Raw genomic sequence first — 72089 nt, 5'->3', positions numbered from 1 at the left:
GCTTAATTACCTATAAAATACTCATTAAAAGTGATTTCATCTCGATTGATCAATAAATAAAAATGTACCTCGATTTTTAATACCATTTTCAAAATCGACGTTTCTCGACCCGAGAAGCACATTTTGAGTATTTTTTCACTATTTTTAAATATGACCACTGAAACCATTATTTTTGTACTTTTTGCTTTAAATAAAGCAAATGTAATGATATTCATTCAAAAAACTGTTTAAATTCAATTTTCAATAAGAAATCGTCGTCACGGATTTTGTATCTTGAAGAAAAAAAACATGCGATTTTTTCGGTACACTTTTGAATGCATTTTTTTCTGGACAAATTTTTGACCGAATTCAGCTTAATTACCTATAAAATACTCATTAAAAGTGATTTCATCTCGATTGATCAATAAATAAAAATGTACCTCGATTTTTAATACCATTTTCAAAATCGACGTTTCTCGACCAGAGAAGCACATTTTGAGTATTTTTTCACTATTTTCAAATATGACCACTGAAACCATTATTTTTGTACTTTTTGCTTTAATTCAAGCAAATGTAACGATATTCATTCAAAAAACTGTTTAAATTCGATTTTCAATAAGAAATCGTTGTCACGGATTTTGTATCTTGAAGAAAAAAAACATGCGATTTTTTCGGTACACTTTTGAATGAATTTTTTTCTGGACAAATTTTTGACCGAATTCAGCTTAATTACCTATAAAATACTCATTAAAAGTGATTTCATCTCGATTGATCAATAAATAAAAATGTACCTCGATTTTTAATACCATTTTCAAAATCGACGTTTCTCGACCAGAGAAGCACATTTTGAGTATTTTTTCACTATTTTCAAATATGACCACTGAAACCATTATTTTTGTACTTTTTGCTTTATTACAAGCAAATGTAACGATATTCATTCAAAAAACTGTTTAAATTCGATTTTCAATAAGAAATCGTTGTCACGGATTTTGTATCTTGAAGAAAAAAAACATGCGATTTTTTCGGTACACTTTTGAATGAATTTTTTTCTGGACAAATTTTTGACCGAATTCAGCTTAATTACCTATAAAATACTCATTAAAAGTGATTTCATCTCGATTGATCAATAAATAAAAATGTACCTCGATTTTTAATACCATTTTCAAAATCGACGTTTCTCGACCCGAGAAGCACATTTTGAGTATTTTTTCACTATTTTCAAATATGACCACTGAAACCATTATTTTTGTACTTTTTGCTTTAATTCAAGCAAATGTAACGATATTCATTCAAAAAACTGTTTAAATTCGATTTTCAATAAGAAATCGTTGTCACGGATTTTGTATCTTGAAGAAAAAAAACATGCGATTTTTTCGGTACACTTTTGAATGAATTTTTTTCTGGACAAATTTTTGACCGAATTCAGCTTAATTACCTATAAAATACTCATTAAAAGTGATTTCATCTCGATTGATCAATAAATAAAAATGTACCTCGATTTTTAATACCATTTTCAAAATCGACGTTTCTCGACCCGAGAAGCACATTTTGAGTATTTTTTCACTATTTTTAAATATGACCACTGAAACCATTATTTTTGTACTTTTTGCTTTAAATAAAGCAAATGTAACGATATTCATTCAAAAAACTGTTTAAATTCAATTTTCAATAAGAAATCGTCGTCACGGATTTTGTATCTTGAAGAAAAAAAACATGCGATTTTTTCGGTACACTTTTGAATGCATTTTTTTCTGGACAAATTTTTGACCGAATTCAGCTTAATTACCTATAAAATACTCATTAAAAGTGATTTCATCTCGATTGATCAATAAATAAAAATGTACCTCGATTTTTAATACCATTTTCAAAATCGACGTTTCTCGACCAGAGAAGCACATTTTGAGTATTTTTTCACTATTTTCAAATATGACCACTGAAACCATTATTTTTGTACTTTTTGCTTTAATTCAAGCAAATGTAACGATATTCATTCAAAAAACTGTTTAAATTCGATTTTCAATAAGAAATCGTTGTCACGGATTTTGTATCTTGAAGAAAAAAACATGCGATTTTTTCGGTACACTTTTGAATGAATTTTTTTCTGGACAAATTTTTGACCGAATTCAGCTTAATTTCCTATTAAATACTCATTAAAAGTGATTTCATCTCGATTGATCAATAAATAAAAATGTACCTCGATTTTTAATACCATTTTCAAAATCGACGTTTCTCGACCCGAGAAGCACATTTTGAGTATTTTTTCACTATTTTTAAATATGACCACTGAAACCATTATTTTTGTACTTTTTGCTTTAAATAAAGCCAATGTAACGATATTCATTCAAAAAACTGTTTAAATTCAATTTTCAATAAGAAATCGTCGTCACGGATTTTGTATCTTGAAGAAAAAAAACATGCGATTTTTTCGGTACACTTTTGAATGCATTTTTTTCTGGACAAATTTTTGACCGAATTCAGCTTAATTACCTATAAAATACTCATTAAAAGTGATTTCATCTCGATTGATCAATAAATAAAAATGTACCTCGATTTTTAATACCATTTTCAAAATCGACGTTTCTCGACCAGAGAAGCACATTTTGAGTATTTTTTCACTATTTTCAAATATGACCACTGAAACCATTATTTTTGTACTTTTTGCTTTAATTCAAGCAAATGTAACGATATTCATTCAAAAAACTGTTTAAATTCGATTTTCAATAAGAAATCGTTGTCACGGATTTTGTATCTTGAAGAAAAAAACATGCGATTTTTTCGGTACACTTTTGAATGAATTTTTTTCTGGACAAATTTTTGACCGAATTCAGCTTAATTACCTATAAAATACTCATTAAAAGTGATTTCATCTCGATTGATCAATAAATAAAAATGTACCTCGATTTTTAATACCATTTTCAAAATCGACGTTTCTCGACCAGAGAAGCACATTTTGAGTATTTTTTCACTATTTTCAAATATGACCACTGAAACCATTATTTTTGTACTTTTTGCTTTATTACAAGCAAATGTAACGATATTCATTCAAAAAACTGTTTAAATTCGATTTTCAATAAGAAATCGTTGTCACGGATTTTGTATCTTGAAGAAAAAAAACATGCGATTTTTTCGGTACACTTTTGAATGAATTTTTTTCTGGACAAATTTTTGACCGAATTCAGCTTAATTACCTATAAAATACTCATTAAAAGTGATTTCATCTCGATTGATCAATAAATAAAAATGTACCTCGATTTTTAATACCATTTTCAAAATCGACGTTTCTCGACCCGAGAAGCACATTTTGAGTATTTTTTCACTATTTTCAAATATGACCACTGAAACCATTATTTTTGTACTTTTTGCTTTAATTCAAGCAAATGTAACGATATTCATTCAAAAAACTGTTTAAATTCGATTTTCAATAAGAAATCGTTGTCACGGATTTTGTATCTTGAAGAAAAAAAACATGCGATTTTTTCGGTACACTTTTGAATGAATTTTTTTCTGGACAAATTTTTGACCGAATTCAGCTTAATTACCTATAAAATACTCATTAAAAGTGATTTCATCTCGATTGATCAATAAATAAAAATGTACCTCGATTTTTAATACCATTTTCAAAATCGACGTTTCTCGACCCGAGAAGCACATTTTGAGTATTTTTTCACTATTTTTAAATATGACCACTGAAACCATTATTTTTGTACTTTTTGCTTTAAATAAAGCAAATGTAACGATATTCATTCAAAAAACTGTTTAAATTCAATTTTCAATAAGAAATCGTCGTCACGGATTTTGTATCTTGAAGAAAAAAAACATGCGATTTTTTCGGTACACTTTTGAATGCATTTTTTTCTGGACAAATTTTTGACCGAATTCAGCTTAATTACCTATAAAATACTCATTAAAAGTGATTTCATCTCGATTGATCAATAAATAAAAATGTACCTCGATTTTTAATACCATTTTCAAAATCGACGTTTCTCGACCAGAGAAGCACATTTTGAGTATTTTTTCACTATTTTCAAATATGACCACTGAAACCATTATTTTTGTACTTTTTGCTTTAATTCAAGCAAATGTAACGATATTCATTCAAAAAACTGTTTAAATTCGATTTTCAATAAGAAATCGTTGTCACGGATTTTGTATCTTGAAGAAAAAAACATGCGATTTTTTCGGTACACTTTTGAATGAATTTTTTTCTGGACAAATTTTTGACCGAATTCAGCTTAATTTCCTATTAAATACTCATTAAAAGTGATTTCATCTCGATTGATCACTAAATAAAAATGTACCTCGATTTTTAATACCATTTTCAAAATCGACGTTTCTCGACCCGAGAAGCACATTTTGAGTATTTTTTCACTATTTTTAAATATGACCACTGAAACCATTATTTTTGTACTTTTTGCTTTAAATAAAGCCAATGTAACGATATTCATTCAAAAAACTGTTTAAATTCAATTTTCAATAAGAAATCGTCGTCACGGATTTTGTATCTTGAAGAAAAAAAACATGCGATTTTTTCGGTACACTTTTGAATGCATTTTTTTCTGGACAAATTTTTGACCGAATTCAGCTTAATTACCTATAAAATACTCATTAAAAGTGATTTCATCTCGATTGATCAATAAATAAAAATGTACCTCGATTTTTAATACCATTTTCAAAATCGACGTTTCTCGACCAGAGAAGCACATTTTGAGTATTGTTTCACTATTTTCAAATATGACCACTGAAACCATTATTTTTGTACTTTTTGCTTTAATTCAAGCAAATGTAACGATATTCATTCAAAAAACTGTTTAAATTCAATTTTCAATAAGAAATCGTTGTCACGGATTTTGTATCTTGAAGGAAAAAAACATGCGATTTTTTCGGTACACTTTTGAATGAATTTTTTTCTGGACAAATTTTTGACCGAATTCAGCTTAATTACCTATAAAATACTCATTAAAAGTGATTTCATCTCGATTGATCAATAAATAAAAATGTACCTCGATTTTTAATACCATTTTCAAAATCGACGTTTCTCGACCCGAGAAGCACATTTTGAGTATTTTTTCACTATTTTTAAATATGACCACTGAAACCATTATTTTTGTACTTTTTGCTTTAAATAAAGCAAATGTAACGATATTCATTCAAAAAACTGTTTAAATTCAATTTTCAATAAGAAATCGTCGTCACGGATTTTGTATCTTGAAGAAAAAAAACATGCGATTTTTTCGGTACACTTTTGAATGCATTTTTTTCTGGACAAATTTTTGACCGAATTCAGCTTAATTACCTATAAAATACTCATTAAAAGTGATTTCATCTCGATTGATCAATAAATAAAAATGTACCTCGATTTTTAATACCATTTTCAAAATCGACGTTTCTCGACCAGAGAAGCACATTTTGAGTATTTTTTCACTATTTTCAAATATGACCACTGAAACCATTATTTTTGTACTTTTTGCTTTAATTCAAGCAAATGTAACGATATTCATTCAAAAAACTGTTTAAATTCGATTTTCAATAAGAAATCGTTGTCACGGATTTTGTATCTTGAAGAAAAAAACATGCGATTTTTTCGGTACACTTTTGAATGAATTTTTTTCTGGACAAATTTTTGACCGAATTCAGCTTAATTTCCTATTAAATACTCATTAAAAGTGATTTCATCTCGATTGATCACTAAATAAAAATGTACCTCGATTTTTAATACCATTTTCAAAATCGACGTTTCTCGACCCGAGAAGCACATTTTGAGTATTTTTTCACTATTTTTAAATATGACCACTGAAACCATTATTTTTGTACTTTTTGCTTTAAATAAAGCCAATGTAACGATATTCATTCAAAAAACTGTTTAAATTCAATTTTCAATAAGAAATCGTCGTCACGGATTTTGTATCTTGAAGAAAAAAAACATGCGATTTTTTCGGTACACTTTTGAATGCATTTTTTTCTGGACAAATTTTTGACCGAATTCAGCTTAATTACCTATAAAATACTCATTAAAAGTGATTTCATCTCGATTGATCAATAAATAAAAATGTACCTCGATTTTTAATACCATTTTCAAAATCGACGTTTCTCGACCAGAGAAGCACATTTTGAGTATTGTTTCACTATTTTCAAATATGACCACTGAAACCATTATTTTTGTACTTTTTGCTTTAATTCAAGCAAATGTAACGATATTCATTCAAAAAACTGTTTAAATTCAATTTTCAATAAGAAATCGTTGTCACGGATTTTGTATCTTGAAGGAAAAAAACATGCGATTTTTTCGGTACACTTTTGAATGAATTTTTTTCTGGACAAATTTTTGACCGAATTCAGCTTAATTACCTATAAAATACTCATTAAAAGTGATTTCATCTCGTTTGATCAATAAATAAACATGTACCTCGATTTTTAATACCATTTTCAAAATCGACGTTTCTCGACCAGAGAAGCACATTTTGAGTATTGTTTCACTATTTTCAAATATGACCACTGAAACCATTATTTTTGTACTTTTTGCTTTAATTCAAGCAAATGTAACGATATTCATTCAAAAAACTGTTTAAATTCGATTTTCAATAAGAAATCGTTGTCACGGATTTTGTATCTTGAAGAAAAAAAACATGCGATTTTTTCGGTACACTTTTGAATGAATTTTTTTCTGGACAAATATTTGACCGAATTCAGCTTAATTATCTATAAAATACTCATTAAAAGTGATTTCATCTCGATTGATCAATAAATAAAAATGTACCTCGATTTTTAATACCATTTTCAAAATCGACGTTTCTCGACCAGAGAAGCACATTTTGAGTATTTTTTCACTATTTTCAAATATAACCACTGAAACCATTATTTTTGTGTTTTTTGCTGTAATTCAAGCAAATGTAACGATATTCATTCAAAAAACTGTTCAAATTCAATTTTCAATAAGAAATCGTTGTCACGGATTTTGTATCTTGAAGAAAAAAAACATGCGATTTTTTCGGTACACTTTTGAATGAATTTTTTTCTGGACAAATATTTGACCGAATTCAGCTTAATTACCTATAAAATACTCATTAAAAGTGATTTCATCTCGATTGATCAATAAATAAACATGTACCTCGATCTTTAATACCATTTTCAAAATCGACGTTTCTCGACCAGAGAAGCACATTTTGAGTATTGTTTCACTATTTTCAAATATGACCACTGAAACCATTATTTTTGTACTTTTTGCTTTAATTCAAGCAAATGTAACGATATTCATTCAAAAAACTGTTAAATTCGATTTTCAATAAGAAATCGTTGTCACGGATTTTGTATCTTGAAGAAAAAAAACATGCGATTTTTTCGGTACACTTTTGAATGAATTTTTTTCTGGACAAATTTTTGACCGAATTCAGCTTAATTACCTATAAAATACTCATTAAAAGTGATTTCATCTCGATTGATCAATAAATAAAAATGTACCTCAATTTTTAATACCATTTTCAAAATCGACGTTTCTCGACCCGAGAAGCACATTTTGAGTATTTTTTCACTATTTTCAAATATGACCACTGAAACCATTATCTTTGTACTTTTTGCTTTAATTCAAGCAAATGTAACGATATTCATTCAAAAAACTGTTTAAATTCGATTTTCAATAAGAAATCGTTGTCACGGATTTTGTATCTTGAAGAAAAAAAACATGCGATTTTTTCGGTACACTTTTGAATGAATTTTTTTCTGGACAAATTTATGACCGAATTCAGCTTAATTACCTATAAAATACTCATTAGAAGTGATTTCATCTCGATTGATCAATAAATAAACATGTACCTCGATTTTTAATACCATTTTCAAAATCGACGTTTCTCGACCAGAGAAGCACATTTTGAGTATTGTTTCACTATTTTCAAATATGACCACTGAAACCATTATTTTTGTACTTTTTGCTTTAATTCAAGCAAATGTAACGATATTCATTCAAAAAACTGTTTAAATTCGATTTTCAATAAGAAATCGTTGTCACGGATTTTGTATCTTGAAGAAAAAAAACATGCTTCTTTTTTAAAATTTCTGTAAATTTCTATTGTCAATTCATTACCAAAATAGTATGTATATATATATATGTAAATTTTTTTGGAGCTGTAAGGCTGTTTTAGCCCTAGCTCGTCACTTAAAAGGAACAAAAAAAAAATGCGATTTTTTCGGTACACTTTTGAATGAATTTTTTTCTGGACAAATATTTGACCGAATTCAGCTTAATTACCTATAAAATACTCATTAAAAGTGATTTCATCTCGATTGATCAATAAATAAAAATGTACCTCGATTTTTAATACCATTTTCAAAATCGACGTTTCTCGACCAGAGTAGCACATTTTGAGTATTTTTTCACTATTTTCAAATATAACCACTGAAACCATTATTTTTGTGTTTTTTGCTGTAATTCAAGCAAATGTAACGATATTCATTCAAAAAACTGTTCAAATTCAATTTTCAATAAGAAATCGTTGTCACGGATTTTGTATCTTGAAGAAAAAAAACATGCGATTTTTTCGGTACACTTTTGAATGAATTTTTTTCTGGACAAATTTTTGACCGAATTCAGCTTTATTACCTATAAAATACTCATTAAAAGTGATTTCATCTCGATTGATCAATAAATAAACATGTACCTCGATTTTTAATACCATTTTCAAAATCGACGTTTCTCGACCAGAGAAGCACATTTTGAGTATTGTTTCACTATTTTCAAATATGACCACTGAAACCATTATTTTTGTACTTTTTGCTTTAATTCAAGCAAATGTAACGATATTCATTCAAAAAACTGTTAAATTCGATTTTCAATAAGAAATCGTTGTCACGGATTTTGTATCTTGAAGAAAAAAACATGCGATTTTTTCGGTACACTTTTGAATGAATTTTTTTCTGGACAAAGTTTTGACCGAATTCAGCTTAATTACCTATAAAATACTCATTAAAAGTGATTTCATCTCGATTGATCAATAAATAAAAATGTACCTCAATTTTTAATACCATTTTCAAAATCGACGTTTCTCGACCCGAGAAGCACATTTTGAGTATTTTTTCACTATTTTCAAATATGACCACTGAAACCATTATTTTTGTACTTTTTGCTTTAATTCAAGCAAATGTAACGATATTCATTCAAAAAACTGTTTAAATTCGATTTTCAATAAGAAATCGTTGTCACGGATTTTGTATCTTGAAGAAAAAAAACATGCCATTTTTTCGGTACACTTTTGAATGAATTTTTTTCTGGACAAATTTTTGACCGAATTCATCTTAATTTCCTATAAAATACTCATTAAAAGTGATTTCATCTCGATTGATCAATAAATAAACATGTACCTCGATTTTTAATACCATTTTCAAAATCGACGTTTCTCGACCAGAGAAGCACATTTTGAGTATTGTTTCACTATTTTCAAATATGACCACTGAAACCATTATTTTTGTACTTTTTGCTTTAATTCAAGCAAATGTAACGATATTCATTCAAAAAACTGTTAAATTCGATTTTCAATAAGAAATCGTTGTCACGGATTTTGTACCTTGAAGAAAAAAAACATGCGATTTTTTCGGTACACTTTTGAATGAATTTTTTTCTGGACAAATTTTTGACCGAATTCAGCTTAATTACCTATAAAATACTCATTAAAAGTGATTTCATCTCGATTGATCAATAAATAAAAATGTACCTCAATTTTTAATACCATTTTCAAAATCGACGTTTCTCGACCCGAGAAGCACATTTTGAGTATTTTTTCACTATTTTCAAATATGACCACTGAAACCATTATTTTTGTACTTTTTGCTTTAATTCAAGCAAATGTAACGATATTCATTCAAAAAACTGTTTAAATTCGATTTTCAATAAGAAATCGTTGTCACGGATTTTGTATCTTGAAGAAAAAAAACATGCGATTTTTTCGGTACACTTTTGAATGAATTTTTTTCTGGACAAATTTTTGACCGAATTCAGCTTAATTACCTATAAAATACTCATTAAAAGTGATTTCATCTGGATTGATCAATAAATAAAAATGTACCTCAATTTTTAATACCATTTTCAAAATCGACGTTTCTCGACCCGAGAAGCACATTTTGAGTATTTTTTCACTATTTTCAAATATGACCACTGAAACCATTATTTTTGTACTTTTTGCTTTAATTCAAGCAAATGTAACGATATTCATTCAAAAAACTGTTTAAATTCGATTTTCAATAAGAAATCGTTGTCACGGATTTTGTATCTTGAAGAAAAAAAACATGCGATTTTTTCGGTACACTTTTGAATGAATTTTTTTCTGGACAAATTTATGACCGAATTCAGCTTCATTACCTATAAAATACTCATTAAAAGTGATTTCATCTCGATTGATCAATAAATAAACATGTACCTCGATTTTTAATACCATTTTCAAAATCGACGTTTCTCGACCAGAGAAGCACATTTTGAGTATTGTTTCACTATTTTCAAATATGACCACTGAAACCATTATTTTTGTACTTTTTGCTTTAATTCAAGCAAATGTAACGATATTCATTCAAAAAACTGTTTAAATTCGATTTTCAATAAGAAATCGTTGTCACGGATTTTGTATCTTGAAGAAAAAAAACATGCTTCTTTTTTAAAATTTCTGTAAATTTCTATTGTCAATTCATTACCAAAATAGTATGTATATATATATATGTAAATTTTTTTGGAGCTGTAAGGCTGTTTTAGCCCTAGCTCGTCACTTAAAAGGAACAAAAAAAAAAATGCGATTTTTTCGGTACACTTTTGAATGAATTTTTTTCTGGACAAATATTTGACCGAATTCAGCTTAATTACCTATAAAATACTCATTAAAAGTGATTTCATCTCGATTGATCAATAAATAAAAATGTACCTCGATTTTTAATACCATTTTCAAAATCGACGTTTCTCGACCAGAGAAGCACATTTTGAGTATTTTTTCACTATTTTCAAATATAACCACTGAAACCATTATTTTTGTGTTTTTTGCTGTAATTCAAGCAAATGTAACGATATTCATTCAAAAAACTGTTCAAATTCAATTTTCAATAAGAAATCGTTGTCACGGATTTTGTATCTTGAAGAAAAAAAACATGCGATTTTTTCGGTACACTTTTGAATGAATTTTTTTCTGGACAAATTTTTGACCGAATTCAGCTTAATTACCTATAAAATACTCATTAAAAGTGATTTCATCTCGATTGATCAATAAATAAACATGTACCTCGATTTTTAATACCATTTTCAAAATCGACGTTTCTCGACCAGAGAAGCACATTTTGAGTATTGTTTCACTATTTTCAAATATGACCACTGAAACCATTATTTTTGTACTTTTTGCTTTAATTCAAGCAAATGTAACGATATTCATTCAAAAAACTGTTTAAATTCGATTTTCAATAAGAAATCGTTGTCACGGATTTTGTATCTTGAAGAAAAAAAACATGCTTCTTTTTTAAAATTTCTGTAAATTTCTATTGTCAATTCATTACCAAAATAGTATGTATATATATATATGTAAATTTTTTTGGAGCTGTAAGGCTGTTTTAGCCCTAGCTCGTCACTTAAAAGGAACAAAAAAAAAAAATGCGATTTTTTCGGTACACTTTTGAATGAATTTTTTTCTGGACAAATATTTGACCGAATTCAGCTTAATTACCTATAAAATACTCATTAAAAGTGATTTCATCTCGATTGATCAATAAATAAAAATGTACCTCGATTTTTAATACCATTTTCAAAATCGACGTTTCTCGACCAGAGTAGCACATTTTGAGTATTTTTTCACTATTTTCAAATATAACCACTGAAACCATTATTTTTGTGTTTTTTGCTGTAATTCAAGCAAATGTAACGATATTCATTCAAAAAACTGTTCAAATTCAATTTTCAATAAGAAATCGTTGTCACGGATTTTGTATCTTGAAGAAAAAAAACATGCGATTTTTTCGGTACACTTTTGAATGAATTTTTTTCTGGACAAATTTTTGACCGAATTCAGCTTAATTACCTATAAAATACTCATTAAAAGTGATTTCATCTCGATTGATCTATAAATAAACATGTACCTCGATTTTTAATACCATTTTCAAAATCGACGTTTCTCGACCAGAGAAGCACATTTTGAGTATTGTTTCACTATTTTCAAATATGACCACTGAAACCATTATTTTTGTACTTTTTGCTTTAATTCAAGCAAATGTAACGATATTCATTCAAAAAACTGTTAAATTCGATTTTCAATAAGAAATCGTTGTCACGGATTTTGTATCTTGAAGAAAAAAAACATGCGATTTTTTCGGTACACTTTTGAATGAATTTTTTTCTGGACAAATTTTTGACCGAATTCAGCTTAATTACCTATAAAATACTCATTAAAAGTGATTTCATCTCGATTGATCAATAAATAAAAATGTACCTCAATTTTTAATACCATTTTCAAAATCGACGTTTCTCGACCCGAGAAGCACATTTTGAGTATTTTTTCACTATTTTCAAATATGACCACTGAAACCATTATTTTTGTACTTTTTGCTTTAATTCAAGCAAATGTAACGATATTCATTCAAAAAACTGTTTAAATTCGATTTTCAATAAGAAATCGTTGTCACGGATTTTGTATCTTGAAGAAAAAAAACATGCCATTTTTTCGGTACACTTTTGAATGAATTTTTTTCTGGACAAATTTTTGACCGAATTCATCTTAATTTCCTATAAAATACTCATTAAAAGTGATTTCATCTCGATTGATCAATAAATAAACATGTACCTCGATTTTTAATACCATTTTCAAAATCGACGTTTCTCGACCAGAGAAGCACATTTTGAGTATTGTTTCACTATTTTCAAATATGACCACTGAAACCATTATTTTTGTACTTTTTGCTTTAATTCAAGCAAATGTAACGATATTCATTCAAAAAACTGTTAAATTCGATTTTCAATAAGAAATCGTTGTCACGGATTTTGTATCTTGAAGAAAAAAAACATGCGATTTTTTCGGTACACTTTTGAATGAATTTTTTTCTGGACAAATTTTTGACCGAATTCAGCTTAATTACCTATAAAATACTCATTGAAAGTGATTTCATCTCGATTGATCAATAAATAAAAATGTACCTCAATTTTTAATACCATTTTCAAAATCGACGTTTCTCGACCCGAGAAGCACATTTTGAGTATTTTTTCACTATTTTCAAATATGACCACTGAAACCATTATTTTTGTACTTTTTGCTTTAATTCAAGCAAATGTAACGATATTCATTCAAAAAACTGTTTAAATTCGATTTTCAATAAGAAATCGTTGTCACGGATTTTGTATCTTGAAGAAAAAAAACATGCGATTTTTTCGGTACACTTTTGAATGAATTTTTTTCTGGACAAATTTTTGACCGAATTCAGCTTAATTACCTATAAAATACTCATTAAAAGTGATTTCATCTCGATTGATCAATAAATAAAAATGTACCTCAATTTTTAATACCATTTTCAAAATCGACGTTTCTCGACCCGAGAAGCACATTTTGAGTATTTTTTCACTATTTTCAAATATGACCACTGAAACCATTATTTTTGTACTTTTTGCTTTAATTCAAGCAAATGTAACGATATTCATTCAAAAAACTGTTTAAATTCGATTTTCAATAAGAAATCGTTGTCACGGATTTTGTATCTTGAAGAAAAAAAACATGCGATTTTTTCGGTACACTTTTGAATGAATTTTTTTCTGGACAAATTTATGACCGAATTCAGCTTAATTACCTATAAAATACTCATTAAAAGTGATTTCATCTCGATTGATCAATAAATAAACATGTACCTCGATTTTTAATACCATTTTCAAAATCGACGTTTCTCGACCAGAGAAGCACATTTTGAGTATTGTTTCACTATTTTCAAATATGACCACTGAAACCATTATTTTTGTACTTTTTGCTTTAATTCAAGCAAATGTAACGATATTCATTCAAAAAACTGTTTAAATTCGATTTTCAATAAGAAATCGTTGTCACGGATTTTGTATCTTGAAGAAAAAAAACATGCTTCTTTTTTAAAATTTCTGTAAATTTCTATTGTCAATTCATTACCAAAATAGTATGTATATATATATATGTAAATTTTTTTGGAGCTGTAAGGCTGTTTTAGCCCTAGCTCGTCACTTAAAAGGAACAAAAAAAAAAATGCGATTTTTTCGGTACACTTTTGAATGAATTTTTTTCTGGACAAATATTTGACCGAATTCAGCTTAATTACCTATAAAATACTCATTAAAAGTGATTTCATCTCGATTGATCAATAAATAAAAATGTACCTCGATTTTTAATACCATTTTCAAAATCGACGTTTCTCGACCAGAGAAGCACATTTTGAGTATTTTTTCACTATTTTCAAATATAACCACTGAAACCATTATTTTTGTGTTTTTTGCTGTAATTCAAGCAAATGTAACGATATTCATTCAAAAAACTGTTCAAATTCAATTTTCAATAAGAAATCGTTGTCACGGATTTTGTATCTTGAAGAAAAAAAACATGCGATTTTTTCGGTACACTTTTGAATGAATTTTTTTCTGGACAAATTTTTGACCGAATTCAGCTTAATTACCTATAAAATACTCATTAAAAGTGATTTCATCTCGATTGATCAATAAATAAACATGTACCTCGATTTTTAATACCATTTTCAAAATCGACGTTTCTCGACCAGAGAAGGACATTTTGAGTATTGTTTCACTATTTTCAAATATGACCACTGAAACCATTATTTTTGTACTTTTTGCTTTAATTCAAGCAAATGTAACGATATTCATTCAAAAAACTGTTAAATTCGATTTTCAATAAGAAATCGTTGTCACGGATTTTGTATCTTGAAGAAAAAAAACATGCGATTTTTTCGGTACACTTTTGAATGAATTTTTTTCTGGACAAATTTTTGACCGAATTCAGCTTAATTACCTATAAAATACTCATTAAAAGTGATTTCATCTCGATTGATCAATAAATAAAAATGTACCTCAATTTTTAATACCATTTTCAAAATCGACGTTTCTCGACCCGAGAAGCACATTTTGAGTATTTTTTCACTATTTTCAAATATGACCACTGAAACCATTATTTTTGTACTTTTTGCTTTAATTCAAGCAAATGTAACGATATTCATTCAAAAAACTGTTTAAATTCAATTTTCAATAAGAAATCGTTGTCACGGATTTTGTATCTTGAAGAAAAAAAACATGCGATTTTTTCGGTACACTTTTGAATGAATTTTTTTCTGGACAAATTTTTGACCGAATTCAGCTTAATTACCTATAAAATACTCATTAAAAGTGATTTCATCTCGATTGATCAATAAATAAACATGTACCTCGATTTTTAATACCATTTTCAAAATCGACGTTTCTCGACCAGAGAAGCACATTTTGAGTATTGTTTCACTATTTTCAAATATGACCACTGAAACCATTATTTTTGTACTTTTTGCTTTAATTCAAGCAAATGCAACGATATTCATTCAAAAAACTGTTTAAATTCGATTTTCAATAAGAAATCGTTGTCACGGATTTTGTATCTTGAAGAAAAAAAACATGCTTCTTTTTTAAAATTTCTGTAAATTTCTATTGTCAATTCATTACCAAAATAGTATGTATATATATATATGTAAATTTTTTTGGAGCTGTAAGGCTGTTTTAGCCCTAGCTCGTCACTTAAAAGGAACAAAAAAAAAAATGCGATTTTTTCGGTACACTTTTGAATGAATTTTTTTCTGGACAAATATTTGACCGAATTCAGCTTAATTACCTATAAAATACTCATTAAAAGTGATTTCATCTCGATTGATCAATAAATAAAAATGTACCTCGATTTTTAATACCATTTTCAAAATCGACGTTTCTCGACCAGAGTAGCACATTTTGAGTATTTTTTCACTATTTTCAAATATAACCACTGAAACCATTATTTTTGTGTTTTTTGCTGTAATTCAAGCAAATGTAACGATATTCATTCAAAAAACTGTTCAAATTCAATTTTCAATAAGAAATCGTTGTCACGGATTTTGTATCTTGAAGAAAAAAAACATGCGATTTTTTCGGTACACTTTTGAATGAATTTTTTTCTGGACAAATTTTTGACCGAATTCAGCTTAATTACCTATAAAATACTCATTAAAAGTGATTTCATCTCGATTGATCAATAAATAAACATGTACCTCGATTTTTAATACCATTTTCAAAATCGACGTTTCTCGACCAGAGAAGCACATTTTGAGTATTGTTTCACTATTTTCAAATATGACCACTGAAACCATTATTTTTGTACTTTTTGCTTTAATTCAAGCAAATGTAACGATATTCATTCAAAAAACTGTTTAAATTCGATTTTCAATAAGAAATCGTTGTCACGGATTTTGTATCTTGAAGAAAAAAAACATGCCATTTTTTCGGTACACTTTTGAATGAATTTTTTTCTGGACAAATTTTTGACCGAATTCATCTTAATTTCCTATAAAATACTCATTAAAAGTGATTTCATCTCGATTGATCAATAAATAAACATGTACCTCGATTTTTAATACCATTTTCAAAATCGACGTTTCTCGACCAGAGAAGCACATTTTGAGTATTGTTTCACTATTTTCAAATATGACCACTGAAACCATTATTTTTGTACTTTTTGCTTTAATTCAAGCAAATGTAACGATATTCATTCAAAAAACTGTTAAATTCGATTTTCAATAAGAAATCGTTGTCACGGATTTTGTATCTTGAAGAAAAAAAACATGCGATTTTTTCGGTACACTTTTGAATGAATTTTTTTCTGGACAAATTTTTGACCGAATTCAGCTTAATTACCTATAAAATACTCATTGAAAGTGATTTCATCTCGATTGATCAATAAATAAAAATGTACCTCAATTTTTAATACCATTTTCAAAATCGACGTTTCTCGACCCGAGAAGCACATTTTGAGTATTTTTTCACTATTTTCAAATATGACCACTGAAACCATTATTTTTGTACTTTTTGCTTTAATTCAAGCAAATGTAACGATATTCATTCAAAAAACTGTTTAAATTCGATTTTCAATAAGAAATCGTTGTCACGGATTTTGTATCTTGAAGAAAAAAAACATGCGATTTTTTCGGTACACTTTTGAATGAATTTTTTTCTGGACAAATTTTTGACCGAATTCAGCTTAATTACCTATAAAATACTCATTAAAAGTGATTTCATCTCGATTGATCAATAAATAAAAATGTACCTCAATTTTTAATACCATTTTCAAAATCGACGTTTCTCGACCCGAGAAGCACATTTTGAGTATTTTTTCACTATTTTCAAATATGACCACTGAAACCATTATTTTTGTACTTTTTGCTTTAATTCAAGCAAATGTAACGATATTCATTCAAAAAACTGTTTAAATTCGATTTTCAATAAGAAATCGTTGTCACGGATTTTGTATCTTGAAGAAAAAAAACATGCGATTTTTTCGGTACACTTTTGAATGAATTTTTTTCTGGACAAATTTATGACCGAATTCAGCTTAATTACCTATAAAATACTCATTAAAAGTGATTTCATCTCGATTGATCAATAAATAAACATGTACCTCGATTTTTAATGACATTTTCAAAATCGACGTTTCTCGACCAGAGAAGCACATTTTGAGTATTGTTTCACTATTTTCAAATATGACCACTGAAACCATTATTTTTGTACTTTTTGCTTTAATTCAAGCAAATGTAACGATATTCATTCAAAAAACTGTTTAAATTCGATTTTCAATAAGAAATCGTTGTCACGGATTTTGTATCTTGAAGAAAAAAAACATGCTTCTTTTTTAAAATTTCTGTAAATTTCTATTGTCAATTCATTACCAAAATAGTATGTATATATATATATGTAAATTTTTTTGGAGCTGTAAGGCTGTTTTAGCCCTAGCTCGTCACTTAAAAGGAACAAAAAAAAAAAAATGCGATTTTTTCGGTACACTTTTGAATGAATTTTTTTCTGGACAAATATTTGACCGAATTCAGCTTAATTACCTATAAAATACTCATTAAAAGTGATTTCATCTCGATTGATCAATAAATAAAAATGTACCTCGATTTTTAATACCATTTTCAAAATCGACGTTTCTCGACCAGAGAAGCACATTTTGAGTATTTTTTCACTATTTTCAAATATAACCACTGAAACCATTATTTTTGTGTTTTTTGCTGTAATTCAAGCAAATGTAACGATATTCATTCAAAAAACTGTTCAAATTCAATTTTCAATAAGAAATCGTTGTCACGGATTTTGTATCTTGAAGAAAAAAAACATGCGATTTTTTCGGTACACTTTTGAATGAATTTTTTTCTGGACAAATTTTTGACCGAATTCAGCTTAATTACCTATAAAATACTCATTAAAAGTGATTTCATCTCGATTGATCAATAAATAAACATGTACCTCGATTTTTAATACCATTTTCAAAATCGACGTTTCTCGACCAGAGAAGGACATTTTGAGTATTGTTTCACTATTTTCAAATATGACCACTGAAACCATTATTTTTGTACTTTTTGCTTTAATTCAAGCAAATGTAACGATATTCATTCAAAAAACTGTTAAATTCGATTTTCAATAAGAAATCGTTGTCACGGATTTTGTATCTTGAAGAAAAAAAACATGCGATTTTTTCGGTACACTTTTGAATGAATTTTTTTCTGGACAAATTTTTGACCGAATTCAGCTTAATTACCTATAAAATACTCATTAAAAGTGATTTCATCTCGATTGATCAATAAATAAAAATGTACCTCAATTTTTAATACCATTTTCAAAATCGACGTTTCTCGACCCGAGAAGCACATTTTGAGTATTTTTTCACTATTTTCAAATATGACCACTGAAACCATTATTTTTGTACTTTTTGCTTTAATTCAAGCAAATGTAACGATATTCATTCAAAAAACTGTTTAAATTCGATTTTCAATAAGAAATCGTTGTCACGGATTTTGTATCTTGAAGAAAAAAAACATGCCATTTTTTCGGTACACTTTTGAATGAATTTTTTTCTGGACAAATTTTTGACCGAATTCATCTTAATTACCTATAAAATACTCATTAAAAGTGATTTCATCTCGATTGATCAATAAATAAACATGTACCTCGATTTTTAATACCATTTTCAAAATCGACGTTTCTCGACCAGAGAAGCACATTTTGAGTATTGTTTCACTATTTTCAAATATGACCACTGAAACCATTATTTTTGTACTTTTTGCTTTAATTCAAGCAAATGTAACGATATTCATTCAAAAAACTGTTAAATTCGATTTTCAATAAGAAATCGTTGTCACGGATTTTGTATCTTGAAGAAAAAAAACATGCGATTTTTTCGGTACACTTTTGAATGAATTTTTTTCTGGACAAATTTTTGACCGAATTCAGCTTAATTACCTATAAAATACTCATTAAAAGTGATTTCATCTCGATTGATCAATAAGTAAAAATGTACCTCAATTTTTAATACCATTTTCAAAATCGACGTTTCTCGACCCGAGAAGCACATTTTGAGTATTTTTTCACTATTTTCAAATATGACCACTGAAACCATTATTTTTGTACTTTTTGCTTTAATTCAAGCAAATGTAACGATATTCATTCAAAAAACTGTTTAAATTCGATTTTCAATAAGAAATCGTTGTCACGGATTTTGTATCTTGAAGAAAAAAAAACATGCGATTTTTCGGTACACTTTTGAATGAATTTTTTTCTGGACAAATTTTTGACCGAATTCATCTTAATTACCTATAAAATACTCATTAAAAGTGATTTCATCTCGATTGATCAATAAATAAAAATGTACCTCGATTTTTAATACCATTTTCAAAATCGACGTTTCTCGACCAGAGAAGCACATTTTGAGTATTGTTTCACTATTTTCAATATAACCACTGAAACCATTATTTTTGTACTTTTTGCTTTAATTCAAGCAAATGTAACGATATTCATTCAAAAAACTGTTTAAATTCGATTTTCAATAAGAAATCGTTGTCACGGATTTTGTATCTTGAAGAAAAAAAACATGCGATTTTTTCGGTACACTTTTGAATGCATTTTTTTCTGGACAAATTTTTGACCGAATTCAGCTTAATTACCTATAAAATACTCATTAAAAGTGATTTCATCTCGATTGATCAAAAAATAAAAATGTACCTCGATTTTTAATACCATTTTCAAAATCGACGTTTCTCGACCAGAGAAGCACATTTTGAGTATTGTTTCACTATTTTCAAATATGACCACTGAAACCATTATTTTTATATTTTTTGCTTTAATTCAAGCAAATGTAACGATATTCATTCAAAAAACTGTTTAAATTCAATTTTCAATTAGAAATCGTTGTCACGGATTTTGTATCTTGAAGAAAAAAACATGCGATTTTTTCGGTACACTTTTGAATGCATTTTTTTCTGGACAAATTTTTGACCAAATTCAGCTTAATTACCTATAAAATACTCATTAAAAGTGATTTCATCTCGATTGATCACTAAATAAAAATGTACCGCGATTTTTAATACCATTTTCAAAATCGACGTTTCTCGACCAGAGAAGCACATTTTGAGTACTGTTTCACTATTTTCAAATATGACCACTGAAACCATTATTTTTGTATTTTTTGCTTTAATTCAAGCAAATGTAACGATATTCATTCAAAAAACTGTTTAAATTCAATTTTCAATAAGAAATCGTTGTCACGGATATTGTATCTTGAAGAAAAAAAACATGCGATTTTTTCGGTACACTTTGAATGCATTTTTTTCTGGACAAATGTTTGACCGTATTCAGCTTAATTACCTACAAAATATTCAATAAAAGTGATTTCATCTCGATTGATCAATAAATAAAAATGTACCTCGATTTTTAATACCATTTTCAAAATCGACGTTTCTCGACCAGAAAAGCACATTTTTCGAATTTTTTCAAAATTTTCAAATATACCACTGAAACCATTATTTTTGTATTTTTTGCTGTAATTCAAGCAAATGTAACGATATTCATTCAAAAAACTGTTCAAATTCAATTTTCAATAAGAAATCGATGTCACGGATTTTGTATCTCGAAGAAAAAAAAACATGCGACTTTTTCGGTACACTTTTGAATGCATTTTTTTCTGGACAAATTTTTGACCGAATTCAGCTTAATTACCAGTCTTTTTAAATCTAGTTCAAGTCAGTTTTGCTTGAATTTCAGGTGATATTGTGTTATATAATTTTATTCCCGTATAAAATATAGACGTGAATTTTTTTGAAGTGTTACATTTAGGTAAATCTAATAGCTCTAGTGATCTAGTATGTCTATTTTTCCACTTCATTTTTAGTAGGCTATTTTCCCTCCTAATGTTTGTATATATGAAACATAAGCTATTATACTGTATTGTTATTGTTGAAGGGGGTGGCGCGTCGCCGCGCCGAGCACCGATACCAAGGGTATATTGTGCGCCCCGAGCTTGTTAGACTACGAAGAGTCCTGTCGCCTCGATGAATCGGAGAATCCGATTGGCCGAGACAGTAGAGAACTGGTCAGGTTCCATAGTATGCATGTCGAAATGCTCGAACCTCATGACCGCGAGGTAGTCGCAGCTACAGAGGATATGGGAGGAGGTTTCCTCTACCTCCCGGCAGAACCTACAGAGCGGGTCATCAACGATGCCCAATAAGTGCAGGTGTCTATTCAGCCGGCAGTGTCCAGTGAGGAGACTGGTGAGCAGCCTAATTTTGTTTTTGGTGAGGGCAAGCAGTTCCTTTGCCCTAGTGATAGAAGGACCCGGGACAAACTCCTTGGCCTGTCTCTGTCCATCCATGTCAAGCCAGAGCTGCAGTTGAAGTGCAGACATCCGGCAGTGAATCCTATGGCGAATGATGCCATGGGGGATGGGAACCGCAGGCTCTGGTCCGAAGAACTTCGCCTCAGCCCCCCTTTTGGCATACATATCAGCCCTCTCATTGCCCAGGTATCCGCAGTGCCCTGGCACCCACAGCAATTGAACCTTGTTGCGGGCAGCCAAAGAACCCAGCAGATCCAGACAGCTGAGCACCAGTCTGGAATCGACAAGGCACCGATTCAGCGCCTTGAGGGCGGCCTGACTATCCGAATAGATCTGAATCGTCCGTCCGCGATAGTTTTTCTTGTTGCAGAAATCCGCGCATAAACAAATGGCCATGATTTCCGCCTGGAAAACGCTGGCATAGTTGCCAAGGCTCTCGTTAAAAACAAACTTCTTGGTCAAGCAGTAGACCCCGGCACCAACTCCAGAGTCCGTCTTAGAGCCGTCCGTGAACCAGACGGACTCCCCCCCAGTCTCGAGGACTGGAGTTGTCTCCCAATCAGCACGACTGGGAAAGTGCACGCTGAAGGGCTTGTCGAACTGGTATGATATAACAGATTTATCTGAGACCATCACGAGTGATGGCACAGTACTGCTGTACTCACTGAAAAGCTTGGTGTGACTGAAGTCCCAATGCTTGGGCTTCCTCCAGCCGAGGTTGTTGAGCCTACAGGCTCCCATAATAGCTTCCTCCTCAATAAAGCGGTGAAGAGGAAGCATATTGAGAAGGATTTCCAGAGAAGCTGTGGGGGCTGTTCTCATGGACCCCGTGATACCGATGCACGCCAGCCTTTGAAGCTTGCGTAGTTCATCTTGGGCTGTTTTAAGGCGAACCCTGGGCCACCAGACAAGAGCTCCATAGGAAACCACTGGCCTGATGATCCTGGTATAAATCCAGTTTACAGCGCTAGGGCTTAAGCCCCAGGACTTGCTGACTGAACTTCTTAAACGCCAAAATAAAATTTCGGCCTTCTTGATACTCAGATCAAGGTGGGACTTCCAAGTAAGCTTGGCATCGAAAGTCACGCCAAGGTATTTGACCTCGGAGGACTTCTTTAAAACCTGTCCAAAGAAGGAAATATCGTTGAATAGGTCATTAGTCCTTTTCCGAGTAAACGGTACAAGGACAGTCTTGTTGGGATTGACGGTTAGGTTAACACCCCTACACCAATCCTCAACATCATGCAAGACAGATTTCATCAGTGCAGCGATAGTTGTAGGGAACCTCCCTGTAACAATCACTGCGATGTCATCCGCATAGCCAAAACAGTGACATTCCCTCTCCCCGAGTCGACCCAGCAGCTCATCCACCACCAGGCACCAAAGAAGAGGGGAAAGAACCCCTCCCTGAGGACAGCCACGGTCGGTGGAGGTCTCCAAGGTTTCCCCGAGAAGAGACGCCGTCACCCTGCAATACGTGAGCATGGATTTTATCCAACGACACAAAGTGTCGTCAATACCAAACCGCTCCGCAGCGCGAAGGATGACTTCACTAGAGACCCTATCAAAGGCACCCTCAATATCAAGGAAGATGGCCAAAGACATCTCCTTGAACTCGATGGCCCTGTCAAGGCAGTTCAAAATGCCATGAAGCGCCGTCTCTGTGGACTTGCCTTTCTGATAGGCAAACTGAAAAGTGGACAGGGGTGTGTGGGATAGAACACCATCCCGTAGATACCTGTCCACCAATTTCTCTAAAGTCTTTAGGAAGAAAGAGGTAAGACAGATAGGTCTGAATGCCTTAGCCTCAAGATAGCTCGTCTTCCCAGGTTTGGAAATAAAGATAACCTTCGAGCGCTTCCAGAAATCTGGAATATGCGCCAGAGCAATGCAGGCTCTAAATATCCTGCACAGATAAGGGCCAATGGCGTCTATGCCTTCCTGGAGGAGGGCGGGAAAGACGCCATCTGGGCCAGGAGACTTGTAGGGCTGAAACGAGTTTACAGCCCACTGAAGTCTAGAGTATGTAACTACCTTATTGGCGATGCCCCAGTCCGCCCTGTGCGCTCTCCGAAAGTGCACGGGGGGAGCGCTGGTGCCTGTGAGGTCAAAGGCCTTGGAGTCCGGGAAGTGTACCTTAAGCATATGCTTAAGGGTATCAGTGCCTGACTTGGTAAACTCACCATCTGCCACCTTGATGGTGCTGAGCTGGTGAGTGTTATCATGAGCCAGGATCTTCATGATTTTGGCAGTAGCGGGGGCATCAGAGATGCTACCGCAAAAGTCCCTCCAGGAGTTCCTCTTGGCCTCCCGGATGGCTTTATTATACTTATTGAGGGTCTGTCTATAAATAGTCCAGTCCCCAGTCCTCTTAGCCCTATTAAAGAGTTTCCGAGTGAGCTTGCGAAGCTTGCCAAGTTCCGTATTCCACCAAGGAACGAGCCTTGGCCGGCTGGCAAGCTTCGCTGGACAGTTGTGGTGGTAGGAATCGATAATGGCTTGTTGCATGAGATCAACTGCCGAATCAAATTCCAGCACCGAGGAAAGCTTTGGAGCATTACCTCTGAGAAGGAGGCGAAGTTCCTCCCTGTAGCCGGACCAGTCGGTCCGACGGGGGTTACGCAGTTCCGTCTTAACCGAAGTTGACTTGACCGCAACCGAGAAGCAGATGTGCCTATGATCCGAAAGAGACGGTTCATTAGACACATGCCAGTTGGAAACCGACAGACTGATATTGTCTGTGGCCAGGGTGACATCAATGACCTCTTTTCTGTTAGAAGTATCGAAGGTTGGCTCATTGTGCCTGTTGAGAATATTCAGGTTCGTACCGACCAGATATTCAAGCAACGTCTGTTGCAGTCACTGCTGCCCCACGTGACATGGTGGGCATTGGCATCACAGCCCAAAATGAGCCTGTCCCCCTGCCTCTCACAGCGGTCGACAAGAGCGACAACCTCCTGTGGTGGAGGGGAACCCGGGCATCATGGGTTGGTGGTTCGAGCCCACCCGGGAGAGGTGTTGTGGGGTCTCAGATGTAGCGTAAAAAGTCAAAACTTTTCCACAATTCGTGACAACCATTACATTTCTAAGCTTGCGTGGCTAAATGTTTAGCGCGTTCGGCTGTTAACCAATAGGTTGGTGGTTCGAGCCCACCCGGGAGCGGTGTTAAGGGATCTTAAATGTAACGTAAAAAGTCAGAGTTTTTCCACAATACCTGACGAATATTTAATTGTTGGGCTTCCGTGGCGCAATGGTTAGCGCGTTCGGTTGTTAACCGAAAGGTTGGTGGTTCGAGCGCACCCTGGAGCGGTGTTGTGTAGTCTCAAATGTAACGTAAAAAGAAAAGTTTTTCCACAATACCTGACGAACATTTAATTTTTGGGCTTCCGTGGCGCAATGGTTAGCGCGTTCAGCTGTTAACCAAAAGGTTGGTGGTTCGAGCCCACCCGGGAGAGGTGTTGTGGGGTCTCAGATGTAGCGTGAAAAGTCATAACTTTTCCACAATACCTGACAACCATTTAATTTCTGAGCTTCCGTGGCTCAATGGTTAGCGCGTTCGGCTGTTAACCAACAGGTTGGTTGTTCAAGCCCACCCGGGAGCGGTGTTAAGGGATCTCAAATGTAACGTTAAAAGTCAGAGTTTTTCCACAATACCTGACGAACATTTAATTTTTGGGCTTCCGTGGCTCAATGGTTAGCGCGTTCGGCTGTTAACCAATAAGTTGGTGGTTCGAGCCCACCCGGGAGCGGTGTTATGGGATCTCAAATGTAACGTAAAAAGTCAGAGTTTTTCTACAATACCTGACGAACATTTAATTTTTGGGCTTCCGTGGCGCAATGGTTAGCGCGTTCGGCTGTTAACCAATAAGTTGGTGGTTCGAGCCCACCCGGGAGCGGTGTTATGGGATCTCAAATGTAACGTAAAAAGTCAGAGTTTTTCTACAATACCTGACGAACATTTAATTTTTGGGCTTCCGTGGCGCAATGGTTAGCGCGTTCAGCTGTTAACCGAAAGGTTGGTGGTTCGAGCCCACCCGGGAGAGGTGACGTGGGGTCTCAGATGTAGCGTAAAAAGTCAAAACTTTTCCACAATACGTGACAACCATTTAATTTCTGAGCTTCCGTGGCTCAATGGTTAGCGCGTTCGGCTGTTAACCAATAGGTTGGTGGTTCGAGCCCACCCGGGAGAGGTGACGTGGGGTCTCAGATGTAGCGTGAAAAGTCATAACTTTTCCCCTATACGTGACAACCATTTAATTTCTGAGGTCCCGTGGCTCAATGGTTGTCGCGTTCGGCTGTTAACCAATAGGTTGGTGGTTCGAGCCCACCCGGGAGAGGTGACGTGGGGTCTCAGATGTAGCGTAAAAAGTCAAAACTTTTCCACAATACGTGACAACCATTTAATTTCTGAGCTTCCGTGGCTCAATAGTTAGCGCGTTCGGCTGTTAACCAATAGGTTCGTGGTTCGAGCCTACCCGGGAGCGGTGTTAAGGGATCTTAAATGTAACGTAAAAAGTTAGAGTTTTTCCACAATACCTGACGAACATTTAATTTTTGGGCTTCCGTGAAGCAATGGTTAGCGCATTCGGTTGTTAACCGAAAGGTTGGTGGTTCGAGCGCACCCGGGAGCGGTGTTGTGTAGTCTCAAATGTAACGTAAAAAGAAAAGTTTTCCACAATACCTGACGAACATTTAATTTTTGGGCTTCCGTGGCGCAATGGTTAGCGCGTTCAGCTGTTAACCGAAAGGTTGGTGGTTCGAGCCCACCCGGGAGAGGTGTTGTGGGGTCTCAGATGTAGCGTGAAAAGTCATAACTTTTCCACAATACCTGACAACCATTTAATTTCTGAGCTTCCGTGGCTCAATGGTTAGCGCGTTCGGCTGTTAACCAACAGGTTGGTTGTTCAAGCCCACCCGGGAGCGGTGTTAAGGGATCTCAAATGTAACGTTAAAAGTCAGAGTTTTTCCACAATACCTGACGAACATTTAATTTTTGGGCTTCCGTGACGCAATGGTTAGCGCGTTCAGCTGTTAACCGAAAGGTTGGTGGTTCGAGCCCACCCGGGAGAGGTGTTGTGGGGTCTCAGATGTAGCGTAAAAAGTCAAAACTTTTCCACAATACGTGACAACCATTAAATTTCTAAGCTTGCGTGGCTAAATGTTTAGCGCGTTCGGCTGTTAACCAATAGGTTGGTGGTTCGAGCCCACCCGGGAGCGGTGTTAAGGGATCTTAAATGTAACGTAAAAAGTCAGAGTTTTTCCACAATACCTGACGAACATTTAATTTTTGGGCTTCCGTGAAGCAATGGTTAGCGCGTTCGGTTGTTAACCGAAAGGTTGGTGGTTCGAGCGCACCCGGGAGCGGTGTTGTGTAGTCTCAAATGTAACGTAAAAAGAAAAGTTTTCCACAATACCTGACGAACATTAAATTTTTGGGCTTCCGTGGCGCAATGGTTAGCGCGTTCAGCTGTTAACCGAAAGGTTGGTGGTTCGAGCCCACCCGGGAGAGGTGTTGTGGGGTCTCAGATGTAGCGTGAAAAGTCATAACTTTTCCACAATACCTGACAACCATTTAATTTCTGAGCTTCCGTGGCTCAATGGTTAGCGCGTTCGGCTGTTAACCAACAGGTTGGTTGTTCAAGCCCACCCGGGAGCGGTGTTAAGGGATCTCAAATGTAACGTAAAAAGTCAGAGTTTTTCCACAATACCTGACGAACATTTAATTTTTGGGCTTCCGTGACGCAATGGTTAGCGCGTTCAGCTGTTAACCGAAAGGTTGGTGGTTCGAGGCCACCCGGGAGAGGTGTTGTGGGGTCTCAGATGTAGCGTATAAAGTCAAAACTTTTCCACAATACGTGACAACCATTAAATTTCTAAGCTTGCGTGGCTAAATGTTTAGCGCGTTCGGCTGTTAACCAATAGGTTGGTGGTTCGAGCCCACCCGGGAGCGGTGTTAAGGGATCTTAAATGTAACGTAAAAAGTCAGAGTTTTTCCACAATACCTGACGAACATTTAATTTTTGGGCTTCCGTGAAGCAATGGTTAGCGCGTTCGGTTGTTAACCGAAAGGTTGGTGGTTCGAGCGCACCCGGGAGCGGTGTTGTGTAGTCTCAAATGTAACGTAAAAAGAAAAGTTTTCCACAATACCTGACGAACATTAAATTTTTGGGCTTCCGTGGCGCAATGGTTAGCGCGTTCAGCTGTTAACCGAAAGGTTGGTGGTTCGAGCCCACCCGGGAGAGGTGTTGTGGGGTCTCAGATGTAGCGTGAAAAGTCATAACTTTTCCACAATACCTGACAACCATTTAATTTCTGAGCTTCCGTGGCTCAATGGTAAGCGCGTTCGGCTGTTAACCAACAGGTTGGTTGTTCAAGCCCACCCGGGAGCGGTGTTAAGGGATCTCAAATGTAACGTAAAAAGTCAGAGTTTTTCCACAATACCTGACGAACATTTAATTTTTGGGCTTCCGTGACGCAATGGTTAGCGCGTTCAGCTGTTGACCGAAAGGTTGGTGGTTCGAGCCCACCCGGGAGAGGTGTTGTGGGGTCTCAGATGTAGCGTAAAAAGTCAAAACGTTTCCACAATACGTGACAACCATTAAATTTCTAAGCTTGCGTGGCTAAATGTTTAGCGCGTTCGGCTGTTAACCAATAGGTTGGTGGTTCGAGCCCACCCGGGAGCGGTGTTAAGGGATCTTAAATGTAGCGTAAAAAGTCAGAGTTTTTCCACAATACCTGACGAATATTTAATTGTTGGGCTTCCGTGGCGCAATGGTTAGCGCGTTCGGTTGTTAACCGAAAGGTTGGTGGTTCGAGCGCACCCTGGAGCGGTGTTGTGTAGTCTCAAATGTAACGTAAAAAGAAAAGTTTTTCCACAATACCTGACGAACATTTAATTTTTGGGCTTCCGTGGCGCAATGGTTAGCGCGTTCAGCTGTTAACCGAAAGGTTGGTGGTTCGAGCCCACCCGGGAGAGGTGACGTGGGGTCTCAGATGTAGCGTAAAAAGTCAAAACTTTTCCACAATACGTGACAAACATTTAATTTCTGAGCTTCCGTGGCTCAATGGTTAGCGCTTTCGGCTGTTAACCAATAGGTTGGTGGTTCGAGCCCACCCGGGAGCGGTGTTAAGGGACCTCAAATGTAACGTAAAAAGTCAGAGTTTTTCCACAATACCTGACGAACATTTAATTTTTGGGCTTCCGTGGCGCAATGGTTAGCGCGTTCAGCTGTTAACCGAAAGGTTGGTGGTTCGAGCCCACCCGGGAGAGGTGTTATGGGATCTCGAATGTAACGTAAAAAGTCAGATTTTTTCCACAATACCTGACGAACATTTAATTTTTGGGCTTCCGTGGCACAATGTTAGCGCGTTCAGCTGTTAACCGAAAGGTTGGTGTTTCGAGCCCACCCGGGAGAGGTGTTGTGGGGTCTCAGATGTAGCGTGAAAAGTCATAACTTTTCCACAATACATGACAACCATTTAATTTCTGATCTCCGGTGGCTCAATGGTTATCGCGTTCGGCTGTTAACCAATAGTTTGGTGGTTCGAGCCCACCCGGGAGCGGTGTTGTGGGATCTCAAATGTAACGTAAAAAGCCAAAGTTTTTCCACAATACCTGACGAACATTTAATTTTTGGGCTTCCGTGGCGCAATGGTTAGCGCGTTCAGCTGTTAACCGAAAGGTTGGTGGTTCGAGCCCACCCGGGAGAGGTGTTATGGGATCTCGAATGTAACGTAAAAAGTCAGATTTTTTCCACAATACCTGACGAACATTTAATTTTTGGGCTTCCGTGGCACAATGTTAGCGCGTTCAGCTGTTAACCGAAAGGTTGGTGTTTCGAGCCCACCCGGGAGAGGTGTTGTGGGGTCTCAGATGTAGCGTGAAAAGTCATAACTTTTCCACAATACATGACAACCATTTAATTTCTGATCACCGGTGGCTCAATGGTTATCGCGTTCGGCTGTTAACCAATAGTTTGGTGGTTCGAGCCCACCCGGGAGCGGTGTTGTGGGATCTCAAATGTAACGTAAAAAGCCAAAGTTTTCCACAATACCTGACGACCATCTAATTTTTGGGCTTCCGTGGCGCAATGGTAAGCGCGTTCGGCTGTTAACCAATAGGTTGGTGGTTAGAGCCCACCCGGGAGAGGTGTAGTGGGGTCTCAGATGTAGCGTGAAAAGTCATAACTTTTCCACAATACCTGACAACCATTTATTTTCTGAGCTTCCGTGGCTCAATGGTTAGCGCGTTCGGCTGTTAACCAATAGGTTGGTTGTTCGAGCCCACCCGGGAGCGGTGTTATGGGATCTCAAATGTAACGTAGAAAGTCAGAGTTTTTCCACAATACCTGACGAACATTTAAATTTTGGGCTTCCGTGGCGCAATGGTTAGCGCGTTCAGTTGTTAACCGAAAGGTTGGTGGTTCGAGCCCACCCGGGAGAGGTGTTGTGGGGTCTCAGATGTAGCGTGAAAAGTCATAACTTTTCCACAATACCTGACGACCATTTTTATTTTTGGGCTTCCGTGGCGCAATGGTTAGCACGTTCGGCTGTTAACCGAAAGGTTGGTGGTTCGAGCCCACCCGGGAGCGGTGTTGTGTAGTCTCAAAGGTTACGTAAAAAGAAAAGTTTTTCCACAATACCTGACGACCATTTATTTTTTGGGCTTCCTTGGCGCAATGGTTAGCTTGTTCGGCTGTTAACCGAAAGGTTGGTGGTTCGAGCCCACCCGAGAGAGGTGTTGTGGGGTCTCAGATGTAGCGTAAAAAGTCAAAACTTTTCCACAATACGTGACAAACATTTATTTTCTGAGCTTCCGTGGCTCAATGGTTAGCGCGATCGGCTGTTAACCAATAAGTTGGTGGTTCGAGCCCACCCGGGAGAGGTGTTATGGGATCTCGAATGTAACGTAAAAAGTCAGATTTTTTCCACAATACCTGACGAACATTTAATTTTTGGGCTTCCGTGGCACAATGTTAGCGCGTTCAGCTGTTAACCGAAAGGTTGGTGTTTCGAGCCCACCCGGGAGAGGTGTTGTGGGGTCTCAGATGTAGCGTGAAAAGTCATAACTTTTCCACAATACATGACAACCATTTAATTTCTGATCTCCGGTGGCTCAATGGTTATCGCGTTCGGCTGTTAACCAATAGTTTGGTGGTTCGAGCCCACCCGGGAGCGGTGTTGTGGGATCTCAAATGTAACGTAAAAAGCCAAAGTTTTTCCACAATACCTGACGACCATCTAATTTTTGGGCTTCCGTGGCGCAATGGTAAGCGCGTTCGGCTGTTAACCAATAGGTTGGTGGTTAGAGCCCACCCGGGAGAGGTGTAGTGGGGTCTCAGATGTAGCGTGAAAAGTCATAACTTTTCCACAATACCTGACAACCATTTATTTTCTGAGCTTCCGTGGCTCAATGGTTAGCGCGTTCGGCTGTTAACCAATAGGTTGGTTGTTCGAGCCCACCCTTGAGCGGTGTTATGGGATCTCAAATGTAACGTAGAAAGTCAGAGTTTTTCCACAATACCTGACGAACATTTAATTTTTGGGCTTCCGTGACGCAATGGTTAGCGCGTTCAGCTGTTAACCGAAAGGTTGGTGGTTCGAGCCCACCCGGGAGAGGTGTTGTGGGGTCTCAGATGTAGCGTGAAAAGTCATAACTTTTCCACAATACCTGACGACCATTTTTATTTTTGGGCTTCCGTGGCGCAATGGTTAGCACGTTCGGCTGTTAACCGAAAGGTTGGTGGTTCGAGCCCACCCGGGAGCGGTGTTGTGTAGTCTCAAAGGTTACGTAAAAAGAAAAGTTTTTCCACAATACCTGACGACCATTTATTTTTTGGGCTTCCTTGGCGCAATGGTTAGCTTGTTCGGCTGTTAACCGAAAGGTTGGTGGTTCGAGCCCACCCGAGAGAGGTGTTGTGGGGTCTCAGATGTAGCGTAAAAAGTCAAAACTTTTCCACAATACGTGACAAACATTTATTTTCTGAGCTTCCGTGGCTCAATGGTTAGCGCGATCGGCTGTTAACCAATAAGTTGGTGGTTCGAGCCCACCCGGGAGAGGTGTTATGGGATCTCGAATGTAACGTAAAAAGTCAGATTTTTTCCACAATACCTGACGAACATTTAATTTTTGGGCTTCCGTGGCACAATGTTAGCGCGTTCAGCTGTTAACCGAAAGGTTGGTGTTTCGAGCCCACCCGGGAGAGGTGTTGTGGGGTCTCAGATGTAGCGTGAAAAGTCATAACTTTTCCACAATACATGACAACCATTTAATTTCTGAGCTTCCGTGGCTCAATGGTTAGCGCGTTCGGCTGTTAACCAATAGGTTGGTGGTTCGAGCCCACCCGGGAGAGGTGTTGTGGGGTCTCAGATGTAGCGTAAAAAGTCAAAACTTTTCCACAATACGTGACAACCATTAAATTTCTAAGCTTGCGTGGCTAAATGTTTAGCGCGTTCGGCTGTTAACCAATAGGTTGGTGGTTAGAGCCCACCCGGGAGCGGTGTTAAGGGATCTTAAATGTAACGTAAAAAGTCAGAGTTTTTCCACAATACCTGACGAACATTTAATTTTTGGGCTTCCGTGGCGCAATGGTTAGCGCGTTCAGCTGTTAACCGAAAGGTTGGTGGTTCGAGCCCACCCGGGAGAGGTGACGTGGGGTCTCAGATGTAGCGTAAAAAGTCAAAACTTTTCCACAATACGTGACAACCATTTAATTTCTGAGCTTCCGTGGCTCAATGGTTAGCGCGTTCGGCTGTTAACCAATAGGTTGATGGTTCGAGCCCACCCGGGAGAGGTGACGTGGGGTCTCAGATGTAGCGTGAAAAGTCATAACTTTTCCACAATACCTGACAACCATTTAATTTCTGAGCTTCCGTGGCTCAATGGTTAGCGCGTTCGGCTGTTAACCAATAGGTTGGTGGTTCGAGCCCACCCGGGAGCGGTGTTAAGGGACCTCAAATGTAACGTAAAAAGTCAGAGTTTTTCCACAATACCTGACGAACATTTGATTTTTGGGCTTCCGTGGCGCAATGGTAAGCGCGTTCAGCTGTTAACCGAAAGGTTGGTGGTTCGAGCCCACCCGGGAGAGGTGTTGTGGGGTCTCAGATGTAGCGTGAAAAGTCATAACTTTTCCACAATACCTGACGACCATTTTTATTTTTGGGCTTCCGTGGCGCAATGGTTAGCACGTTCGGCTGTTAACCGAAAGGTTGGTGGTTCGAGCCCACCCGGGAGCGGTGTTGTGTAGTCTCAAAGGTTACGTAAAAAGAAAAGTTTTTCCACAATACCTGACGACCATTTATTTTTTGGGCTTCCTTGGCGCAATGGTTAGCTTGTTCGGCTGTTAACCGAAAGGTTGGTGGTTCGAGCCCACCCGAGAGAGGTGTTGTGGGGTCTCAGATGTAGCGTAAAAAGTCAAAACATTTCCACAATACGTGACAAACATTTATTTTCTGAGCTTCCGTGGCTCAATGGTTAGCGCGATCGGCTGTTAACCAATAAGTTGGTGGTTCGAGCCCACCCGGGAGCGGTGTTATGGGATCTCAAATGTAACGTAAAAAGTCAGAGTTTTTCCACAATACCTGACGAACATATAATTTTTGGGCTTCCGTGGCGCAATGGTTAGCGCGTTCAGCTGTTAACCGAAAGGTTGGTGGTTCGAGCCCACCCGGGAGAGGTGTTGTGGGGTCTCAGATGTAGCGTTTAAAGTCATAACTTTTCCACAATACCTGACAACCATTTAATTTCTGAGCTTCCGTGGCTCAATGGTTAGCGCGTTCGGCTGTTAACCAATAGGTTGGTGGTTCGAGCCCACCCGGGAGAGGTGTTGTGGGGTCTCAGATGTAGCGTAAAAAGTCAAAACTTTTCCACAATACGTGACAACCATTAAATTTCTAAGCTTGCGTGGCTAAATGTTTAGCGCGTTCGGCTGTTAACCAATAGGTTGGTGGTTCGAGCCCACCCGGGAGCGGTGTTAAGGGATCTTAAATGTAACGTAAAAAGTCAGAGTTTTTCCACAATACCTGACGAACATTTAATTTTTGGGCTTCCGTGGCGCAATGGTTAGCGCGTTCAGCTGTTAACCGAAAGGTTGGTGGTTCGAGCCCACCCGGGAGAGGTGACGTGGGGTCTCAGATGTAGCGTGAAAAGTCATAACTTTTCCACAATACCTGACAACCATTTAATTTCTGAGCTTCCGTGGCTCAATGGTTAGCGCGTTCGGCTGTTAACCAATAGGTTGGTGGTTCGAGCCCACCCGGGAGCGGTGTTAAGGGACCTCAAATGTAACGTAAAAAGTCAGAGTTTTTCCACAATACCTGACGAACATTTGATTTTTGGGCTTCCGTGGCGCAATGGTAAGCGCGTTCAGCTGTTAACCGAAAGGTTGGTGGTTCGAGCCCACCCGGGAGAGGTGTTGTGGGGTCTCAGATGTAGCGTGAAAAGTCATAACTTTTCCCCAATACGTGACAACCATTTAATTTCTGAGCTCCCTTGGCTCAATGGTTGTCGCGTTCGGCTGTTAACCAATAGGTTGGTGGTTCGAGCCCACCCGGGAGAGGTGACGTGGGGTCTCAGATGTTACGTAAAAGATGTGGGCTCGAACCACCTACCTTTCGGTTAACAGCTGAACGCGCCAACCATTGCGCCACGGAAGCCCAAAAATTAAACGTTCGTCAGGTATTGTGGAAAAACACTGACTTACTACGTTACATCTGAGACCTCACAAGAACGCTCTTGGATAGGCTCGAACCACCAAACTATCGGTTAAAAGCCGATCGTGCTAACCATTGAGCCACGGAAGCTCTGAAATTAAATGGTCGTCAGGTATTGTGGAAAACTTATGACTTTTTACGCTACATCTGAGACCCCACAACACTTCTCCTGGGTGGGCTCGAACCTCCAAACTTTCGGTTAACAGATGAACGCGATAACCATTGCGCAACGGAAGCCCAAAAATTAAATGGACGTCAGGTATTGTGGAAAAACTTTGACTTTTTACGTTACTTATAAAACTTAACACCAACGTTCCCGGGTGGGCTGGAACCACCAACCTTTCAGTAAACAGATGAACGCGATAACCATTGCGCCCCGGAAGCCCAAAAATTAAATGGACGTCAGGTATTGTGGAAAACTTATGACTTTTTACGCGACATCTGAGACCCCACAACACCTCTCATGGGTGGGCTCGAACCACCGACCTTTCGGTTAACAGCTGAACGCGCCAACCATTGCGCCACGGAAGCCCAAAAATTAAACCTTCGTCAGGTATTGTGGAAAAACACTGACTTGTTACGTTACATCTGAGACCTCACAACAACGCTCTTGGATGGGCTCGAACCACCAAACTATCGGTTAAAAGCCGAACGCGCTAACCATTGAGCCACGGAAGCTCTGAAATTAAATGGTCGTCAGGTATTGTGGAAAAACTTTGACTTTTTACGTAACATCTGAAACCTCACAGCACCGCTCCTGGGTGGGCTCGAACCACCAACCTTTCGGTTAACAGATGAACGCGATAACCATTGCGCAACGGAAGCCCAAAAATTAAATGGTCTTCAGGTATTGTGGAAAAACTTTGACTTTTTACGCTACATCTGAGACCCCACAACACCTCTCCTGGGTGGGCTCGAACCACCAACCTTTCATTTAACAGCTCAACGCGCCAACCATTGCGCCACGGAAGCCCAAAAATTAAACGTTCGTCAGGTACTGTGGAAAAACACTGACTTATTACGTTACATCTGAGATCTCACAACAACGCTCTCGGATGGGCTCGAACCACCAAACTATCGATTAAAAGCCGAACGCGCTAACCATTGAGCCACGGAAGCTCTGAAATTAAATGGTCGTCAGGTATTGTGGAAAAACTTTGACTTTTTACGTAACATCTGAAACCTCACAGCACCGCTCCTGGGTGGGCTCGAACCACCAACCTTTCGGTTAACAGATGAACGCGATAACCATTGCGCAACGGAAGCCCAAAAATTAAATGGTCTTCAGGTATTGTGGAAAAACTTTGACTTTTTAAGTTACTTATAAAACTTAACACCAACGTTCCCGGGCGGGCTGGAACCACCAACCTTTCGGTAAGCAGATGAACGCGATAACCATTGCGCCTCGGAAGCCCAAAAATTAAATGGACGTCAGGTATTGTGGAAAAACTTTGACCTTTTACGTCACATCTGAGACCTCACAACACCGCTCCCGGGTGGGCACGAACCACCAACCTTTCGGTTAACAGCGGAACGCGCTAACCATTTAGCCACGGAAGCTCAGAAATTAAACCTTCGTCAGGTATTGTGGAAAAACACTGACTTATTACGTTACATCTGAGACCTCACAACAACGCTCTTGGATGGGCTCGAACCACCAAACTACCGGTTAAAAGCCGAACGCGCTAACCATTGAGCCACGGAAGCTCTGAAATTAAATGGTCGTCAGGTATTGTGGAAAAACTTTGACTTTTTACGTAACATCTGAAACCTCACAGCACCTCTCCTGGGTGGGCTCGAACCACCAACCTTTCGGTTAACAGATGAACGCGATAACCATTGCGCAACGGAAGCCCAAAAATTAAATGGTCTTCAGGTATTGTGGAAAAACTTTGACTTTTTAAGTTACTTATAAAACTTAACACCAACGTTCCCGGGCGGGCTGGAACCACCAACCTTTCGGTAAGCAGATGAACGCGATAACCATTGCGCCACGGAAGCCCAAAAATTAAACGTTCGTCAGGTACTGTGGAAAAACACTGACTTATTACGTTACATCTGAGATCTCACAACAACGCTCTTGGATGGGCTCGAACCACCAAACTATCGATTAAAAGCCGAACGCGCTAACCATTGAGCCACGGAAGCTCTGAAATTAAATGGTCGTCAGGTATTGTGGAAAAACTTTGACTTTTTACGTAACATCTGAAACCTCACAGCACCGCTCCTGGGTGGGCTCGAACCACCAACCTTTCGGTTAACAGATGAACGCGATAACCATTGCGCAACGGAAGCCCAAAAATTAAATGGTCTTCAGGTATTGTGGAAAAACTTTGACTTTTTACGTAACATCTGAAACCTCACAGCACCGCTCCGGGGTGGGTTCGAACCACCAACCTTTCGGTTAACAGATGAACGCGACAACCATTGCGCAACGGAAGCCCAAAAATTAAATGGTCTTCAGGTATTGTGGAAAAACTTTGACTTTTTACGTTACTTATAAAACTTAACACCAACGTTCCCGGGTGGGCTGGAACCACCAACCTTTCAGTAAACAGATGAACGCGATAACCATTGCGCCCCGGAAGCCCAAAAATTAAATGGACGTCAGGTATTGTGGAAAACTTATGACTTTTTACGCTACATCTGAGACCCCACAACACCTCTCATGGGTGGGCTCGAACCACCAACCTTTCGGTTAACAGCTGAACGCGCCAACCATTGCGCCACGGAAGCCCAAAAATTAAACCTTCGTCAGGTATTGTGGAAAAACACTGACTTACTACGTTACATCTGAGACCTCACAACAACGCTCTTGGATAGGGTCGAACCACCAAACTATCGGTTAAAAGCCGAACGTGCTAACCATTGAGCCACGGAAGCTCTGAAATTAAATGGTCGTCAGGTATTGTGGAAAACTTATGAATTTTACGCTACATCTGAGACCCCACAACACCTCTCCTGGGTGGGCTCGAACCACCAACCTTTCGGTTAACAGATGAACGCGATAACCATTGCGCAACGGAAGCCCAAAAATTAAATGGTCTTCAGGTATTGTGGAAAAACTTTGACTTTTTAAGTTACTTATAAAACTTAACACCAACGTTCCCGGGCGGGCTGGAACCACCAACCTTTCGGTAAGCAGATGAACGCGATAACCATTGCGCCTCGGAAGCCCAAAAATTAAATGGACGTCAGGTATTGTGGAAAAACTTTGACCTTTTACGTCACATCTGAGACCTCACAACACCGCTCCCGGGTGGGCACGAACCACCAACCTTTCGGTTAACAGCGGAACGCGCTAACCATTTAGCCACGGAAGCTCAGAAATTAAACCTTTGTCAGGTATTGTGGAAAAACACTGACTTATTACGTTACATCTGAGACCTCACAACAACGCTCTTGGATGGGCTCGAACCACCAAACTACCGGTTAAAAGCCGAACGCGCTAACCATTGAGCCACCGAAGCTCTGAAATTAAATGGTCGTCAGGTATTGTGGAAAAACTTTGACTTTTTACGTAACATCTGAAACCTCACAGCACCTCTCCTGGGTGGGCTCGAACCACCAACCTTTCGGTTAACAGATGAACGCGATAACCATTGCGCAACGGAAGCCCAAAAATTAAATGGTCTTCAGGTATTGTGGAAAAACTTTGACTTTTTAAGTTACTTATAAAACTTAACACCAACGTTCCCGGGCGGGCTGGAACCACCAACCTTTCGGTAAGCAGATGAACGCGATAACCATTGCGCCTCGGAAGCCCAAAAATTAAATGGACGTCAGGTATTGTGGAAAAACTTTGACCTTTTACGTCACATCTGAGACCTCACAACACCGCTCCCGGGTGGGCACGAACCACCAACCTTTCGGTTAACAGCGGAACGCGCTAACCATTTAGCCACGGAAGCTCAGAAATTAAACCTTCGTCAGGTATTGTGGAAAAACACTGACTTATTACGTTACATCTGAGACCTCACAACAACGCTCTTGGATGGGCTCGAACCATCAAACTATCGGTTAAAAGCCGAACGCGCTAACCATTGAGCCACGGAAGCTCTGAAATTAAATGGTCGTCAGGTATTGTGGAAAAACTTTGACTTTTTACGTAACATCTGAAACCTCACAGCACCGCTCCTGGGTGGGCTCGAACCACCAACCTTTCGGTTAACAGATGAACGCGATAACCATTGCGCAACGGAAGCCCAAAAATTAAATGGTCTTCAGGTATTGTGGAAAAACTTTGACTTTTTAAGTTACTTATAAAACTTAACACCAACGTTCCCGGGCGGGCTGGAACCACCAACCTTTCGGTAAGCAGATGAACGCGATAACCATTGCGCCTCGGAAGCCCAAAAATTAAATGGACGTCAGGTATTGTGGAAAAACTTTGACCTTTTACGTCACATCTGAGACCTCACAACACCGCTCCCGGGTGGGCACGAACCACCAACCTTTCGGTTAACAGCGGAACGCGCTAACCATTTAGCCACGGAAGCTCAGAAATTAAACCTTCGTCAGGTATTGTGGAAAAACACTGACTTATTACGTTACATCTGAGACCTCACAACAACGCTCTTGGATGGGCTCGAACCACCAAACTACCGGTTAAAAGCCGAACGCGCTAACCATTGAGCCACGGAAGCTCTGAAATTAAATGGTCGTCAGGTATTGTGGAAAAACTTTGACTTTTTACGTAACATCTGAAACCTCACAGCACCTCTCCTGGGTGGGCTCGAACCACCAACCTTTCGGTTAACAGATGAACGCGATAACCATTGCGCAACGGAAGCCCAAAAATTAAATGGTCTTCAGGTATTGTGGAAAAACTTTGACTTTTTAAGTTACTTATAAAACTTAACACCAACGTTCCCGGGCGGGCTGGAACCACCAACCTTTCGGTAAGCAGATGAACGCGATAACCATTGCGCCTCGGAAGCCCAAAAATTAAATGGACGTCAGGTATTGTGGAAAAACTTTGACCTTTTACGTCACATCTGAGACCTCACAACACCGCTCCCGGGTGGGCACGAACCACCAACCTTTCGGTTAACAGCGGAACGCGCTAACCATTTAGCCACGGAAGCTCAGAAATTAAACCTTCGTCAGGTATTGTGGAAAAACACTGACTTATTACGTTACATCTGAGACCTCACAACAACGCTCTTGGATGGGCTCGAACCACCAAACTATCGGTTAAAAGCCGAACGCGCTAACCATTGAGCCACGGAAGCTCTGAAATTAAATGGTCGTCAGGTATTGTGGAAAAACTTTGACTTTTTACGTAACATCTGAGACCCCACAACACCTCTCCTGGGTGGGCTCGAACCACCAACCTTTCATTTAACAGCTGAACGCGCCAACCATTGCGCCACGGAAGCCCAAAAATTAAACGTTCGTCAGGTACTGTGGAAAAACACTGACTTATTACGTTACATCTGAGATCTCACAACAACGCTCTCGGATGGGCTCGAACCACCAAACTATCGGTTAAAAGCCGAACGCGCTAACCATTGAGCCACGGAAGCTCTGAAATTAAATGGTCGTCAGGTATTGTGGAAAAACTTTGACTTTTTACGTAACATCTGAAACCTCACAGCACCGCTCCTGGGTGGGCTCGAACCACCAACCTTTCGGTTAACAGATGAACGCGATAACCATTGCGCAACGGAAGCCCAAAAATTAAATGGTCTTCAGGTATTGTGGAGAAACTTTGACTTTTTACGTAACATCTGAAACCTCACAGCACCGCTCCGGGGTGGGTTCGAACCACCAACCTTTCGGTTAACAGATGAACGCGACAACCATTGCGCAACGGAAGCCCAAAAATTAAATGGTCTTCAGGTATTGTGGAAAAACTTTGACTTTTTACGTTACTTATAAAACTTAACACCAACGTTCCCGGGTGGGCTGGAACCACCAACCTTTCAGTAAACAGATGAACGCGATAACCATTGCGCCCCGGAAGCCCAAAAATTAAATGGACGTCAGGTATTGTGGAAAACTTATGACTTTTTACGCGACATCTGAGACCCCACAACACCTCTCATGGGTGGGCTCGAACCACCAACCTTTCGGTTAACAGCTGAACGCGCCAACCATTGCGCCACGGAAGCCCAAAAATTAAACCTTCGTCAGGTATTGTGGAAAAACACTGACTTACTACGTTACATCTGAGACCTCACAACAACGCTCTTGGATAGGGTCGAACCACCAAACTATCGGTTAAAAGCCGAACGTGCTAACCATTGAGCCACGGAAGCTCTGAAATTAAATGGTCGTCAGGTATTGTGGAAAACTTATGACTTTTACGCTACATCTGAGACCCCACAACACCTCTCCTGGGTGGGCTCGAACCACCAACCTTTCGGTTAACAGATGAACGCGATAACCATTGCGCAACGGAAGCCCAAAAGTTAAATGGTCTTCAGGTATTGTGGAAAAACTTTGACTTTTTAAGTTACTTATAAAACTTAACACCAACGTTCCCGGGCGGGCTGGAACCACCAACCTTTCGGTAAGCAGATGAACGCGATAACCATTGCGCCTCGGAAGCCCAAAAATTAAATGGACGTCAGGTATTGTGGAAAAACTTTGACCTTTTACGTCACATCTGAGACCTCACAACACCGCTCCCGGGTGGGCACGAACCACCAACCTTTCGGTTATCAGCGGAACGCGCTAACCATTTAGCCACGGAAGCTCAGAAATTAAACCTTCGTCAGGTATTGTGGAAAAACACTGACTTATTACGTTACATCTGAGACCTCACAACAACGCTCTTGGATGGGCTCGAACCACCAAACTACCGGTTAAAAGCCGAACGCGCTAACCATTGAGCCACGGAAGCTCTGAAATTAAATGGTCGTCAGGTATTGTGGAAAAACTTTGACTTTTTACGTAACATCTGAAACCTCACAGCACCTCTCCTGGGTGGGCTCGAACCACCAACCTTTCGGTTAACAGATGAACGCGATAACCATTGCGCAACGGAAGCCCAAAAATTAAATGGTCTTCAGGTATTGTGGAAAAACTTTGACTTTTTAAGTTACTTATAAAACTTAACACCAACGTTCCCGGGCGGGCTGGAACCACCAACCTTTCGGTAAGCAGATGAACGCGATAACCATTGCGCCTCGGAAGCCCAAAAATTAAATGGACGTCAGGTATTGTGGAAAAACTTTGACCTTTTACATCACATCTGAGACCTCACAACACCGCTTCCGGGTGGGCACGAACCACCAACCTTTCGGTTAACAGCGGAACGCGCTAACCATTTAGCCACGGAAGCTCAGAAATTCAATGGTCGTCAGGTATTGTGGAAAAACTTTGACTTTTTACGTAACATCTGAAACCTCACAGCACCGCTCCTGGGTGGGCTCGAACCACCAACCTTTCGGTTAACAGATGAACGCGATAACCATTGCGCAACGGAAGCCCAAAAATTAAATGGTCTTCAGGTATTGTGGAAAAACTTTGACTTTTTACGTAACATCTGAAACCTCACAGCACCGCTCCGGGGTGGGTTCGAACCACCAACCTTTCGGTTAACAGATGAACGCGACAACCATTGCGCAACGGAAGCCCAAAAATTAAATGGTCTTCAGGTATTGTGGAAAAACTTTGACTTTTTACGTTACTTATAAAACTTAACACCAACGTTCCCGGGTGGGCTGGAACCACCAACCTTTCAGTAAACAGATGAACGCGATAACCATTGCGCCCCGGAAGCCCAAAAATTAAATGGACGTCAGGTATTGTGGAAAACTTATGACTTTTTACGCGACATCTGAGACCCCACAACACCTCTCATGGGTGGGCTCGAACCACCAACCTTTCGGTTAACAGCTGAACGCGCCAACCATTGCGCCACGGAAGCCCAAAAATTAAACCTTCGTCAGGTATTGTGGAAAAACACTGACTTACTACGTTACATCTGAGACCTCACAACAACGCTCTTGGATAGGGTCGAACCACCAAACTATCGGTTAAAAGCCGAACGTGCTAACCATTGAGCCACGGAAGCTCTGAAATTAAATGGTCGTCAGGTATTGTGGAAAACTTATGACTTTTACGCTACATCTGAGACCCCACAACACCTCTCCTGGGTGGGCTCGAACCACCAACCTTTCGGTTAACAGATGAACGCGATAACCATTGCGCAACGGAAGCCCAAAAATTAAATGGTCTTCAGGTATTGTGGAAAAACTTTGACTTTTTAAGTTACTTATAAAACTTAACACCAACGTTCCCGGGCGGGCTGGAACCACCAACCTTTCGGTAAGCAGATGAACGCGATAACCATTGCGCCTCGGAAGCCCAAAAATTAAATGGACGTCAGGTATTGTGGAAAAACTTTGACCTTTTACGTCACATCTGAGACCTCACAACACCGCTCCCGGGTGGGCACGAACCACCAACCTTTCGGTTAACAGCGGAACGCGCTAACCATTTAGCCACGGAAGCTCAGAAATTAAACCTTCGTCAGGTATTGTGGAAAAACACTGACTTATTACGTTACATCTGAGACCTCACAACAACGCTCTTGGATGGGCTCGAACCACCAAACTATCGGTTAAAAGCCGAACGCGCTAACCATTGAGCCACGGAAGCTCTGAAATTAAATGGTCGTCAGGTATTGTGGAAAAACTTTGACTTTTTACGTAACATCTGAAACCTCACAGCACCTCTCCTGGGAGGGCTCGAACCACCAACCTTTCGGTTAACAGATGAACGCGATAACCATTGCGCAACGGAAGCCCAAAAATTAAATGGTCTTCAGGTATTGTGGAAAAACTTTGACTTTTTAAGTTACTTATAAAACTTAACACCAACGTTCCCGGGCGGGCTGGAACCACCAACCTTTCGGTAAGCAGATGAACGCGATAACCATTGCGCCTCGGAAGCCCAAAAATTAAATGGACGTCAGGTATTGTGGAAAAACTTTGACCTTTTACGTCACATCTGAGACCTCACAACACCGCTCCCGGGTGGGCACGAACCACCAACCTTTCGGTTAACAGCGGAACGCGCTAACCATTTAGCCACGGAAGCTCAGAAATTAAACCTTCGTCAGGTATTGTGGAAAAACACTGACTTATTACGTTACATCTGAGACCTCACAACAACGCTCTTGGATGGGCTCGAACCACCAAACTATCGGTTAAAAGCCGAACGCGCTAACCATTGAGCCACGGAAGCTCTGAAATTAAATGGTCGTCAGGTATTGTGGAAAAACTTTGACTTTTTACGTAACATCTGAAACCTCACAGCACCGCTCCTGGGTGGGCTCGAACCACCAACCTTTCGGTTAATAGATGAACGCGATAACCATTGCGCAACGGAAGCCCAAAAATTAAATGGTCTTCAGGTATTGTGGAAAAACTTTGACTTTTTAAGTTACTTATAAAACTTAACACCAACGTTCCCGGGCGGGCTGGAACCACCAACCTTTCGGTAAGCAGATGAACGCGATAACCTTTGCGCCTCGGAAGCCCAAAAATTAAATGGACGTCAGGTATTGTGGAAAAACTTTGACCTTTTACATCACATCTGAGACCTCACAACACCGCTCCCGGGTGGGCACGAACCACCAACCTTTCGGTTAACAGCGGAACGCGCTAACCATTTAGCCACGGAAGCTCAGAAATTCAATGGTTGTCAGGTATTGTGGAAAACTTATGACTTTTTACGCTACATCTGAGACCCCACAACACCTCTCCTGGGTGGGCTCGAACCTCCAAACTTTCGGTTAACAGATGAACGCGATAACCATTGCGCAACGGAAGCCCAAAAGTTAAATGGTCTTCAGGTATTGTGGAAAAACTTTGACTTTTTACGTTACTTATAAAACTTAACACCAACGTTCCCGGGTGGGCTGGAACCACCAACCTTTCAGTAAACAGATGAACGCGATAACCATTGCGCCCCGGAAGCCCAAAAATTAAATGAACGTCAGGTATTGTGGAAAACTTATGACTTTTTACGCGACATCTGAGACCCCACAACACCTCTCATGGGTGGGCTCGAACCACCAACCTTTCGGTTAACAGCTGAACGCGCCAACCATTGCGCCACGGAAGCCCAAAAATTAAACCTTCGTCAGGTATTGTGGAAAAACACTGACTTATTACGTTACATCTGAGACCTCACAACAACGCTCTTGGATGGGCTCGAACCACCAAACTATCGGTTAAAAGCCGAACGCGCTAACCATTGAGCCACGGAAGCTCTGAAATTAAATGGTCGTCAGGTATTGTGGAAAAACTTTGACTTTTTACGTAACATCTGAAACCTCACAGCACCGCTCCTGGGTGGGCTCGAACCACCAACCTTTCGGTTAACAGATGAACGCGATAACCATTGCGCAACGGAAGCCCAAAAATTAAATGGTCTTCAGGTATTGTGGAAAAACTTTGACTTTTTACGTTACTTATAAAACTTAACGCCAACGTTCCCGGGTGGGCTGGAACCACCAACCTTTCAGTAAACAGATGAACGCGATAACCATTGCGCCCCGGAAGCCCAAAAATTAAATGGACGTCAGGTATTGTGGAAAACTTATGACTTTTTACGCGACATCTGAGACCCCACAACACCTCTCATGGGTGGGCTCGAACCACCAACCTTTCGGTTAACAGCTGAACGCGCCAACCATTGCGCCACGGAAGCCCAAAAACTAAACCTTCGTCAGGTATTGTGGAAAAACACTGACTTACTACGTTACATCTGAGACCTCACAACAACGCTCTTGGATAGGGTCGAACCACCAAACTATCGGTTAAAAGCCGAACGTGCTAACCATTGAGCCACGGAAGCTCTGAAATTAAATGGTCGTCAGGTATTGTTGTATACATATAAAAAACCTTTTGGCCTATTCCACTGATAACGAAACGGTATAAAAGAAATCTAACTTGTAAGCCTCGGGGCAGTCTAACGCGAACTCGGAAGCGATGTAAACCATATTTTATTGTACTATACTATTCATTGACCAAGTAATAAATACCAGTATTTTAGTTATTACATCTGCAGTATTTCCTCCCACAATACACAACAAATTGGCGACGGAGACGAGATATTTAATACAGGATAGATTTTAGATAAAGTCGCGAGGTATTAAATAAAGCGCGAGGTTTTACGAAAGTCGCGAGATTAAATAAGTTGAAGTCGGTTGTCAAAGTTACGCACGGAGACACATCTCAAGTACAACAGTCGTATTTTGCCGGGATACGTACCCACCACGACACTATGGAATCATTCAGCTACTTTGGATCCTTTAACAGCAAAGTCGAGTCATGGTCATTATACTCCGAGAGATTGAACCAGTTCTTCATCGTCACAAACGTCACGACGGAAGAGATGAAGAGAGCTCAACTACTGACATTCATCGGGGCCGAGACGTATGGAACTCTAAGAAACATAGTCTCGCCGACGAACCCAAAGGATAAGACATACAAAGAACTGATTGACGCCCTTGCCACGCACTTCAACCCAGTACCTTCCGAGATAATACAACGATACAAGTTCAACATGCGAGAAAGACAAGCCGGGGAGACCATAGCCATTTACATATCCGAACTACGCAAAATGACTGAATTTTGTAATTACGGAACATCGCTAGACGACATGTTACGAGACCGTTTAGTTTGTGGATGCCGTGATGATGCTCTACAGAAGAGGTTACTTTCCGAAGACAACCTGACGTTAGCCAAAGCTATTCAAATTGCCCAAGCAATGGAAACAGCGAGTCGCAACCTTCTCGACATTAAAAGTCAAGTAGCACCATCATCAACGGAAAATGTAAACGCTTTCTCAATACTGCACCGAAAGAAGAGGTCGAAAAGAAGAAATACTAATCATAATTCGTACCAGAATCAATCCAATGGTTATCAGAAGCAGTCTCAGAAATCACAAGAAAGACAGCATTCAAAATGTTCCCGATGTAACGACACAGGACATTCCTCACCTGACTGTCCATTTCGTGAATCAAAGTGCCACAAATGCACGAAGCTGGGTCATATTTCGAGAGCTTGCCGGTCCAATCCAGGAAGATCGAATACAAACCAGATCAATCATCAAGTTTCAAGAGCCGAAGACGAAATCACTCGTCAAGATTCGAGATATGACGTATTTCCGGAATACGTACTACAAGAATCACGAATTAATCACCTTGATGATTCGCACCAGAATAGCAAACTTCCAGAACCATATCAGATTACTGTTACAATCAACAATCAAAACTTCAAAATGGAGGTCGATACCGGTTCTGCATACTCACTTCTGCCAAGTAGCAAAGTACAAGATCTCTTGAAGATATATGAATTGAAACCTCTCAACATGAAGCTTACGTCGTTCTCTGGTCACGAAGTCGACGTAGCAGGAGTCATTTATCCTAAAGTCACGTTCAAGAATGAAGAAGATGTACTTCCTTTAGTCATTTATTGCGGTGAAGGTCCAACACTGTGTGGAAGAACTTGGACATCGTCACGTTTGCCGATACTTCAAAATGGAGTCCAGCCTCAACTATCAAGAGTTTCTCATGTCAAGCAGACACCGGAATGTAATGCCATTCTGGATAAACACGAAGAACTCTTCAATGACCAATTGGGATGTCTCAAGGATGTCAAGGTTCATTTGTACCGGAAAACTGATATTCAGCCTGTTTTTCATAAAGCTAGATCAGTACCATACGCACTCAAGGATAAAGTTGAGGAAGAGCTAAAAAGGATGGAAGACGCTGGAATAATTACCCAGATCCCATTCGCAAGTTTCGCAGCACCGATAGTTCCAGTACGAAAACCGAATGGAAAGGTCAGAATTTGCGGTGACTTTAGCGTAACGACGAACACGATCATAGATGCAGACAAGTACCCGCTTCCTAAGGTGGAAGATATATTTGCGAAGATGTCAGGATGTACAGTCTTTTCAAGAATCGACATGAAAGATGCATACAGTCAACTTCAGCTCGATGATGAATCCAAGAAGCTTACAGTAATTAACACATCGAGAGGCCTATTTGAATATAACAGACTCCCGTTTGGTGTTTCTTCCGCTTCCGCTATTTTCCAGAAACATATGGAAATCCTTCTGGCAGATCACAAATCAGTCTCACCATATCAAGATGACATTCTCTTGGGTGGCATCGATTATCAAGACCATAACGAGAAACTTGATAAACTATTAACTACACTGCGCTCGAACGGACTGAAGCTTGGTAGAGACAAATGCCAATTCATGTGCTCAAGCTTGGATTTCCTTGGTTACCATTTGGACAAAGATGGGCTTCATCCTCAAACCTGTAAAATGAAAGCGATCATGGACGCGCCGGAACCAAATAATCTCGAGGAATTGCGCTCCTTCATTGGATTTCTCAATTACTATTCGAAATTTATTCCGAACCAAGCCACAGAACTTTCTCCTCTCTACGATCTCATGAAGAAAACGTCTAATTGGGAATGGACTGAACTACACAAACAAGCGTTCGCTAATGCCAAGAATCTACTAGCAAGATCAAACTTCCTAACGCACTTCGATCCGAAGAAAGACATTCGATTGGCATGCGACGCGTCACCAAGAGGAATTGGAGCAGTAATATCCCACGTAGTCGAAAACAACGACTATCCTATTGCATTTGCTTCCAGAACTTTGGCACCTGCTGAGACGAATTACTCTCAACTTGAGCGCGAAGCTTTGTCTCTTGTTTTCGGGGTAACGAAGTTCCGGGACTACTTGCTTGGACGAAGATTCACGTTGGTGACAGACCATCAGCCTCTTATCTATCTGCTATCGGAGAAGAAGCCTATACCTCAAATGGCTGCAGCAAGGCTTCAAAGATGGGCCTTGACTCTATCAGCGTATCGATACACTATCGAATACAAGAAAGGACTTCTTCATGCCAATGCTGATGCGCTTAGCCGACTACCTATACAAGTACCACAAGCAGAACCTCCACTACCAGTAGAGTCAGTCTTACTCATTCAGCAACTAGATTCCGAACCAATCACTTCAAAGCAAATTGAAGACGAAATGAAGAATGACTACACCTTAACGATAGTCCTACAACAACTAAGAAATGGATGGAAATCATCACATACAACTGGAGAATTCGAACCATACTACAAACGACGTTTGGAACTAACAACAGTTGGCAATCTACTCTTGATGGGAAGAAGAATCATCATTCCAGGAAATCTACGCAAGTCCATGCTTCAAAATCTTCACGACACGCATCAAGGAATGGTGAAAATGAAGGATGTCGCACGATCAACATTTTGGTGGCCTAAACTAGACAAGGACATTGAAAACATCGCACGAGAATGTACAACATGTCAAGCTGTAGCGTCCGATCCAATCAAGACGTTCATTCCATGGCCAGTTCCTGATCGTCCTTGGCAGAGAGTTCATATGGACTTTGCGGGACCCGTGGAAAATAAAATGCTTTTCATAGTCGTAGATGCTAAATCCAAGTGGATGGAATGTGAAGTTGTTAATTCCACATCAACAGAAACTGTTATCAGAAGCTTAAGACCGATGATCGCAAGATTTGGAATAATGAATACTCTTGTGTCGGATAACGCTACATGCTTCACCAGTTCAGAGTTCTCATCTTTCATCAAAAGCTACGGAATTAATCATCTGAAGATAGCACCATATCACCCTCAATCGAATGGCCAAGCCGAACGAACTGTCCGAATCGTCAAGGGTTCCATGAAGAAGCTATCGGGTAGAACAAGTTCAGAAACTGAAATAATTGAAGCGGGTTTGGACGTATTTAGAGTAGGCACTCTCGAAGAACGAATCAGCAAAATATTAATGCGGTATCGAAGAACTCCATTATCTAATGGAAAGTCACCTGCAGAGTTGCACCTGGGTTATAATATCACGACTGAAATCGATTTATGTCATCCTAAATCGACTAATCGGAATCAACAGAATCCAGAAGCCGTGAGCCATGAACGAAATCATGCAGTCAACAAACCTGTCCACGTTCGCAATTTCAGTAGAGGACCGAAATGGGTTCCTGGCCACGTAACCAGATGTATTGGGAATAACATGTACGAGGTACAGGTTGCTGATCGCATTATGAGAAAACACGACAATCAGCTTCGATCGAGATTCGTATCCAGACCAGATCCAACACTCAATCCACAATCCAATGAAATGGTTTACCCATCAGTTCCTGAAACTACCACAATGGACGTACCAGCCGTAATACGAAAAAGCAGACGCCTTGCAACTATCCAGATGAGACCCACAGCTAACTATGATGTCAACGGAGAACAAGAAAACCATGCTCATGCCAATTCCGAAGTCGACCATTCTGTAACCGAAGTACCTAATGAAGTCCCTCCTATCACAGACAATCTTGGAGCAGCTCTACCACAGCAATCTACAACGATTAGCAATTCCAATATCACTCAGCAGAAAGTTGCCCAGCAACCAAGAAGATCGGATCGCATTAAGAAGCCTGTTTCTAGATTGGGACTTTAAAATTAAAAAGGGGGTAGTGTTGTATACATATAAAAAACCTTTTGGCCTATTCCACTGATAACGAAACGGTATAAAAGAAATCTAACTTGTAAGCCTCGGGGCAGTCTAACGCGAACTCGGAAGCGATGTAAACCATATTTTATTGTACTATACTATTCATTGACCAAGTAATAAATACCAGTATTTTAGTTATTACATCTGCAGTATTTCCTCCCACAATACACAACAGGTATTGTGGAAAACTTATGACTTTTACGCTACATCTGAGACCCCACAACACCTCTCCTGGGTGGGATCGAACCTCCAACCTTTCGGTTAACAGATGAACGCGATAACCATTGCGCAACGGAAGCCCAAAAATTAAATGGTCTTCAGGTATTGTGGAAAAACTTTGACCTTTTTCGTCACATCTGAGACCTCACAACACCGCTCCCGGGTGGGCACGAACCACCAACCTTTCGGTTAACAGCGGAACGCGCTAACCATTTAGCCACGGAAGCTCAGAAATTCAATGGTTGTCAGGTATTGTGGAAAAACACTGACTTACTACGTTACATCTGAGACCTCACAACAACGCTCTTGGATGGGCTCGAACCACCAAACTATCGGTTAAAAGCCGAACGCGCTAACCATTGAGCCACGGAAGCTCTGATAATATATGGTCGTCAGGTATTGTGGAAAAACTTTGACTTTTTACGTAACATCTGAAACCTCACAGCACCGCTCCGGGATGGGTTCGAACCACCAACCTTTCGGTTAACAGATGAACGCGATAACCATTGCGCCTCGGAAGCCCAAAAATTAAATGGTCTTCAGGTATTGTGGAAAAACTTTGACTTTTTAAGTTACTTATAAAACTTAACACCAACGATCCCGGGTGGGCTGGAACCACCAACCTTTCGGTAAGCAGATGAACGCGATAACCATTGCGCCTCGGAAGCCCAAAAATTAAATGGACGTCAGGTATTGTGGAAAAACTTTGACCTTTTACGTCACATCTGAGACCTCTCAACACCGCTCCCGGGTGGGCTCGAACCACCAACCTTTCGGTTAACAGCGGAACGCGCTAACCATTTAGCCACGGAAGCTCAGAAATTCAATGGTTGTCAGGTATTGTGGAAAACTTATGACTTTTTACACTACATCTGAGACCCCACAAGTCATAACTTTTCCACAATACCTGAAAACCATTTAATTTCTGAGCTTCCGTGGCTCAATGGTTAGCGCGTTCGGCTGTTAACCAATAGGTTGGTTGTTCGAGCCCACCCGGGAGCGGTGTTATGGGATCTCAAATGTAACGTAAAAAGTCAGAGTTTTTCCACAATACCTGACGAACATTTAATTTTTGGGCTTCCGTGGCGCAATGGTTAGCGCGCTCAGCTGTTAACCGAAAGGTTGGTGGTTCGATCCCACCCGGGAGAGGTGTTGTGGGGTCTCAGATGTAGCGTGTAAAGTCATAACGTTTCCACAATACCTGACAACCATTTAATTTCTGAGCTTCCGTGGCTCAATGGTTAGCGCGTTCGGCTCTTAACCAATAGGTTGGTGGTTCGAGCCCACCCGGGAGCGGTGTTTAGGGATCTCAAATGTAACGTAAAAAGTCAGAGTTTTTCCACAATACCTGACGAACATTTAATTTTTGGGCTTCCGTGGCGCAATGGTTAGCGCGCTCAGCTGTTAACCGAAAGGTTGGTGGTTCGAGCCCACCCGGGAGAGGTGTTGTGGGGTCTCAGATGTAGCGTGTAAAGTCATAACGTTTCCACAATACCTGACAACCATTTAATTTCTGAGCTTCCGTGGCTAAATGGTTAGCGCGTTCGGCTGTTAACCAATAGGTTGGTTGTTCGAGCCCACCCGGGAGCGGTGTTATGGGATCTCAAATGTAACGTAAAAAGTCAGAGTTTTTCCACAATACCTGACGACCATTTTATTTTTGGGCTTCCGTGGCGCAATGGTTAGCGCGTTCGGCTGTTAACCGAAAGGTTGGTGGTTCGAGCCCACCCGGGAGCGGTGTTGTGTAGTCTCAAAGGTTACGTAAAAAGAAAAGTTTTTCCACAATACCTGACGACCATTTATTTTTTGGGCTTCCTTGGCGCAATGGTTAGCTTGTTCGGCTGTTAACCGAAAGGTTGGTGGTTCGAGCCCACCAGAGAGAGGTGTTGTGGGGTCTCAGATGTAGCGTAAAAAGTCAAAACTTTTCCACAATACGTGACAAACATTTATTTTCTGAGCTTCCCTGGCTCAATGGTTAGCGCGTTCGGCTGTTAACCAATAAGTTGGTGGTTCGAGCCCACCCGGGAGCGGTGTTATGGGATCTCAAATGTAACGTAAAAAGTCAGAGTTTTTCCACAATACCTGACGAACATTTAATTTTTGGGCTTCCGTGGCGCAATGGTTAGCGCGTTCAGCTGTTAACCGAAAGGTTGGTGGTTCGAGCCCACCCGGGAGAGGTGTTGTGGGGTCTCAGATGTAGCGTGAAAAGTCATAACTTTTCAACAATACCTGACAACCATTTAATTTCTGAGCTTCCGTGGCTCAATGGTTAGCGCGTTCGGCTGTTAACCAATAGGGTGGTTGTTCGAGCCCACCCGGGAGCGGTATTATGGGATCTCAAATGTAACGTAGAAAGTCAGAGTTTTTCCACAATACCTGACGAACATTTAATTTTTGGGCTTCCGTGGCGCAATGGTTAGCGCGCTCAGCTGTTAACCGAAAGGTTGGTGGTTCGAGCCCACCCGGGAGAGGTGTTGTGGGGTCTCAGATGTAGCGTGTAAAGTCATAACGTTTCCACAATACCTGACAACCATTTAATTTCTGAGCTTCCGTGGCTCAATGGTTAGCGCGTTCGGCTGTTAACCAATAGGTTGGTTGTTCGAGCCCACCCGGGAGCGGTGTTATGGGATCTCAAATGTAACGTAAAAAGTCAGAGTTTTTCCACAATACCTGACGAACATTTAATTTTTGGGCTTCCGTGGCGCAATGGTTAGCGCGTTCAGCTGTTAACCGAAAGGTTGGTGGTTCGAGCCCACCCGGGAGAGGTGTTGTGGGGTCTCAGATGTAGCGTGAAAAGTCATAACTTTTCAACAATACCTGACAACCATTTAATTTCTGAGCTTCCGGGGCTCAATGGTTAGCGCGTTCGGCTGTTAACTAATAGGTTGGTTGTTCGAGCCCACCCGGGAGCGGTATTATGGGATCTCAAATGTAACGTAGAAAGTCAGAGTTTTTCCACAATACCTGACGAACATTTAATTTTTGGGCTTCCGTGGTGCAATGGTTAGCGCGCTCAGCTGTTAACCGAAAGGTTGGTGGTTCGAGCCCACCCGGGAGAGGTGTTGTGGGGTCTCAGATGTAGCGTGAAAAGTCATAACTTTTCAACAATACCTGACAACCATTTAATTTCTGAGCTTCCGTGGCTCAATGGTTAGCGCGTTCGGCTGTTAACCAATAAGTTGGTGGTTCGAGCCCACCCGGGAGCGGTGTTATGGGATCTCAAATGTAACGTAAAAAGTCAGAGTTTTTCCACAATACCTGACGAACATTTAATTTTTGGGCTTCCGTGGCGCAATGGTTAGCGCGCTCAGCTGTTAACCGAAAGGTTGGTGGTTCGAGCCCACCCGGGAGAGGTGTTGTGGGGTCTCAGATGTAGCGTGTAAAGTCATAACGTTTCCACAATACCTGACAACCATTTAATTTCTGAGCTTCCGTGGCTCAATGGTTAGCGCGTTCGGCTGTTAACCAATAGGTTGGTTGTTCGAGCCCACCCGGGAGCGGTGTTATGGGATCTCAAATGTAACGTAAAAAGTCAGAGTTTTTCCTCAATACCTGACGACCATTTTATTTTTGGGCTTCCGTGGCGCAATGGTTAGCGCGTTCGGCTGTTAACCGAAAGGTTGGTGGTTCGAGCCCACCCGGGAGCGGTGTTGTGTAGTCTCAAAGGTTACGTAAAAAGAAAAGTTTTTCCACAATACCTGACGACCATTTATTTTTTGGGCTTCCTTGGCGCAATGGTTAGCTTGTTCGGCTGTTAACCGAAAGGTTGGTGGTTCGAGCCCACCAGAGAGAGGTGTTGTGGGGTCTCAGATGTAGCGTAAAAAGTCAAAACTTTTCCACAATACGTGACAAACATTTATTTTCTGAGCTTCCGTGGCTCAATGGTTAGCGCGTTCGGCTGTTAACCAATAAGTTGGTGGTTCGAGCCCACCCGGGAGCGGTGTTATGGGATCTCAAATGTAACGTAAAAAGTCAGAGTTTTTCCACAATACCTGACGAACATTTAATTTTTGGGCTTCCGTGGCGCAATGGTTAGCGCGTTCAGCTGTTAACCGAAAGGTTGGTGGTTCGAGCCCACCCGGGAGAGGTGTTGTGGGGTCTCAGATGTAGCGTGAAAAGTCATAACTTTTCAACAATACCTGACAACCATTTAATTTCTGAGCTTCCGGGGCTCAATGGTTAGCGCGTTCGGCTGTTAACTAATAGGTTGGTTGTTCGAGCCCACCCGGGAGCGGTATTATGGGATCTCAAATGTAACGTAGAAAGTCAGAGTTTTTCCACAATACCTGACGAACATTTAATTTTTGGGCTTCCGTGGTGCAATGGTTAGCGCGCTCAGCTGTTAACCGAAAGGTTGGTGGTTCGAGCCCACCCGGGAGAGGTGTTGTGGGGTCTCAGATGTAGCGTGTAAAGTCATAACGTTTCCACAATACCTGACAACCATTTAATTTCTGAGCTACCGTGGCTCAATGGTTAGCGCGTTCGGCTGTTAACCAATAGGTTGGTTGTTCGAGCCCACCCGGGAGCGGTGTTATGGGATCTCAAATGTAACGTAAAAAGTCAGAGTTTTTCCTCAATACCTGACGACCATTTTATTTTTGGGCTTCCGTGGCGCAATGGTTAGCGCGTTCGGCTGTTAACCGAAAGGTTGGTGGTTCGAGCCCACCCGGGAGCGGTGTTGTGTAGTCTCAAAGGTTACGTAAAAAGAAAAGTTTTTCCACAATACCTGACGACCGTTTAATTTTTGGGCTTCCGTGGCGCAATGGTTAGCGCGTTCGGCTGTTAACCGAAAGGTTGGGGGTTCGAGCCCACCCGGGAGAGGTGTTGTGGGGTCTCAGATGTAGCGTAAAAAGTCAAAACGTTTAAACAATACGTGACAAACATATAATTTCTGAGCTTCCGTGGCTCAATGGTTAGCGCGTTCGGCTCTTAACCAATAGGTTGGTGGTTCGAGCCCACCCGGGAGCGGTGTTATGGGATCTCAAATGTAACGTAAAAAGTCCGAGTTTTTCCACAATACCTGACGATTATTTAATATTTGGACTTCCGTGGCTCAATGGTTAGCGCGTTCGGCTGTTAACCAATAGGTTGCTGGTTCGAGACCACCCGGGAGCGGTGTTGTGAAGTCTCAAATGTAACAAAAAAAGCCAAAGTTTTTCCACAATACCTGACGACCTTTTAATTTTTGGGCTTCGGTGGCGCAATGGTAAGCACGTTCGGCTGTTACCAATAGCTTGGAGGTTCGAGCCCACCCGGGAGAGGTGTAGTGGGGTCTCAGATGTAGCGTGAAAAGTCATAACTTTTTCACAATACCTGACAACCATTTAATATCTGAGCTGCCGTGGCTCAATTATTTGCGCGTTCGGCTGTTAACCAATACTTTGGTGGTTCGATCCCACCCGGGAGCGGTGTTATGGGATCTCAAATGTAACGTAAAAAGTCAGAGTTTTCCACAATACCTGACGACCATTTAATATTTGGGCTTCCGTTGCGCAATGGTTAGCGCGTTCGGCTGTTAACCAATAAGTTGGTGGTTCGAGCCCACCCGGGAGCGGTGTTATGGGATCTCAAATGTAACGTAAAAAGTCAGAGTTTTTCCACAATACCCGACGAACATTTAATTTTTGGGCTTCCGTGGCGCAATGGTTAGCGCGCTCAGCTGTTAACCGAAAGGTTGGTGGTTCGAGCCCACCCGGGAGAGGTGTTGTGGGGTCTCAGATGTAGCGTGTAAAGTCATAACGTTTCCACAATACCTGACAACCATTTAATTTCTGAGCTTCCGTGGCTCAATGGTTAGCGCGTTCGGCTGTTAACCAATAAGTTGGTGGTTCGAGCCCACCCGGGAGCGGTGTTATGGGATCTCAAATGTAACGTAAAAAGTCAGAGTTTTTCCACAATACCTGACGAACATTTAATTTTTGGGCTTCCGTGGCGCAATGGTTAGCGCGCTCAGCTGTTAACCGAAAGGTTGGTGGTTCGAGCCCACCCGGGAGAGGTGTTGTGGGGTCTCAGATGTAGCGTGTAAAGTCATAACGTTTCCACAATACCTGACAACCATTTAATTTCTGAGCTTCCGTGGCTCAATGGTTAGCGCGTTCGGCTGTTAACCAATAGGTTGGTTGTTCGAGCCCACCCGGGAGCGGTGTTATGGGATCTCAAATGTAACGTAAAAAGTCAGAGTTTTTCCTCAATACCTGACGACCATTTTATTTTTGGGCTTCCGTGGCGCAATGGTTAGCGCGTTCGGCTGTTAACCGAAAGGTTGGTGGTTCGAGCCCACCCGGGAGCGGTGTTGTGTAGTCTCAAAGGTTACGTAAAAAGAAAAGTTTTTCCACAATACCTGACGACCATTTATTTTTTGGGCTTCCTTGGCGCAATGGTTAGCTTGTTCGGCTGTTAACCGAAAGGTTGGTGGTTCGAGCCCACCAGAGAGAGGTGTTGTGGGGTCTCAGATGTAGCGTAAAAAGTCAAAACTTTTCCACAATACGTGACAAACATTTATTTTCTGAGCTTCCGTGGCTCAATGGTTAGCGCGTTCGGCTGTTAACCAATAAGTTGGTGGTTCGAGCCCACCCGGGAGCGGTGTTATGGGATCTCAAATGTAACGTAAAAAGTCAGAGTTTTTCCACAATACCTGACGAACATTTAATTTTTGGGCTTCCGTGGCGCAATGGTTAGCGCGTTCAGCTGTTAACCGAAAGGTTGGTGGTTCGAGCCCACCCGGGAGAGGTGTTGTGGGGTCTCAGATGTAGCGTGAAAAGTCATAACTTTTCAACAATACCTGACAACCATTTAATTTCTGAGCTTCCGGGGCTCAATGGTTAGCGCGTTCGGCTGTTAACTAATAGGTTGGTTGTTCGAGCCCACCCGGGAGCGGTATTATGGGATCTCAAATGTAACGTAGAAAGTCAGAGTTTTTCCACAATACCTGACGAACATTTAATTTTTGGGCTTCCGTGGTGCAATGGTTAGCGCGCTCAGCTGTTAACCGAAAGGTTGGTGGTTCGAGCCCACCCGGGAGAGGTGTTGTGGGGTCTCAGATGTAGCGTGTAAAGTCATAACGTTTCCACAATACCTGACAACCATTTAATTTCTGAGCTACCGTGGCTCAATGGTTAGCGCGTTCGGCTGTTAACCAATAGGTTGGTTGTTCGAGCCCACCCGGGAGCGGTGTTATGGGATCTCAAATGTAACGTAAAAAGTCAGAGTTTTTCCTCAATACCTGACGACCATTTTATTTTTGGGCTTCCGTGGCGCAATGGTTAGCGCGTTCGGCTGTTAACCGAAAGGTTGGTGGTTCGAGCCCACCCGGGAGCGGTGTTGTGTAGTCTCAAAGGTTACGTAAAAAGAAAAGTTTTTCCACAATACCTGACGACCATTTATTTTTTGGGATTCCTTGGCGCAATGGTTAGCTTGTTCGGCTGTTAACCGAAAGGTTGGTGGTTCGAGCCCACCAGAGAGAGGTGTTGTGGGGTCTCAGATGTAGCGTAAAAAGTCAAAACTTTTCCACAATACGTGACAAACATTTATTTTCTGAGCTTCCGTGGCTCAATGGTTAGCGCGTTCGGCTGTTAACCAATAAGTTGGTGGTTCGAGCCCACCCGGGAGCGGTGTTATGGGATCTCAAATGTAACGTAAAAAGTCAGAGTTTTTCCACAATACCCGACGAACATTTAATTTTTGGGCTTCCGTGGCGCAATGGTTAGCGCGCTCAGCTGTTAACCGAAAGGTTGGTGGTTCGAGCCCACCCGGGAGAGGTGTTGTGGGGTCTCAGATGTAGCGTGTAAAGTCATAACGTTTCCACAATACCTGACAACCATTTAATTTCTGAGCTTCCGTGGCTCAATGGTTAGCGCGTTCGGCTGTTAACCAATAAGTTGGTGGTTCGAGCCCACCCGGGAGCGGTGTTATGGGATCTCAAATGTAACGTAAAAAGTCAGAGTTTTTCCACAATACCTGACGAACATTTAATTTTTGGGCTTCCGTGGCGCAATGGTTAGCGCGCTCAGCTGTTAACCGAAAGGTTGGTGGTTCGAGCCCACCCGGGAGAGGTGTTGTGGGGTCTCAGATGTAGCGTGTAAAGTCATAACGTTTCCACAATACCTGACAACCATTTAATTTCTGAGCTTCCGTGGCTCAATGGTTAGCGCGTTCGGCTGTTAACCAATAGGTTGGTTGTTCGAGCCCACCCGGGAGCGTTGTTATGGGATCTCAAATGTAACGTAAAAAGTCAGAGTTTTTCCTCAATACCTGACGACCATTTTATTTTTGGGCTTCCGTGGCGCAATGGTTAGCGCGTTCGGCTGTTAACCGAAAGGTTGGTGGTTCGAGCCCACCCGGGAGCGGTGTTGTGTAGTCTCAAAGGTTACGTAAAAAGAAAAGTTTTTCCACAATACCTGACGACCATTTATTTTTTGGGCTTCCTTGGCGCAATGGTTAGCTTGTTCGGCTGTTAACCGAAAGGTTGGTGGTTCGAGCCCACCAGAGAGAGGTGTTGTGGGGTCTCAGATGTAGCGTAAAAAGTCAAAACTTTTCCACAATACGTGACAAACATTTATTTTCTGAGCTTCCGTGGCTCAATGGTTAGCGCGTTCGGCTGTTAACCAATAAGTTGGTGGTTCGAGCCCACCCGGGAGCGGTGTTATGGGATCTCAAATGTAACGTAAAAAGTCAGAGTTTTTCCACAATACCTGACGAACATTTAATTTTTGGGCTTCCGTGGCGCAATGGTTAGCGCGTTCAGCTGTTAACCGAAAGGTTGGTGGTTCGAGCCCACCCGGGAGAGGTGTTGTGGGGTCTCAGATGTAGCGTGAAAAGTCATAACTTTTCAACAATACCTGACAACCATTTAATTTCTGAGCTTCCGGGGCTCAATGGTTAGCGCGTTCGGCTGTTAACTAATAGGTTGGTTGTTCGAGCCCACCCGGGAGCGGTATTATGGGATCTCAAATGTAACGTAGAAAGTCAGAGTTTTTCCACAATACCTGACGAACATTTAATTTTTGGGCTTCCGTGGCGCAATGGTTAGCGCGCTCAGCTGTTAACCGAAAGGTTGGTGGTTCGAGCCCACCCGGGAGAGGTGTTGTGGGGTCTCAGATGTAGCGTGTAAAGTCATAACGTTTCCACAAGACCTGACAACCATTTAATTTCTGAGCTTCCGTGGCTCAATGGTTAGCGCGTTCGGCTCTTAACCAATAGGTTGGTGGTTCGAGCCCACCCGGGAGCGGTGTTAAGGGATCTCAAATGTAACGTAAAAAGTCAGAGTTTTTCCACAATACCTGACGAACATTTAATTTTTGGACTTCCGTGGCGCAATGGTTAGCGCGTTCGGTTGTTAACCGAATGGTTGGTGGTTCGAGCGCACCCGGGAGCGGTGTTCTATAGTCTCAAATGTAACGTAAAAAGAAAAGTTTTTCCACAATACCTGACGAACATTTAATTTTTGGGCTTCCGTGGCGCAATGGTTGGCGCGTTCAGCTGTTAACCGAAAGGTTGGTGGTTCGAGCCCACCCGGGAGAGGTGTTGTGGGGTCTCAGATGTAGCGTGAAAAATCATAACTTTTCCACAATACGTGACAACCATTTAATTTCTGAGCTTCCGTGGCTCAATGGTTAGCGCGTTCGGCTGTTAACCAATAGGTTGGTGGTTCGAGCCCACCCGGGAGAGGTGACGTGGGGTCTCAGATGTAGCGTGAAAAGTCATAACCTTTCCACAATACCTGACAACCATTTAATTTCTGAGCTTCCGTGGCTCAATGGTTAGCGCGTTCGGTTGTTAACCAATAGGTTGGTGGTTCGAGCCCACCCGGGAGCGGTGTTAAGGGACCTCAAATGTAACGTAAAAAGTCAGAGTTTTTCCACAATACCTGACGAACATTTAATCTTTGGGCTTCCGTGGCGCAATGGTTATTGCGTCCAGCTGTTAACCGAAAGGTTGGTGGTTCGAGCCCACCCGGGAGAGGTGTTGTGGGGTCTCAGATGTAGCATGAAAAGTCATAACTTTTCCCCTATACGTGACAACCATTTAATTTCTGAGCTCCCGTGGCTCAATGGTTGTCGCGTTCTGCTGTTAACCAATAGGTTGGTGGTTCGAGCCCACCCGGGAGAGGTGACGTGGGGTCTCAGATGTAGCGTAAAAAGTCAAAACTTTTCCACAATACGTGACAACCATTTAATTTCTGAGCTTCCGTGGCTCAATGGTTAGCGCGTTCGGCTGTTAACCAATAGGTTCGTGGTTCGAGCCCACCCGGGAGCGGTGTTAAGGGATCTTAAATGTAACGTAAAAAGTCAGAGTTTTTCCACAATACCTGACGAACATTTAATTTTTGGGCTTCCGTGAAGCAATGGTTAGCGCGTTCGGATGTTAACCGAAAGGTTGGTGGTTCGAGCGCACCCGGGAGAGGTGTTGTGGGGTCTCAGATGTAGCGTGAAAAGTCATAACTTTTCCACAATACCTGACAACCATTTAATTTCTGAGCTTCCGTGGCTCAATGGTTAGCGCGTTCGGCTGTTAACCAACAGGTTGGTTGTTCAAGCCCACCCGGGAGCGGTGTTAAGGGATCTCAAATAAAACGTAAAAAGTCAGAGTTTTTCCACAATACCTGACGAACATTTAATTTTTGGGCTTCCGTGGCGCAATGGTTAGCGCGTTCAGCTGTTAACCGAAAGGTTGGTGGTTCGAGCCCACCCGGGAGAGGTGTTGTGGGGTCTCAGATGTAGCGTGAAAAGTCATAACTTTTCCACAATACCTGACAACCATTTAATTTCTGAGCTTCCGTGGCTCAATGGTTAGCGCGTTCGGCTGTTAACCAACAGGTTGGTTGTTCAAGCCCACCCGATAGCGGTGTTAAGGGATCTCAAATGTAACGTAAAAAGTCAGAGTTTTTCCACAATACCTGACGAACATTCAATTTTTGGGCTTCCGTGACGCAATGGTTAGCGCGTTCAGCTGTTAACCGAAAGGTTGGTGGTTCGAGCGCACCCGGGAGAGGTGTTGTGGGGTCTCAGATGTAGCGTGAAAAGTCATAACTTTTCCACAATACCTGACAACCATTTAATTTCTGAGCTTCCGTGGCTCAATGGTTAGCGCGTTCGGCTGTTAACCAACAGGTTGGTTGTTCAAGCCCACCCGGGAGCGGTGTTAAGGGATCTCAAATGTAACGTAAAAAGTCAGAGTTTTTCCACAATACCTGACGAACATTTAATTTTTGGGCTTCCGTGGCGCAATGGTTAGCTTGTTCGGCTGTTAACCGAAAGGTTGGTGGTTCGAGCCCACCAGAGAGAGGTGTTGTGGGGTCTCAGATGTAGCGTAAAAAGTCAAAACTTTTCCACAATACGTGACAAACATTTATTTTCTGAGCTTCCGTGGCTCAATGGTTAGCGCGTTCGGCTGTTAACCAATAAGTTGGTGGTTCGAGCCCACCCGGGAGCGGTGTTATGGGATCTCAAATGTAACGTAAAAAGTCAGAGTTTTTCCACAATACCCGACGAACATTTAATTTTTGGGCTTCCGTGGCGCAATGGTTAGCGCGCTCAGCTGTTAACCGAAAGGTTGGTGGTTCGAGCCCACCCGGGAGAGGTGTTGTGGGGTCTCAGATGTAGCGTGTAAAGTCATAACGTTTCCACAATACCTGACAACCATTTAATTTCTGAGCTTCCGTGGCTCAATGGTTAGCGCGTTCGGCTGTTAACCAATAAGTTGGTGGTTCGAGCCCACCCGGGAGCGGTGTTATGGGATCTCAAATGTAACGTAAAAAGTCAGAGTTTTTCCACAATACCTGACGAACATTTAATTTTTGGGCTTCCGTGGCGCAATGGTTAGCGCGCTCAGCTGTTAACCGAAAGGTTGGTGGTTCGAGCCCACCCGGGAGAGGTGTTGTGGGGTCTCAGATGTAGCGTGTAAAGTCATAACGTTTCCACAATACCTGACAACCATTTAATTTCTGAGCTTCCGTGGCTCAATGGTTAGCGCGTTCGGCTGTTAACCAATAGGTTGGTTGTTCGAGCCCACCCGGGAGCGGTGTTATGGGATCTCAAATGTAACGTAAAAAGTCAGAGTTTTTCCTCAATACCTGACGACCATTTTATTTTTGGGCTTCCGTGGCGCAATGGTTAGCGCGTTCGGCTGTTAACCGAAAGGTTGGTGGTTCGAGCCCACCCGGGAGCGGTGTTGTGTAGTCTCAAAGGTTACGTAAAAAGAAAAGTTTTTCCACAATACCTGACGACCATTTATTTTTTGGGCTTCCTCGGCGCAATGGTTAGCTTGTTCGGCTGTTAACCGAAAGGTTGGTGGTTCGAGCCCACCAGAGAGAGGTGTTGTGGGGTCTCAGATGTAGCGTAAAAAGTCAAAACTTTTCCACAATACGTGACAAACATTTATTTTCTGAGCTTCCGTGGCTCAATGGTTAGCGCGTTCGGCTGTTAACCAATAAGTTGGTGGTTCGAGCCCACCCGGGAGCGGTGTTATGGGATCTCAAATGTAACGTAAAAAGTCAGAGTTTTTCCACAATACCCGACGAACATTTAATTTTTGGGCTTCCGTGGCGCAATGGTTAGCGCGCTCAGCTGTTAACCGAAAGGTTGGTGGTTCGAGCCCACCCGGGAGAGGTGTTGTGGGGTCTCAGATGTAGCGTGTAAAGTCATAACGTTTCCACAATACCTGACAACCATTTAATTTCTGAGCTTCCGTGGCTCAATGGTTAGCGCGTTCGGCTGTTAACCAATAAGTTGGTGGTTCGAGCCCACCCGGGAGCGGTGTTATGGGATCTCAAATGTAACGTAAAAAGTCAGAGTTTTTCCACAATACCTGACGAACATTTAATTTTTGGGCTTCCGTGGCGCAATGGTTAGCGCGCTCAGCTGTTAACCGAAAGGTTGGTGGTTCGAGCCCACCCGGGAGAGGTGTTGTGGGGTCTCAGATGTAGCGTGTAAAGTCATAACGTTTCCACAATACCTGACAACCATTTAATTTCTGAGCTTCCGTGGCTCAATGGTTAGCGCGTTCGGCTGTTAACCAATAGGTTGGTTGTTCGAGCCCACCCGGGAGCGGTGTTATGGGATCTCAAATGTAACGTAAAAAGTCAGAGTTTTTCCTCAATACCTGACGACCATTTTATTTTTGGGCTTCCGTGGCGCAATGGTTAGCGCGTTCGGCTGTTAACCGAAAGGTTGGTGGTTCGAGCCCACCCGGGAGCGGTGTTGTGTAGTCTCAAAGGTTACGTAAAAAGAAAAGTTTTTCCACAATACCTGACGACCATTTATTTTTTGGGCTTCCTTGGCGCAATGGTTAGCTTGTTCGGCTGTTAACCGAAAGGTTGGTGGTTCGAGCCCACCAGAGAGAGGTGTTGTGGGGTCTCAGATGTAGCGTAAAAAGTCAAAACTTTTCCACAATACGTGACAAACATTTATTTTCTGAGCTTCCGTGGCTCAATGGTTAGCGCGTTCGGCTGTTAACCAATAAGTTGGTGGTTCGAGCCCACCCGGGAGCGGTGTTATGGGATCTCAAATGTAACGTAAAAAGTCAGAGTTTTTCCACAATACCTGACGAACATTTAATTTTTGGGCTTCCGTGGCGCAATGGTTAGCGCGTTCAGCTGTTAACCGAAAGGTTGGTGGTTCGAGCCCACCCGGGAGAGGTGTTGTGGGGTCTCAGATGTAGCGTGAAAAGTCATAACTTTTCAACAATACCTGACAACCATTTAATTTCTGAGCTTCCGGGGCTCAATGGTTAGCGCGTTCGGCTGTTAACTAATAGGTTGGTTGTTCGAGCCCACCCGGGAGCGGTATTATGGGATCTCAAATGTAACGTAGAAAGTCAGAGTTTTTCCACAATACCTGACGAACATTTAATTTTTGGGCTTCCGTGGCGCAATGGTTAGCGCGCTCAGCTGTTAACCGAAAGGTTGGTGGTTCGAGCCCACCCGGGAGAGGTGTTGTGGGGTCTCAGATGTAGCGTGTAAAGTCATAACGTTTCCACAAGACCTGACAACCATTTAATTTCTGAGCTTCCGTGGCTCAATGGTTAGCGCGTTCGGCTCTTAACCAATAGGTTGGTGGTTCGAGCCCACCCGGGAGCGGTGTTAAGGGATCTCAAATGTAACGTAAAAAGTCAGAGTTTTTCCACAATACCTGACGAACATTTAATTTTTGGACTTCCGTGGCGCAATGGTTAGCGCGTTCGGTTGTTAACCGAATGGTTGGTGGTTCGAGCGCACCCGGGAGCGGTGTTCTATAGTCTCAAATGTAACGTAAAAAGAAAAGTTTTTCCACAATACCTGACGAACATTTAATTTTTGGGCTTCCGTGGCGCAATGGTTGGCGCGTTCAGCTGTTAACCGAAAGGTTGGTGGTTCGAGCCCACCCGGGAGAGGTGTTGTGGGGTCTCAGATGTAGCCTGAAAAGTCATAACCTTTCCACAATACCTGACAACCATTTAATTTCTGAGCTTCCGTGGCTCAATGGTTAGCGCGTTCGGTTGTTAACCAATAGGTTGGTGGTTCGAGCCCACCCGGGAGCGGTGTTAAGGGACCTCAAATGTAACGTAAAAAGTCAGAGTTTTTCCACAATACCTGACGAACATTTAATCTTTGGGCTTCCGTGGCGCAATGGTTAGTGCGTCCAGCTGTTAACCGAAAGGTTGGTGGTTCGAGCCCACCCGGGAGAGGTGTTGTGGGGTCTCAGATGTAGCATGAAAAGTCATAACTTTTCCCCTATACGTGACAACCATTTAATTTCTGAGCTCCCGTGGCTCAATGGTTGTCGCGTTCTGCTGTTAACCAATAGGTTGGTGGTTCGAGCCCACCCGGGAGAGGTGACGTGGGGTCTCAGATGTAGCGTAAAAAGTCAAAACTTTTCCACAATACGTGACAACCATTTAATTTCTGAGCTTCCGTGGCTCAATGGTTAGCGCGTTCGGCTGTTAACCAATAGGTTCGTGGTTCGAGCCCACCCGGGAGCGGTGTTAAGGGATCTTAAATGTAACGTAAAAAGTCAGAGTTTTTCCACAATACCTGACGAACATTTAATTTTTGGGCTTCCGTGAAGCAATGGTTAGCGCGTTCGGATGTTAACCGAAAGGTTGGTGGTTCGAGCGCACCCGGGAGAGGTGTTGTGGGGTCTCAGATGTAGCGTGAAAAGTCATAACTTTTCCACAATACCTGACAACCATTTAATTTCTGAGCTTCCGTGGCTCAATGGTTAGCGCGTTCGGCTGTTAACCAACAGGTTGGTTGTTCAAGCCCACCCGGGAGCGGTGTTAAGGGATCTCAAATGTAACGTAAAAAGTCAGAGTTTTTCCACAATACCTGACGAACATTTAATTTTTGGGCTTCCGTGGCGCAATGGTTAGCGCGTTCAGCTGTTAACCGAAAGGTTGGTGGTTCGAGCCCACCCGGGAGAGGTGTTGTGGGGTCTCAGATGTAGCGTGAAAAGTCATAACTTTTCCACAATACCTGACAACCATTTAATTTCTGAGCTTCCGTGGCTCAATGGTTAGCGCGTTCGGCTGTTAACCAACAGGTTGGTTGTTCAAGCCCACCCGGGAGCGGTGTTAAGGGATCTCAAATGTAACGTAAAAAGTCAGAGTTTTTCCACAATACCTGACGTACATTTAATTTTTGGGCTTCCGTGACGCAATGGTTAGCGCGTTCAGCTGTTAACCGAAAGGTTGGTGGTTCGAGCGCACCCGGGAGAGGTGTTGTGGGGTCTCAGATGTAGCGTGAAAAGTCATAACTTTTCCACAATACCTGACAACCATTTAATTTCTGAGCTTCCGTGGCTCAATGGTTAGCGCGTTCGGCTGTTAACCAACAGGTTGGTTGTTCAAGCCCACCCGGGAGCGGTGTTAAGGGATCTCAAATGTAACGTAAAAAGTCAGAGTTTTTCCACAATACCTGACGAACATTTAATTTTTGGGCTTCCGTGGCGCAATGGTTAGCTTGTTCGGCTGTTAACCGAAAGGTTGGTGGTTCGAGCCCACCAGAGAGAGGTGTTGTGGGGTCTCAGATGTAGCGTAAAAAGTCAAAACTTTTCCACAATACGTGACAAACATTTATTTTCTGAGCTTCCGTGGCTCAATGGTTAGCGCGTTCGGCTGTTAACCAATAAGTTGGTGGTTCGAGCCCACCCGGGAGCGGTGTTATGGGATCTCAAATGTAACGTAAAAAGTCAGAGTTTTTCCACAATACCCGACGAACATTTAATTTTTGGGCTTCCGTGGCGCAATGGTTAGCGCGCTCAGCTGTTAACCGAAAGGTTGGTGGTTCGAGCCCACCCGGGAGAGGTGTTGTGGGGTCTCAGATGTAGCGTGTAAAGTCATAACGTTTCCACAATACCTGACAACCATTTAATTTCTGAGCTTCCGTGGCTCAATGGTTAGCGCGTTCGGCTGTTAACCAATAAGTTGGTGGTTCGAGCCCACCCGGGAGCGGTGTTATGGGATCTCAAATGTAACGTAAAAAGTCAGAGTTTTTCCACAATACCTGACGAACATTTAATTTTTGGGCTTCCGTGGCGCAATGGTTAGCGCGCTCAGCTGTTAACCGAAAGGTTGGTGGTTCGAGCCCACCCGGGAGAGGTGTTGTGGGGTCTCAGATGTAGCGTGTAAAGTCATAACGTTTCCACAATACCTGACAACCATTTAATTTCTGAGCTTCCGTGGCTCAATGGTTAGCGCGTTCGGCTGTTAACCAATAGGTTGGTTGTTCGAGCCCACCCGGGAGCGGTGTTATGGGATCTCAAATGTAACGTAAAAAGTCAGAGTTTTTCCTCAATACCTGACGACCATTTTATTTTTGGGCTTCCGTGGCGCAATGGTTAGCGCGTTCGGCTGTTAACCGAAAGGTTGGTGGTTCGAGCCCACCCGGGAGCGGTGTTGTGTAGTCTCAAAGGTTACGTAAAAAGAAAAGTTTTTCCACAATACCTGACGACCATTTATTTTTTGGGCTTCCTTGGCGCAATGGTTAGCTTGTTCGGCTGTTAACCGAAAGGTTGGTGGTTCGAGCCCACCAGAGAGAGGTGTTGTGGGGTCTCAGATGTAGCGTAAAAAGTCAAAACTTTTCCACAATACGTGACAAACATTTATTTTCTGAGCTTCCGTGGCTCAATGGTTAGCGCGTTCGGCTGTTAACCAATAAGTTGGTGGTTCGAGCCCACCCGGGAGCGGTGTTATGGGATCTCAAATGTAACGTAAAAAGTCAGAGTTTTTCCACAATACCTGACGAACATTTAATTTTTGGGCTTCCGTGGCGCAATGGTTAGCGCGTTCAGCTGTTAACCGAAAGGTTGGTGGTTCGAGCCCACCCGGGAGAGGTGTTGTGGGGTCTCAGATGTAGCGTGAAAAGTCATAACTTTTCAACAATACCTGACAACCATTTAATTTCTGAGCTTCCGGGGCTCAATGGTTAGCGCGTTCGGCTGTTAACTAATAGGTTGGTTGTTCGAGCCCACCCGGGAGCGGTATTATGGGATCTCAAATGTAACGTAGAAAGTCAGAGTTTTTCCACAATACCTGACGAACATTTAATTTTTGGGCTTCCGTGGCGCAATGGTTAGCGCGCTCAGCTGTTAACCGAAAGGTTGGTGGTTCGAGCCCACCCGGGAGAGGTGTTGTGGGGTCTCAGATGTAGCGTGTAAAGTCATAACGTTTCCACAAGACCTGACAACCATTTAATTTCTGAGCTTCCGTGGCTCAATGGTTAGCGCGTTCGGCTCTTAACCAATAGGTTGGTGGTTCGAGCCCACCCGGGAGCGGTGTTAAGGGATCTCAAATGTAACGTAAAAAGTCAGAGTTTTTCCACAATACCTGACGAACATTTAATTTTTGGACTTCCGTGGCGCAATGGTTAGCGCGTTCGGTTGTTAACCGAATGGTTGGTGGTTCGAGCGCACCCGGGAGCGGTGTTCTATAGTCTCAAATGTAACGTAAAAAGAAAAGTTTTTCCACAATACCTGACGAACATTTAATTTTTGGGCTTCCGTGGCGCAATGGTTGGCGCGTTCAGCTGTTAACCGAAAGGTTGGTGGTTCGAGCCCACCCGGGAGAGGTGTTGTGGGGTCTCAGATGTAGCGTGAAAAATCATAACTTTTCCACAATACGTGACAACCATTTAATTTCTGAGCTTCCGTGGCTCAATGGTTAGCGCGTTCGGCTGTTAACCAATAGGTTGGTGGTTCGAGCCCACCCGGGAGAGGTGACGTGGGGTCTCAGATGTAGCGTGAAAAGTCATAACCTTTCCACAATACCTGACAACCATTTAATTTCTGAGCTTCCGTGGCTCAATGGTTAGCGCGTTCGGTTGTTAACCAATAGGTTGGTGGTTCGAGCCCACCCGGGAGCGGTGTTAAGGGACCTCAAATGTAACGTAAAAAGTCAGAGTTTTTCCACAATACCTGACGAACATTTAATCTTTGGGCTTCCGTGGCGCAATGGTTAGTGCGTCCAGCTGTTAACCGAAAGGTTGGTGGTTCGAGCCCACCCGGGAGAGGTGTTGTGGGGTCTCAGATGTAGCATGAAAAGTCATAACTTTTCCCCTATACGTGACAACCATTTAATTTCTGAGCTCCCGTGGCTCAATGGTTGTCGCGTTCTGCTGTTAACCAATAGGTTGGTGGTTCGAGCCCACCCGGGAGAGGTGACGTGGGGTCTCAGATGTAGCGTAAAAAGTCAAAACTTTTCCACAATACGTGACAACCATTTAATTTCTGAGCTTCCGTGGCTCAATGGTTAGCGCGTTCGGCTGTTAACCAATAGGTTCGTGGTTCGAGCCCACCCGGGAGCGGTGTTAAGGGATCTTAAATGTAACGTAAAAAGTCAGAGTTTTTCCACAATACCTGACGAACATTTAATTTTTGGGCTTCCGTGAAGCAATGGTTAGCGCGTTCGGATGTTAACCGAAAGGTTGGTGGTTCGAGCGCACCCGGGAGAGGTGTTGTGGGGTCTCAGATGTAGCGTGAAAAGTCATAACTTTTCCACAATACCTGACAACCATTTAATTTCTGAGCTTCCGTGGCTCAATGGTTAGCGCGTTCGGCTGTTAACCAACAGGTTGGTTGTTCAAGCCCACCCGGGAGCGGTGTTAAGGGATCTCAAATGTAACGTAAAAAGTCAGAGTTTTTCCACAATACCTGACGAACATTTAATTTTTGGGCTTCCGTGGCGCAATGGTTAGCGCGTTCAGCTGTTAACCGAAAGGTTGGTGGTTCGAGCCCACCCGGGAGAGGTGTTGTGGGGTCTCAGATGTAGCGTGAAAAGTCACAACTTTTCCACAATACCTGACAACCATTTAATTTCTGAGCTTCCGTGGCTCAATGGTTAGCGCGTTCGGCTGTTAACCAACAGGTTGGTTGTTCAAGCCCACCCGGGAGCGGTGTTAAGGGATCTCAAATGTAACGTAAAAAGTCAGAGTTTTTCCACAATACCTGACGAACATTTAATTTTTGGGCTTCCGTGACGCAATGGTTAGCGCGTTCAGCTGTTAACCGAAAGGTTGGTGGTTCGAGCGCACCCGGGAGAGGTGTTGTGGGGTCTCAGATGTAGCGTGAAAAGTCATAACTTTTCCACAATACCTGACAACCATTTAATTTCTGAGCTACCGTGGCTCAATGGTTAGCGCGTTCGGCTGTTAACCAACAGGTTGGTTGTTCAAGCCCACCCGGGAGCGGTGTTAAGGGATCTCAAATGTAACGTAAAAAGTCAGAGTTTTTCCACAATACCTGACGAACATTTAATTTTTGGGCTTCCGTGGCGCAATGGTTAGCGCGTTCAGCTGTTAACCGAAAGGTTGGTGGTTCGAGCCCACCCGGGAGAGGTGTTGTGGGGTCTCAGATGTAGCGTGAAAAGTCATAACTTTTCCACAATACCTGACAACCATTTAATTTCTGAGCTTCCGTGGCTCAATGGTTAGCGCGTTCGGCTGTTAACCAACAGGTTGGTTGTTCAAGCCCACCCGGGAGCGGTGTTAAGGGATCTCAAATGTAACGTAAAAAGTCAGAGTTTTTCCACAATACCTGACGAACATTTAATTTTTGGGCTTCCGTGACGCAATGGTTAGCGCGTTCAGCTGTTAACCGAAAGGTTGGTGGTTCGAGCGCACCCGGGAGAGGTGTTGTGGGGTCTCAGATGTAGCGTGAAAAGTCATAACTTTTCCACAATACCTGACAACCATTTAATTTCTGAGCTTCCGTGGCTCAATGGTTAGCGCGTTCGGCTGTTAACCAACAGGTTGGTTGTTCAAGCCCACCCGGGAGAGGTGACGTGGGGTCTCAGATGTAGCGTAAAAAGTCAAAACTTTTCCACAATACGTGACAACCATTTAATTTCTGAGCTTCCGTGGCTCAATGGTTAGCGCGTTCGGCTGTTAACCAATAGGTTCGTGGTTCGAGCCCACCCGGGAGCGGTGTTAAGGGATCTTAAATGTAACGTAAAAAGTCAGAGTTTTTCCACAATACCTGACGAACATTTAATTTTTGGGCTTCCGTGAAGCAATGGTTAGCGCGTTCGGATGTTAACCGAAAGGTTGGTGGTTCGAGCGCACCCGGGAGAGGTGTTGTGGGGTCTCAGATGTAGCGTGAAAAGTCATAACTTTTCCACAATACCTGACAACCATTTAATTTCTGAGCTTCCGTGGCTCAATGGTTAGCGCGTTCGGCTGTTAACCAACAGGTTGGTTGTTCAAGCCCACCCGGGAGCGGTGTTAAGGGATCTCAAATGTAACGTAAAAAGTCAGAGTTTTTCCACAATACCTGACGAACATTTAATTTTTGGGCTTCCGTGGCGCAATGGTTAGCGCGTTCAGCTGTTAACCGAAAGGTTGGTGGTTCGAGCCCACCCGGGAGAGGTGTTGTGGGGTCTCAGATGTAGCGTGAAAAGTCATAACTTTTCCACAATACCTGACAACCATTTAATTTCTGAGCTTCCGTGGCTCAATGGTTAGCGCGTTCGGCTGTTAACCAACAGGTTGGTTGTTCAAGCCCACCCGGGAGCGGTGTTAAGGGATCTCAAATGTAACGTAAAAAGTCAGAGTTTTTCCACAATACCTGACGAACATTTAATTTTTGGGCTTCCGTGACGCAATGGTTAGCGCGTTCAGCTGTTAACCGAAAGGTTGGTGGTTCGAGCGCACCCGGGAGAGGTGTTGTGGGGTCTCAGATGTAGCGTGAAAAGTCATAACTTTTCCACAATACCTGACAACCATTTAATTTCTGAGCTTCCGTGGCTCAATGGTTAGCGCGTTCGGCTGTTAACCAACAGGTTGGTTGTTCAAGCCCACCCGGGAGCGGTGTTAAGGGATCTCAAATGTAACGTAAAAAGTCAGAGTTTTTCCACAATACCTGACGAACATTTAATTTTTGGGCTTCCGTGGCGCAATGGTTAGCGCGTTCAGCTGTTAACCGAAAGGTTGGTGGTTCGAGCCCACCCGGGAGAGGTGTTGTGGGGTCTCAGATGTAGCGTGAAAAGTCATAACTTTTCCACAATACCTGACAACCATTTAATTTCTGAGCTTCCGTGGCTCAATGGTTAGCGCGTTCGGCTGTTAACCAACAGGTTGGTTGTTCAAGCCCACCCGGGAGCGGTGTTAAGGGATCTCAAATGTAACGTAAAAAGTCAGAGTTTTTCCACAATACCTGACGAACATTTAATTTTTGGGCTTCCGTGACGCAATGGTTAGCGCGTTCAGCTGTTAACCGAAAGGTTGGTGGTTCGAGCCCACCCGGGAGAGGTGTTGTGGGGTTTCAGATGTAGCGTAAAAAGTCAAAACGTTTCCACAATACGTGACAACGATTAAATTTCTAAGCTTGCGTG

At 41.4% G+C, this 72089-nt stretch overlaps 1 protein-coding gene and 5 non-coding genes across 6 annotated transcripts; 5 read left to right on the top strand and 1 right to left on the bottom strand.

The window, feature by feature from the left end:
• Positions 1-22844: 22844 nt before the first annotated feature.
• On the bottom strand, positions 22845-45492 carry LOC149704048 (uncharacterized). Its single transcript, XM_089867185.1, has 3 exons — positions 45443-45492; positions 24002-24621; positions 22845-22940 (listed from the first exon to the last, which is right to left on the bottom strand). The coding sequence occupies exons 1-3, from the start codon at positions 45490-45492 to the stop codon at positions 22864-22866; spliced, it is 747 nt and encodes a 248-aa protein (XP_089723311.1). The 3' UTR covers positions 22845-22863.
• A 6022-nt stretch (positions 45493-51514) lies between these two features.
• TRNAK-CUU (transfer RNA lysine (anticodon CUU)) lies at positions 51515-51587 on the top strand. The gene has a single exon. It is a non-coding gene; the product is annotated as a tRNA-Lys (tRNA).
• A 3599-nt stretch (positions 51588-55186) lies between these two features.
• Positions 55187-55259, top strand: TRNAK-CUU (transfer RNA lysine (anticodon CUU)). Its single transcript has one exon. It is a non-coding gene; the product is annotated as a tRNA-Lys (tRNA).
• A 4185-nt stretch (positions 55260-59444) lies between these two features.
• TRNAK-CUU (transfer RNA lysine (anticodon CUU)) lies at positions 59445-59517 on the top strand. Its single transcript has one exon. It is a non-coding gene; the product is annotated as a tRNA-Lys (tRNA).
• Positions 59518-64292: 4775 nt separating this feature from the next.
• TRNAK-CUU (transfer RNA lysine (anticodon CUU)) lies at positions 64293-64365 on the top strand. The gene has a single exon. It is a non-coding gene; the product is annotated as a tRNA-Lys (tRNA).
• A 3600-nt stretch (positions 64366-67965) lies between these two features.
• Positions 67966-68038, top strand: TRNAK-CUU (transfer RNA lysine (anticodon CUU)). Its single transcript has one exon. It is a non-coding gene; the product is annotated as a tRNA-Lys (tRNA).
• The last annotated feature ends 4051 nt before the right edge of the window (positions 68039-72089 follow it).

The sequence above is a fragment of the Phalangium opilio genome, unplaced genomic scaffold (assembly GCF_054372755.1).
Source record: "Phalangium opilio isolate 3A_F unplaced genomic scaffold, DU_Popi_V2 ptg000017l_1, whole genome shotgun sequence".
In the NCBI taxonomy this organism is placed as follows: Eukaryota; Metazoa; Arthropoda; class Arachnida; order Opiliones; family Phalangiidae; genus Phalangium; species Phalangium opilio.
The sequence above is the reverse complement of the archived record's forward strand: the minus strand, read 5'-3'. Positions and strand labels throughout refer to the sequence as shown.

Coding starts and splice junctions, on each gene's coding strand:
- LOC149704048 (XM_089867185.1), bottom strand. CDS start 45,492: ATGGTTTACATCGCTTCCGAGTTCGCGTTAGACTGCCCCGAGGCTTAC. Junction 24,622..45,442: donor GACTGCCCCGAGGCTTACAA/GTTAGATTTCTT, acceptor TATTCTCAACAG/GCACAATGAGCCAACCTTCG. Junction 22,941..24,001: donor CACCATCAAGGTGGCAGATG/GTGAGTTTACCA, acceptor TTCTTTGGACAG/GTTTTAAAGAAGTCCTCCGA.